The sequence below is a fragment of the Anabrus simplex genome, chromosome 3 (assembly GCF_040414725.1).
Source record: "Anabrus simplex isolate iqAnaSimp1 chromosome 3, ASM4041472v1, whole genome shotgun sequence".
Taxonomy (NCBI): Eukaryota; Metazoa; Arthropoda; class Insecta; order Orthoptera; family Tettigoniidae; genus Anabrus; species Anabrus simplex.
The window spans coordinates 299,937,181-300,009,269 of record NC_090267.1 but is presented as its reverse complement, the minus strand read 5'-3'; positions in this window follow the sequence as shown (position 1 = coordinate 300,009,269).

Here is a 72,089-nt window from a genome sequence, read left to right as displayed (position 1 = left end):
GTTAGAGAAGAGATTTGAGATTTAAATGGAGACAGAGTACATGGTGTCAAAGTGTAATTGATAGTGAATATTTGTATATATTTATGTATGTTCAAGGGTTTTAGAATAAAAGTATGATTCAATCTTTGCCAATCTGACTATACGCTCCCGAAGCCCTAGCCTGGCAAATCCTCAGGATATGACAAATTGATAAAGTTTTAATCATATTGTAAACTAGCATATGTACCCATTCATCGCACTGGAATAGGTAATAGACTACACGATTCATTCACGAATTTTTAAGAAGTGACATGCCTGTATTCAAACGTTTAATACGGCATGTTAAACTGATAATTTTCTACGAAGGCACGGTGAAATTGAACAACGTTTAGATAGAATGAGGACGATCACAGGGTTCATTGAACGGTACAGTTCTTGGTACGAAGTTCTGCAAAATTCACCCATTTCTCGGGTGCATATTGTTGATAATCCGAAACTGGAGTGGCGCTGTGGTTGAAGATTTATAAAACGAAAAGTTGGCGATAACCTCTCATTATCTTTTTTATCGAAACGAGTAAAATGGCTCTTTAGTTATTCCCCTTAACCCACCAAGAAGTGACATGAATTAGCCTGTAAAGCCGTCTGTTAATGATATTACTAATCATTCTATCGTAACGGTGCATATGAGGCAAAAGTTTTATAAATTGATTTCCATTAATACTGGTAGATTTTCATTAAGGTTGGTCATGTATATTGTGTGGAACGGGAAAATAACTGTTCCTATCTTCATATAAACCTCCAGTCCATTCACTGATTCAGAAATAATATTGGCCATAAAATCAATGCAAGGGCAGGTGGATTCTATATATCAAGTTTGGTGCAAATTAGGGATAGGTCGATACCAGTTTTTATCAATGCTCGATACTCGATACCGATACACGATATTTTCCACGATGCCCGACACTTCGATGCTCGATACCGTCATTTCTACTTCTATTTTAAGTACAAAATAAAATGTTGGAAGAACTGTGTAATGCCAATAAAATTAATTAGGTGCACATATTTAAAGAGACAAAATTTTAAAACATCAGTGTATGTATTTTTAAACTCTACGTTAGACATTTAAAAGCAAAATGCGTTTTTGAAACAGTCTACTTTTATAAATTTTTTTTCAAAAATACTATCTTTCTCACTCTTACGGTGTTAAGTCTACTTAATTTCTTTTCTCATATGAGTCCTACTTTGCTAAATAGTATTTCAGACAAAAGTGTTGCAGGTAGAATACACAAATATTTAGCGGCAAATTTCTTAGGAAATGTTGAATTTATTTTCCAGCAGTCCAGTGCACTAGGAAGTGGAAGTGACAAATCGTCATTGAGATATGCAGTGATTTCTTCTTGGGAACTGTTAAATGGCAGTGAATCTGACACGAATATTTTCTTTCATAATGTTACTGTACAGGTACCACATTCGTGGCAATTTCTCGAGATCCGAAAATCTGAAGAAAAAATATAAAGTTTACCTGATTATTTTTGGATGCAGGATATCCCTCTTGGTTAGCAAGGTCAACCAGTCGTCTTTAGCACAACTGAGAGCACTGGGGCTGCGAAAAACTCGTCCTTTTAAGCTGGGATACAACAGCATTGCAATGGAACACGTTTCGTTTTCTTCAATGGATTTATACCTCACGATCATTTCATCCAGCAATGACTCTTGAATAGTCGCAATTCCTGATCTACTGTTTGACGGCTTTTCCAATTCAGAAATAACACTGTTCACAATGGGTATCACTTCGGACACTGACACTGAAGAATAACTTACGGTGAGTGTTGCTTGATCGAAAATATTTAATGTGTCAAGATCCCACTGTGATACTGCAAGATTCACTGGCAAGGAGAGATCAGAGGATGCAAAAACTATGACCCTCTTTTGCTGCCGAAGTCGTCTTAGCATATGTAGAGTTAAATTCCATCGCGTAGTTTCATCCTGAATCGAGCGGTGTTATGGTAAAGAAAGATGTTTCTGTGCCGCTTTGAGTATCTTAGTGGATTTTGAGGAGTGTTTGAAACTCCCCATCTAGTTCCCTGCATGACGAAATGAGACATTCAATATTTTTTGAAGTGAAAAGTCCATGCTTTAAAACAAGTTGGAATGTATGAGCTAAATATGACAGGTAGGTAACTTTTCCTAATTTCATAGCATTTACAACATTGCGACGCGAACGTTAATTTGTCAATTAAACCCCAAGAGAAAGATCTTTCAACATCACATGATATAACTGGGGTAAATTTTAGGAGAGGGATTTTCGCTGGAGAAATGTCCTCGGAAGGATTAACGTCATCTCCATTTGGAATTCGGCACACACTGTGAAATGTTGAATAACCAGGATTACTCTTCAACACTTTTTGCAATTTACTCAATACACTTGCACCAGTTTCCCCATGCACAGCACTTAGTTTGTCAATAGCATCCTGTATGATGGCAATAGAATCTTGCAGTGGCAGTCCTGATGTTTCTAGGCGTCTGATGCTTTCTGGAAGCCAGTAGAAGTTGCCCCTGATGTAGGTGATTGAGGATACCACTTTGGAGTCACTAAAGGTCGTTTGTGATTCACTAATAGATACAGCATTTTCAGGATCAAAAGAATCTGACACAGTCTTTATAGCATCTAGATGCTCACTAAAGAAGTTAACTGCTTCTGTCCATATCCCCCACCTAGTTTACACTGGTTCCGGCGGCAGTGGTATCTCTGGCAATTGCTGTTTGTAAGATAGCACTCGTGGAGCTTTTAGAAAAAAAAATCTTTTCCTTGCTGAAATTAATCTATTCACTTAACTCTGATATCTTCGGAGAGAATGTCATATTGTTGCACATAATAACATCAATATACTTTAATGGCTTCAGACTGAGCAAATATCCACTCATTGCTTTGAAGTTTCCGCGTATTGAGTGCGATAACAAACAGGAATCGTTGATACTTCTCATGCAGTGTAGTGAGGTTGCTATTTTAAAGCAATCTAATCGCATTAGACTGAACTAAGTCCTGCTGCCTGCTTTCATGTTTTCGCATTTCGGATAAACGTATTAGCAAATAACAATCATTGAATGTAATTGCATTCTGTGCAATTTAAGTGTTTAGGTAGTAGACATTGTCTCCATTTACTCGTAATATAATGGCATTATTAATAACTGAATTATAATCTGGTTATTATTTACCGGGAGATTATGTTAGTTAATGTTTCGTGATATTGTTTCCAGAGAAACGTATTTTAGGCCACAAAATGCATTTTTGTTTCATTGAAACTTGGAGCTTTGGACTTATTTCAGCCGGCTATACGTCCGCACATGCAGATAATAATTAGAGAGAATGTTAAAACATTAATGATGTCACTCATTGTATACGTATTTTTAATGATGGCTTCAATATTAATAATAACGATAGTGTAAAAACTAATACTTTGTTTATCACCGAGTAAATCATTTGCCAAACATAATCAATTGTCGAGTTTACGCCATAGCTCTTGCTGCATCCGCCATTTCATAAGAAATCCTTCGGGAGAACGTGACCTCCATGAAGTTATGAGGTCTCACTTGAAAGCATTTTCGATCTTCAAAGGCTGTATGAATTTCTTGTGTTAAATCAAGAAATATTTAAATGAGCCGAACATCGAATGTACTAAAACTCCACGAGGAGACAAAAAGGGTAACCAAAGGCAGAAGTGGTGAAGAAAATATGCGCATTTACAGACAAACAACTGAAACTAAACCGGTACGTTTTGAGAAAGATGAATTGAGAATTTAAGTCACAGGAAAGAGTAATTCTCAGACCCCTACGCCTAACATGTCAGAAGATGCGGAGTAAATGAGGCAGCTTAAGTTTATTATATGTGACGAGGCAACCATGACTCCCCTTTATGATATTTCAGTAGCAGATCAGCCGTCGAACACTGAAAATAGTAAAATTTGATTAAAAGTCATGCTTTACATAAATCGATTTTTCCTCATTCATCTGCATTTAATATTTTTATTTCCAGCTCATATGTTTATGATGTGCATTATTATTAACTAGCAAATGTGCCCGTGCTTCGCTACGGTATTCTACATTGTATTCGAATATCGAAGTAAATACTGTACATGCAGTAAATAAGATTGTTATCCGAGAAACAACATGGGGAGGTCCTCATATGCTGTTTCCAATGTAAAGTGTTTGTTACGAATTTGTGATATAACGGCAGGCTCACTTGCCTACTGCCATTCACAATCGAGTTGGGAAGTTTACATTATCACGGCAGGCCCCATTGCCTACTGCGTGGTCACAATCGATTTGGGGAGTTTTCGTTACAATGGCAGCCCCATTTCCTACTTCCAGACAGATAACAGTTGAGGAGATTTTATTATAATGACAGGAAACTACCCTACTATCAGTCGAAATTGAGTTGTGCAGTTATCATCATAATGTCAGGCCCTTTTTCCTACTGCCAGCCAGCTTACTGCCAGTCACACCAAGTCACATCAAAATAGCAGGCCACTATGCCTAATGCCAGTCACATTTTAGATGAGGACATTTGTTTATAATTGCGAACACCACTGTCTACTGCCAAACACAATCGGGTAGGGGAGTTTTAAACAAAACTGCATGCTCCGTTGCCTTCTGCAAGTCAAATAGAGAAGTGAACTATTCATTACAATGGTAGGCCTTCCTTATTAAGGCCAGTTACACAGGAGTTGTAGAAGGACCCCATTCCTACTGCCAGTCAAAGTCGGTGTGGGGAGTACTGATTACAATAGCAGACACACCCTTTCTCGGTCGCTACAAATCGACATCAGTGAATATATATAGATCAACATACGAAAGTATATGCGTCTTTACAATATTGCAGACCTTCATTTACAGATAACTGCTGCTAAACGTACGTCATATCGACAAAGGATTGTATCATAAGACGCCGGATTTAATGGCCTAAATGGCTGGTCCTATGATATCTCATCTATTCTTGGGTCAGATTGAGTTAGAAACGTTGAACAGGTTAAAGTTCTTGTAAGATTATCTCACATTGCATTATTTTTCGGATAAATATGTGACAGCTACATACGTAGCATTTGGCTCATATATGGCTACTGGGTGGGCCAATTTTCGTGAAGAGTTTGATGATTCTATATTTGCTGTAAGTGATTTAAAGTATGAATTATGCATGTGAATAGTCCAAATTTACTTAACATCGATTAACAGAGAAAATCAAACTTAAAAAGGATACAGATACGACAAAATGGTCATAGGACCAAGGTTGTAAATCATTCCAAACTGAACGGAGATTGTGCAATCCGTCATGTGATAGGACTTCCCGAAGGTCTGCACCATCATTAAAATTGCCTCCATATTTCGATACTCTTCGGGGAAAAAAGTGAAAAATTTAAAGATCTTGTAAGTTTTCCGTCCGTTACGGACTAAAACGTACAATTTTGTCAAATTTCCATTTTCTTCATCGTCTGAAATGCTGAAAGTAATGGGAGAAGAAGGCCTCCATGCTTTACATTCAATATGTAATAAAGTGTGGAAAACTTGAGAATGGCCTAAAGACTGGACTACATCTGTTCTCATCCCCCTTCACAAAAAAGGGTCAGTTAGGGACTGTTCTAATTACCGCACCATAGCATTAATATCACATGCTAGCAAAGTTCTGCTCTACATAATAAATCAACGACTAAAAACTTTCTTGCTATCTCAGATTTCTGGTGAACAAGCAGGTTTTGTGGCAGAGAGTCAATAACAAACATGAGGCAGATAATTGAGAAATGTCGCGAGTTCTGTGTCCCTGCGTATATTTGTTTCCTTGATTATAAAAAGGCCTTCGACTGTGTCAAATGGGACGAGTTGTGGGAAGTGCTCAATGAATGTGGAGTCCCAAAACATTTAACGTCATTATTGAAAGGTCTTGATAATAGTCATAATGCAACCATAAGGGTGGATGGTGAATGCTCAGAATTTTTCAATGTGACATATAGAGTCAGACAAGGTTGCATAGTGTCACCCCAACTCTACAATATCTACGCAGAGTATGTAATGAGAAGAGCACTGGATGGCTGGGATAGTGGAATTTCAATCGGTGGTAGGAAAATCAACAATTTACGCTTTGCTGATGATACTACACTCATTGCAGGAAGTGGACAAGAACTTGATGAACTGCTCTCTAGAGTGACAATCATTAGTTCGGATTTTGGTCTAGAAATTAACATGAAAAAGACCAAACTAATGGTTATCAACCGACAAAGTCAAATCCCAATCCAAATAACAGGATGTCCGAAAGATCTGGAGTTGGTGAATGATTGTGTATATCTGGGCTCCATAATCAGTAACACGGGAAATTGTGATAAAGAAATAAAACGACGGATTGTCCTAGGTCGTGCCGCAATGGTTAAACTCACAAAGATCTGGCAGAACCGGGCATTATCCAAAATAGTGAAAATAAGATTGGTGGAATCACTGGTGTTCTCTGTTTTCCTATACGGCTGTGAGACCTGGACTGTGAAGGCTGGTGACAAGAACCGAATAGATGCCTTTGAGATGTGGTGTTGGTGGAGAATGCTCCGTATACCATGGACAGAAAGAAGAACAAATGCCTCCATTATAGAAGAACTGAGCATCACAAAACGTTTATCTTCCCGCGTTAGTGAAAGTTACCTCCAGTTCCTGGGGCACATTTTGAAGAGAGGAGGAGACAATTTAGAAAAGACCATTCTGCAAGGCAAAATTGAAGGCACCAGACAAAGAGGCAGAACAACAAGTAGATGGTTAGACCAAGCAAAAAAGATCACCGGTCTACCTCTTCACAATTTCTTAGGAAGAGCTGAAGACCGCTCAGCATGGAAAAATCTCGTTAAGGATGCAGTGCTAACGAAGTGAAGAAATGAGGTCACGACGCTCAGCAATGAGTAAACCGACTGATGATGATGATAAACCACCAGTCCATTCCGGGAACATGAAATGTAATAGACCTTTAAAATCTACCTTTGGACAGGTGGATGCTAAATGTAAAGTTTGGTTCCAATATCTTTAGTAGTTTTCAAGTTGTAAGAAATACGCTTTACACGCACCCGCTCTTGAGTTAAGTCCGATGGGACTTGTACCGAAAAATGGACCGTTAATGATATCTCCCTTATTAATCCTCGTATCGAAACGATGCACATGAGAAAAAAGGTTTAGAAATTAATTTCCATTAAGGCAGGTAGATTTCCATTAAGGCAGGTAGATTTCCATTAAGTTTGGTTGTGTATATTTTGTGGGAGTGCAAAATCACAGTTTCGGTTTCTTAAAAACCCCAGTTAGTTCAGGGATTTAGAAACAATATTTGCCCTAAGACCTACCCAAGGACAGGTGGATTCTAAATATGAAGTTTGGTGGAAATATATCCAGTAGATACTAGCACTCGCGTACATACGGAGTAATTAAGGAAAAAAATAATACAGTTAAGAAAATTGAAATTAATAGAACATGGATTATAAGGGGGGTTAGTTAAAAAAATAATCGAGAATAGTGTCGAATTCATAGTTTTTGGGGTCGCTGAGTTGAAAAGTAATACTCCAGAATTTTTTAAAGTCCAAGTTTAGCCCCCTTTTAGGTGGGGAGCGAATGGGGTGAGAGATATAGAAATAATTGAAAACAGTTTCGAATCCATAGATTTCAGGGTCTCTGAGATGAATAGTAATACTCCGGATTTTTTACAGGTCCAAGTGGGGGGTGAACGGGGTGAGATATAAAAATAATCGAAAACTATACATAAACTCTTATCTTCTTCTTCTTACTATATATAAAGTGGGTGTGTGTGCGTGTGTAAATGACACATCTCCTCCTAAACCACTGGAGCAATTTCACCAAATTTGGTACACTTATCAGTTGGTATCAGGAGACAATCCGCGTGGGGGGTAAGACACTCCTAGCACCCTTATGGGCAGGGGGCGAGGAGGCTGGTATAAAAATAATCTAGAATAGTATAGAATCCATAGTTATCGTTGTCGCTGAAATGAATAGTGACAATCCAAATTTTTTAACGTTCATATTCAGCCCCCTTTGGGGTGTGGGTGAGGGGAGAGTGCGATATAAAAATAATCGAAAACAGTGTCGAATCTACAGTTTTCGAGGTCACTGAGATGAATGGTGACAATCCAGATTTTTTTCTCTTAGGGGTGGGGGGCGAGAGGGGGACAATCTCATTGACAGTTGAAATCCTGTACATCGTATCTATAGTGCGACGGCTAAATACATATAGTTATCACTTATTCATTTTTGACAGGATCAAATGCTTACCATTCGATTCGAGCTTCCATAAGGACGAAGTTTTACTCGAAAATTAAATAATCTAAAACTTGAAAACAAACACATCTAAATAATTCTAAAACTACATTGTAGAACGCAACATATCAGTCTGCAAGTCAAAAAGGAATTCTATAAAAATTCACATCACACATACGGTAACTAACTGGTAATGCAAATCTTAAAGGTAAATATTCAGAAACTATCCGGGCAACGCCGGGTACTACAGCTAGTGGATATAATAAAGCGGTAACAGAGGAGAAATTTAGGCGCAGTGATTCTTAGGTAAACAGATAAGAAGATGACTAATGGTGTTATTACTTAATCTATTCAAGGGCGGTTATAACTGCCAATATCCCGCAGATGGGCCGATTGACGCCTCTCTTGCCTTCTATCCAAGGAACAACCACGAATTTAAAAGCATGATGAGGAAAATGGCAATACGTTACTTCTCTGCTGGCAAGCAGTCAGAGACGTTACCATGGTAACCTGTAGGTTCGTTGTCGGTCTGTCAGTCACTCAATGCAGAGCATGATACCCGCATAAAATAGTAAATTTCTCCGTCATGTGAAGAGTAAGTTAATTATGAATATAACGGAAGTTGTTTATAATGAAGAGACGTTTCACGTACGGTCTAGGGAGTTTACCGAAAATCAATAGTATAAGAGAAAATGGAGGAAAACCGTTCTGGTTTTCCTATAAACCCCCCGTCTATTCAAATATTTTAAAATGATATGCATACAGAAACCTTTCCCGGGATGCGTATACTCTAAATATGAAGTTTGGTTGAGATCTATCCAGCCGTGTCGACGTGATGGTGGAACAGACAAACAGACACGAAAAGTAAAAACCGCCAATTCTATCTTAATTTGACCCAAAACGGATAAATATCTGAAAAATTGGTAAAACAAACGAAATTACAGACAGCGGACCCCCTACAACTTGATTTATATAGATAGATGACGGATATGCATGAGCACGTTGAAAAGTGCAGACGTCCACTTCGAGATTCATAACTCCTAAATGGTGCATGATATTAACAAATGGTTTGCGTCCTCAGGCGCCTCATTTACCGCTCTATATGTTTGTTTCTAAATTATTTCCTCGTATATCCCCTATTTAGAGGGTAAATTGAGTTCAAAATGTGAATAGGGTGGAATTTGGGTACATTTGTAACGTTTTACATTACTTTTTGCCTACTTGTGTATAAGCTAGAATCATGACATTCGGTCCACACATGGCCCCTGATCGTACCAATGTGCGAACCCAACTTGATGAACCTACCGTTCATATAAGTGTGTCAAACAATGAAATATACTTGTAAAAATCACCAAATTTACGAACACTCCAGAAATACGGCCAAATCTAACGTATAAGGGAGAGAGATACGACAAAATGTCATAGGATCAAAGTTGTAGATCACTCCAAATTGAAGAGAGATTGTGCCATCCGTTTTGTGATACGACTTATCGTTTAGCCAACAAATAGCTCAAAAGGAATGTCTGCACAGTCATTAAAATTGCCTCCATATTTCGATATCTTTGGGGCTAAAAAGAAAAAAAATTGAACATCTTGGTATTTTTCCGTCGGTTATGGAACCAAACGCTATAATTTCACCAAATTTCAATTTTCTACCTCGTCTGGCAGGTTGTGCCGCCATCTTGATTTGGGGGGACCTGGGATAATTAGGATATTCTCGAAAATTTTTAAGCTCACGAAACCTATAGTTTGTCGTTTTGGATAAATTTATACGACTGCGTTCTTATGCTGAGCCCAAAATTTCAGGCCCCCAGCGTGCCCCCTTGAGGGAATTTTGAGAATTTTCGATTTTTCTAGGGATCCTGGGGTCATCAGCTTCTCCCGTACCAAGTTTCAAATTTCTGAGATTTCTGGAAGTGCCTCGTTAATTCACGTATTTTTTCATTTTTAAATATTTATATATACATCGCTCCAGACCGACTTGCTTTTATATATATAGATTATCTTAACAAACGTTCTTCGTCAAGGACCGTACAAATGGTATAATTTGACGCTATACTTCCCGCTCGCTATTCGCGTGCGACACCCAACAATTGACATTCTTATTTCTCGACCTTCATCCGAAATATTAAAGGGTTCAATATAGTAATATTTTTGCGCTGATATCAGAAGCAGTGGCGCCATGCTGAGTTTTATTTTGTTTATTCGGCGGTGTTTGCAGGTGGTTGTGTATTGTACAAAGGAATTTTCGTACAATACCATGCATCGTATTGTTAGGTGCCAGCCCCTTGGTAGCCCCTTTTGTACTTCCTGGAATGGACTAGTGAGTCACATGATCGGAGAGCTCCCAGCCGGTCTGGAGGACGTGGCCGGCCTTTCAGTATATTGGCCTCTTTGTGTGGTTTCCCCAAGCGTTTCTGCGAGGTGCAGCGAGAATGTTCCCTCTCTATACTGAGAGTCAACTCAAGACCTTAGCGGTCCCTTTGATGTTAGTCAGACTTCTGGTCGGTGGAAAGGCTTCCGCAGCGCCAAATAGTTCCCTAGGTTTGTTACTTGTTCCTGAAATCAGGAGCTTTCTTCAGTTTGGTTAGATATTCTGGTGAACTGACTTGATGAATTAACATTTTTGCCCTGTATAAATATGGGAAACATATCACAGGTTGTATGTTATTCGGGTTCGTTACCAACTCTTATATTTCATACGTAGATAGCTAGGAGTAGTTATTGTTTTCAGTGATGTATGAAGCAAAATAATAATTATTTAATATGATATTGATATCTTATTGCACTGTGTACTTAGTAAGTTTGTTCGAGTTCATTCCACTGCTGATAAGTTCGCATAATATGTGCGACGTTGAAGATGGATCCAAGAAAACTGTTGGCAATACTGGCTGCAACAGCGTGTTCAGTATTCATAATGGCTGCCAGCTGTGAGCAAGACGTGTGTGATGCTGTGACGCTTGAGTCCCCTGTAAAATACTTTACAGCTAACAAAAGTGGAGAAAAATAAAGTAGAAAATCTAAACCAAATTGTTTTAAACGTTTACAGTAGCCTACGAGATTAGAATCCACTGTGGACTGTGGAAGACGTGAAAAAGTCCGCGCAGCTGATCGGCGTTTCTGTGTACAGTGTTTACGCCGCTCGCTTGGAATTTAAACTCCACGGAAAATCCAAGTCTCCAGCGAAAGATCGATGTGTCAGCTCAGCACTCGCCGTAAATAAAAAAAGGAAGGGCCTTAAGACTGTATGGGAACAGGATCCTTGGCGTATTCGATGATGATGATGATAATAATAATAATAATAATAATAATAATAATAATAATAATAATAATAATAATAATAATAATAATAATAATAATAATAATAATGTGTACTTACTTTATATTCGTAACCGCCCTCTACCTGCAGAAATGTTGTCATGAGAGGATCATGAGTTCGCTTTTACCTTCCGAATGGCGAGACTACAATATTTATAACATTCCTGGAAGCATTGTATTTTGCAATCCCACTCACGGGTGGGTTTTTCAGCTTTTTTAACTGTGAGAAACTGCCACTGACAGTCGTTGCACGAGAGCGGAATCGTATACTTATGTTGTAAATCTCCATGTGCCTCACACAAATTGCATTATGAAATAAAAATAAACCTTGCTTCTCTTGCCTCGGTATTGCCTCGTCAGTAATCTGCAGGTTTTGCATGGTCAATAAAGGAATAAAAAGGTATGGTACGTAATCAAAGTAGAGCTATGTGAAAGGAAGTGAATTTCGTTTGATGCTTCACTATTTCAGAATGAAGTACTGTACTTGTCAGACGGACGCACGGCGTTAATGATATGCTGGTTGTGGCGGAGATGGAGAACCATGACGAGACGGGAAGGGGGAACAGGGGACGTGCTCACATGCGGAAGGATACTTTTCCTAAGCTCTTGACTTGAATTTCAGGATAGTCATATCGTGAATATTCCGGTACACACCGCACGAGCTACTAAAAGGAGGCTAGCTGCGAACAGTCAGTCTGTGTTGGACTCAGTCTGAACGAGGAGTTGTTGCTCTTGCGTCGGTGTTTCAAGTGTGTAGCTGGACTGAGTCGGCTGTTGGCTGCCGTTAGTTTCCCACCGGAGTCAGGGTATCGTCGTGTACGGAATGGAATACTGTGTGTTCGGCCTTAGAGCACTATGTGTGTGTGTGTGTGTGTGTGTGTGTATTTCTGTGTACTGAGGGCCGTCTTAGAGTCAGCGATTGGAGCATCTATCGTGATAATAATTGGAACAGTGTTAATGCTCGTTGTTGTGAATAGTATTGTCCTGCTGGTTAACACTGTTGAGCTGTTGCTGTATAGTTGTCAATGTTTAGTTGTTAAAGCGTTGGACTGTGTCCCTTCGTGGATTGCCACTGGAGTCGAACCAAGGAGCAGTCATCTTGCTTTGTGCGGCCAGTAACCCTGTATTCAATCCTAGCTGTCTGCACGCAAATGCTGTGTGGGGTGGCCGGACTTGTGGGGGCAAGTGAAAGCCCTGTCAATCAGGATTACCGTCTCCCAGGTAATACCAATCATCTGTATCGCTCACTGTGTGAAAAGAACGGAGACTTGTAAACAGGCAGCAATTAGCAAGTGTGGTCATTCATGGTTGAATAAAATTGTGGGTGTGTATATATGTGTGTTTGCATTTATTCGGTCATCCTGAAACAGATTAGAGCGTTAAAAGAGACGTTGTTTTATTTGTAACAGTATTATCGCTGCTGCTGCTGCAAATGAAAGGAGTGGAGATTATGCACCAAACAGAAACTGACCTGAATGAAATTGTTGGAGATACGGCAAAGTCTTCAGGAGCGAATTCAGCGAGTTGGCCGTGTGGTTAGGGGCGCATAGCTGTGAGCTTGCATTCACAGATAGTGGGTTCGAACCCCACTGTCTGTATCCCTGAAGATGGTCTTCTGAGGTTTCTCATTTGCACACCGAAAAATACTCATTTAAGTCCACGCCCGCTTCCTTCTCACTCCTAGCCCTTTCCTATCCCATCGTCACCATAAGATCTATCTGTGTCGATGAGACGTAAAGCAACTTCTAAGAAAAAAGGAATGAATTCAGGAAGTTTCTGTAAATGAATCATAATTGGGAAGGTGTAAAACAAATAGATGATGCCTTCTGTGGTACTTCTTCAACCATGATATTAAAGCTGTCACTTGTAGAAATGGACTCCTTTATGTATTGACCGATCACATCCTGTGGTATAGAAAGGGCATTCTCCCAATTTAGAAATATCCTGACTGCAACGATACATAAATCTACACAAGGAAACCGTGAATACACTGTCAAATGTAATATAGCGGGAGAGTAAGTTGTTTCAGTAAATTCAGTAGTGTTTAGTTGCATCTTCATCAAATTGAGAGAAATAAGAAACTGGCTCTTTGGATTACAGTAACATCCCTATCGATCACTGCCCAGGAGATAATTTAAAATTTATTTATACTTAGTACGATTATACTGTATGTCGTTATCATAAACGTCCAATAGTATATAGGTATCTCTATATAGACATAAAATTCTACCTCTATTTATTGGCTATTTGGGAGGTAAGTAAAAATAAATTTACGAAAGGTACTTATGATTTTCCACAGTTATTAAAATATTTTTTTTTTTAATTTAGTGAAAGCTTTATCCAAGGGAGGAACTTTAAATTGAGTCCAATTTGTGAGGTAGGCAGCTGTTTCCTTTGCCCTTCGACTTATGCCACCCGCCATACCATGCTTTAGGCAGTATGCATGCGTAATGTATGAGAAGCAATTCTAAGTACATCATTGCAACTGCATCTGCATACATCACTTCACTGCGGCTTCAGGACGTAGTGAGCACTCGTAATGTATGAGAAGCAATTATAAGTTCGTCACTGCAGCGCATCTGTGCTTATCACTTCACTGTGGTTTCAGGACGTGTTGTGCATTCGTAATGTGTAAGAAGCTATTCTAAGTAAGTTTATATCACTGCAATGCATCTGTGCTCATCACTTCACTGCGGATTCAGGTCGTATGCATAGGTAATATAAAAGAAACAATTCTAACTAGGGGCGATGACGTACAGGCTTATATCAGGCTCCTTTAAACAACAACAACAACAATCATCATCGTCGTCATCATCATCATCATCATCATCATCATCAGTTCTAAGTAGCTCACTGCGCTTCAGCGTCAGGTATTACGCATGCGTACGTAGTATAAAAACACTTTACGTAGGCTACAAAAAGCTTACGTTTTCACACTGTAAAATTTTGTGATATAATATGTAAGGGAAGCCCTAAGTTATTCATCATTAAGTACTACTTGGACAGCAAACATAAAATTTTCAATGTTTTTACTTTTGACATAACACATTAGTGCCCGACCAATAATCAGTAGGAAAAAAGTACTTAATTGCCAAACACCTTGTACACATAGACTATATATTTTCCTTCTATTTGTAAGTCTATATTTTAAGTTTTAATTTAATTTGGCGTTATCATCACGCTAATTCTACTAGAGCGATTGGCACGTAAGTTGATACATGAGCAGAATGAAAAGAAGGCAACAAATTAGTGTAATATTCTTAAGCAGAGGTTAGTTAAGAGGGGCTTCTGGGAACATTCACATACATTTCCATGAGTAGTATTTCTAAAATATGTCGGGAACATACCTTAATCATTTTGTTCATTTTCTAGCAGGACGATACCTTGCTAATATATCGCTAGAAAACGAATTTTGGTATTCTTTATACTGAATTGTACAGATAATAATAATAATAATAATAATAATAATAATAATAATAATAATAATAATAATAATAATAATAGACAAGGTCGCTAGCAAGACAAACGAGAAGAGAAAGTTCATGATGAATGACAAACATGGACCACAATTCCTTGAAACAGAGATTGGACGAATTTAGAGGTTTAAAATGTTCAAATAACTCGGTGAAATCATACAAAAGAACGGACTAGAGAAAGCTGATCTATACAATCGTACCTTAAAAATGGAGAGAGCTTATAGACTAACCAAAAAAATACAACAAGAAATGCATCTCCTGGAATGCAAAAATAGGGCATTACAACACTCTAGATAAACACAGTGGCGATATACCAACGATGCCTCTGGATGAATTACAAGTTGGAGAAGCTGAAGATCCTAGAAAGAAGAATACTGCAGAAAATTTGGGCCTAATCCAGAATGAAAACTCCGCCACTGGGAGATACCACGGAAATCCCAGCGCCAGTCCCAAGCCTGGATAAAGGAAGGGGGTCAATGGCTGGTAGATGAGTCCCAGTGTGGGTACACATGCCGAGTGGGTGCCCATGGGAAATACTGAGAAATGCTCAAGTTGGTGGTTTTGCTGCCTACGGTACCAGGAAATCCTACTCCATCGGGAGATGGATGAGGGCGAGTATCCGGCGCCTTAAAACGGGATACTCTCGGTTATAGTATGGTAACCCAGACAATGGGTCCCTGGTCCTCCAGGTTGGGGGTTGAGCATGGGGCTAACAACTCCATCTCGTGAAAACTTTACTTGTTTCTGAACTCGAAAGGAATAGCCGGACTGATCAACGACGACGAAATAGGCATGGAAAAGGTGCTCGCAAACGGAAACATGACATTTCAGTTGCAATCTGGAATGTAAGAACATTAAGGAAACCAGGTGCCTTACAATCCCCGAAGGAAGAAATAGATAGGTACAAAATAAACATTGCGGCCATACAAGAAGTGAGATGGAAAGGGAGTGGTACCTTTCAGAGTGGAAGATACACACTGATGTATAGTGGAAGTAATATTGGTACAGGTGGGGGCACAGGCTTTTTGATTGATAACAGATTTAGACCTATGGTGATGGATTTGAAACCAACAGATGAGAGAATATGCAGCTTGAGGATGAAAGGCAGGTTCTTCAATACAACACTTGTATGTGTATATGCTCCGACTGAGGAAGCGGACGAAGAAAGTAAGGAGGAATTCTATAGCCAACTGGAGCAGGTAATAGATGGGATACCAAAACATGACATTAAGATTGTTTTAGGAGATCTTAATGCTAAAGTAGGAAGTGAAGAAGCCTTTAGAGGGACAATTGGGAAAGAGAGCCTTCATGAGCATTCCAATGATAATGGATTGAGGCTGATAGATTTTGCCGTAAGTAATGAAATGGTGGTTAGGAGTACCTGGCTACAACTGAAAGATGTGAGGAAGGCTACTTGGCGTTCACCAGATGGTATTACACAGAATCAGATAGATTATGTGCTGATTGACAGAAGACATGCATCGGATATAATGCAGGTGGAAAGCTGCCGAGGAGCAGAATGTGAATCAGACCATTATATGGTATGGATAAAGTGTAGGCAGAGAATAGCTAATTATAGAAGAACACAGGTAGACAGAATCCGGAAGAAGTACGACAGTAGAAAACCTACAACGGATGAAATAGTGAAAGAGAGATATAAGTCAAAGATAAATGAACAATTTCAAGGTAAGGACACAGAGTGGCAAAAAGAAAATATTGAAGGGAAATGGAAGATTATAAAAGAGGTATTGCATAATACATCAGAACAAATACTAGGTGAAGAGAAGAAGACACGGAGACCAGGTTGGTTTGACGAGGTGTGTAGAAATAAAGTAACGGAGAGAAACGAAGCGCGAAGGAGAATGCTCAACTGGAACACCAGAGCTAATACAGAGGAATACAGACAGAAGAGAGTAGAAGCAACTAAGATTTGTAGGCGAAAGAAGAGAGAATATGAAAGAAGATTGATAATGAAACTTGAGGAGCAAGAGAAAAACAGGGATATAAGGAATTTCTATACACAAGTGAAGGCGGAACGGAAAGGCTTTCAGCCCAGGGCAGTGTTTTGTAAGGATAAACAAGGAAATCTGATTGCAGGAACAAAAGAAATATTGGATAGATGGGCTGAATACTTTATGGAATTACTTAATCCCAATGAAGAACATGAAAACCAAGATTGGTGGTGGGGAGAAGATGAAAGGGAGGAACCTTCAGAGTCGAGGAAAGAAACAATCGTAGCATCACCAACTAGGGAGGAAGTGTATAAGGTTATAAAAGCCTTAAAGGACAATAAAGCCCCCGGGATTGATAATATTACCGCCGAAATGCTTAAGAATGGAGGAGACCAAATCAGAAATCACTTACATCAGCTAATCTGTGAGATTTTGGAACAAGAGGAGATGCCTAAACAGTGGAATCTTGCAATAATCTGCCCTATACACAGAAAGAATGACAAAATATGGTGTAACAACTATAGAGGGATAGCACTATTGAGTATGGTCTATAAAGTGTTCATCAAGATACTGGCTGGGAGAGTAGCACCACTTACAGAAGAAATAATAGGGGATTATCAATACTGTTTTAGACCAAACAGATCCACTACGGACCAAATATTTGTGGTACGCCAGTTAATGGAGAAATGTTATGAATACAACGTAGATATTCACCAATTACTTATGGATTTTAAAGAGGCATGTGATTGTATAATAAGGGAAAAGCTGTATGAAGTGATGAAAGACTTTGGAATCCCAGTGAAGATTATCAGACTTATCAAAATGACTTTGAAGGATACAAGAGGTGTGGTTAAAGTTGGAGGAAATATAACAAAAGAGTTTGCAGTAGTACAGGGTCTAAGGCAAGGGGACGTAATGTCAACACTATTGTTCAACATAGCCCTGGAAAATGTCATGAGGAAAGCAGTAATTAGTGACCCAGGAGGAACCCTGCTCAACCGTTTGAGCCAGAATCTAGCCTATGCAGATGACATAAATCTGATGGCACGAAGATTTCAAGAATTAGAGGAAGACCTGGGGAGGTTGGAAAGAGCAGCTATAGAAATAGGTCTTCAGGTGAATCAGGAGAAAACAAAGTATATGTTCGTATCTCGGTCTACAGAAATGACAAGAGAACCCACAATACAACTGAATGGGAAAAACTATGGAAAATGTAGGAGTTTCAGGTATCTCGGATCACTGTTACTTCAAAGAATGATATAAGAGAGGAGATAAAAGCAAGAATAGCAGCAGAAAACCGAAGCTATTTTTCATTATTCAAGGCTTTTAGAACAAGAACACTTGGTAGGAATTTGAAGATTAAAGTGTATAGAACCGTAGTTAAACCAGTGGTGACTTATGGATCAGAGACATGGTCTCTTACTGGCACAGATGAAGAACTCCGGAGATGGGAACGAAAGATATTAAGGAAAATATATTGACCCGTATATGATAATGGGGTGTGGAGGCTAAGGAGGAATGAGGAAATAAAGATATTATATGCGGAACCAGATATTGTGACGGATATCAAGGGTAGTAGACTGAGATGGCTAGGACATGTGGAACGGATGCCTGAAGAGAGAGCAGCTAAGAAAGTATATCAGGGTAAAGCAGGCGGGAGACGACTGAAAGGAAGACCAAAAAAGGGATGGCTGGGTGATGTGGAGGAAGACCTCAGGAAGATGGGTGTAAGAAGACGGAGAAGCAAGGCGACCGACCGAGAGGAGTGGGCTACGATAGTTCGAGAGACCAAGGCCCTCCATGGGCTGTAGCGTCCAGGAGTAAGTAAGTAAGTAGTAATTCAGAATGAAACCGGATTGAAACTTCGGAACAATAATGTAGTCTACAAAAATGTGGAGAAATCTTTCAGAGACCATGAAAACGAGGAGGTTTTCATTTCCCGGACATTTGTACAGAATGGACAAAACCAGACTAACAAAAAGTTATTCGACTACCTGTGGAACAAGAAGACAACGATGGCATGGATTAAGGAAGTTCATAAATATCTAGAGAATTCCAACATCCAGGAAGTTCACATGTTAGACAGGAGAGCATTTCGGACCATGATTTAAAATTTGGAAGGGTTTCAATTCGGAAGAACTGCAAAGACAGGAAGAGCCCGGACGGATGAAGGGAAGAAACAGCATAGCGTCCATATGAAGGGGTACTGGAGGAAGAGAAAACTTCAGAAAAAGAAAAAAATTGAAACCGTAGCGTGGTCCTAATTGGTCAATTCGCAAATAAAATATTAATGATAATACGTATAATAATAATAATATTATTATTATTATTATTAATAATAATAATAATAATAATAATAATAATAATTTCTATATGCAGCCGAAACCCTGTCTTTAAATGCCAACAAAGGACTCTTTGAAGAACTGGAGAAAAGAGAACGCAAAATTGTGAGAGGAATCTTGGGATCAAAGTACAGAAATGGAATCCATCAAAAGAGATCCAACAAGGAAGTCTACAGCAAAGTAGAGAAAATTACCGACACAATCAGAAAAAGACGGGCACGATTTTACGGTCATCTGAAAAGAATGGACGGAAGAAAGTTAACTAAAGAAATCTTCCATTTTTTGATTCAAACCCCAAAACCACAATTCCCTGGTTTAGAAGGACCAAAGAAGACCTGCAAATGCTACATATCTCAGCTGAAGACGCCCTTAACAGAGATCTCTTCCGCAAGAAAATATTGACGAACGGGCTAAACCGAGACGAGCAACCGAAGAGAAGACACGGTGCCCCTTGGACAGAGGAGCGTAAGCAGGCCCACTCACAAAGAATGAGGGAAATTTGGGCTCTAAAGAAGGCCAAATTCAGTGTCAAATGCAACAAGACTTAACGTGGTCCTTGATGGCCCCAGCGATTTATATATATATATATATTTAATAATAATAATAATAATAATTTACTTCAAAACATAGCTATACTGAGTGCGTTTGTATGTACATTGGTCCTTACTCTTTGTAGTGAGAGATATAAAACTGTCATAGCAGGCGTTGACTATATTTTATTTCGATTTCAAACTTTCATTGTCCTTGTAACGCTCGCCGTCAAAATAATTTTCCACACAGTGACTATTTTCAATGTAGGTGTACTCTCTTTTGATACCATCCGTTACTCTACCCGGCACTACTGTGGCTGATGGCAATCCGCCAATATGGTTTATCTGCCCTTCCGTATACAGTAACAGTCACTCAATGAGAGGTTAATGACCGAGCGAGTTGGCCGTGCGGTTAAGGGCTCGCAGCTGTGAGCTTGCATCCGAAAGATGGTGGGTTCGAAGCCCACTGTCGGCAGCCCTGAATATGGTGTTCTGTGGCTTCCCATTTTCACACCAGGCACACATTAATTAAAGTCACAGACGGTTCCTTCCTACTCCTAGGTCTTTCCTATTCCATCCTTACCATAAAACCTATCTGTGTCGGTGTCATGTAAAGAAAATTGTAAAAAAATAGTAATTGAGGGTTAAAGTCTATTCGACGAACATTACGTGGTCACATCGCAAGAACGGGTGAGTGCTGTTCGAATACTACCGACGTTGCAATAAGAACTACAGTTCCTTTCTCTTATTTATATGAAATATAATATGCTTCAGCCAAGAGACAGTTATGATTGCCTGGCTACCGGAGTGTTGTTGTTCACTCATTACCACCCAGGAGACACGTACAGGGTAGTCAGAAGGTAATTCTTGCGGGCGTGAGCAGCTATGACTGACTTCAAACTCGTTTGTTTATGGAAGCAAAGGTGGCAAGTAAAATGTCCTCCGCGCTGTCAAATTCTACCCTTTATCACGAGGAAACATCCTGCATTTGAACAGCCCCACAGAATTTGGTCTGCTTTAAATAGAATACGGACCGAACATGGCAGATGCGCGGATGCTCTCCATCAATGGGATAAATTACAATCTCCAAAATGTGACTGTGGAGTTGACAGGCACACTATCCGCCACTTTATACAGGAATGGGGACTTCACCGACTTCCCGATGCCAACTGATATCATAAAATATGTCACCAATTTAGAGATCATAGTGTAGTATTTATAATGTAAAGAAAATATGGTTTAATAATGTTACATGCTTTACGTCCCACTAACTACATTCACGGTTTTCGGAGACGACGAGGTGCCAGAATTTAGTCCCGCAGTTCTTTTACGTACCAGTTATATCTACCGACACAAGGCTGACGTATTTGAGCACATTCAAATACCACCGGAAGGAGCCAGGATCGAACCTGCCAAGTTGGGGTCAGAAGGCCAGCGCCTCAACCGTTTGAAAATATTTGTTTATTTTTTACCCCTAATTGTGATGTGTAGCCATACGATAAATTACCGGGCGAGTTGGCCGTGTGCGTAGAGGCGCGCGGCTGTGAGTTTGCATCCGGGAGATAGTAGGTTCGAATCCCACTATCGGCAGCCCTGAAGATGGTTTTCCGTGGTTTCCCATTTTCACACCAGGCAAATGCTGGGGCTGTACCTTAATTAAGGCCACGGTCGCTTCCTTCCAACTACTAGGCCTTTCCTATCTCATCGTCGCCATAAGACTTCTCTGTGTCGGTGCGACGTAAAGCCCCTAGCAAAAAAGAAACCGATAAATTAATAATACGTAATGATATTTGCACTCTCCATCAGAAAGTCCTAGTTATATATGAGATGAATTAACACTTGGATAATCTCTTGCAGTGGTTGTGTTTGTGGTTTGTTCGCAGCGGCTGATCATACACGCCAGCTTTATTTGTATTGACAGCTATGAGCAAACTTTCTAGATTATATCTATACTGTTTGCCAGTGATCCCCACATGCGTGTATTTGTGGCTTTTGAAATAAATATTTTTTCGTTCGACAGCTGTATCTGTATTATTCTTGCAATATTAAATTATATTCATTATTTTTTATAAAGCGTCTTTTTAATTATGTTATTCAATTCCAAGGGATGGTTTTCGAATGGAGTAGAATATTCCCATCCCCTGGTTCCGGATCGCCTGAAACTGGGAAGAGAGTATGAATTTATTGCTTTGATATATGTATTTTCTTTTACTTACTATACTTCATTAGTTGAGTTGGTGCTTTCTTTTTCTGTTATTTTCTGTCGCCACACATGTTTTTAATATACCAAATAAAGTCGCTACCCTGCCCGGGGGGATCCACTCTTTAATAGTTTTAAAAAAGGTAAATTATCCGCCTCTGTGGTGTAGTGGTTAGTGTGATTAGCTGCCACTCCCGGAGGTCCGGGTTCGATTCCGGCCCTGCCACGAAATTTGAAAATTAGTACGAGGGCTGGAACGGGGTCCACTCAGCCTCGGGAGGTCAACTGAATAGAGATGGATTCGATTTCCTCCTTAGCCATCCTGTCAGTGGATTTACGTGGTTTCCCACTTCTCCTCCAGGCAAAAGCCGGGATGGTACCTAACTTAAGACCACGGCCGCTTCCTTCCCTCTTCCTTGTCTATCCCTTTCAATCTTCCCATCCCTCACAAGGCCCCTGTTCAGCATAGCATGTGAGGCCGCCTGAGCGAGGTACTGGTCATCCTTCCCAGTTGTATCACAGGCCCAGAGTCCGAAGCTCTAGGGCACTACCCTTGAGGCGGTAGAGGTGGGATCCCTCGCTGAGTCCGAGGGAAAAATCGACTCTGCAGGGTAAACAGATGATGATGATGATGATGATGATGAAAAATAAGAAGAAGTAGGTACATTTGTAGAGGTTGACGTCATGAAATATTAATAAGGTAATTAGGAAAACATTGCCCTAACTACAGTGTGTCTCTTCGAAAACCATTCTTATAAGTTCAAGACCGTGACTCAATCTCAAAGAGATTATTTAAGGAGAATTTGAAAGACGAAGCTGTACCCTAACTTGTGTGTTACCTATCTTGAATGTGCCAAGCGAAATCCAAGTTGAAATGAATTTACTCTGCCAGCCGCAGGCTGCAATAATCCCTTGGAGGTAACAGGTGCAGAATTCCACACCAGAACGCTCCGAGCTAAGTAAACCTGCAGGTAATACAACGGGAATTCCCCCTCGGTTTACTTCATACGAAAGCAGTCTCTTTAATCTCACGTGTACAGATTGTGCATTTCTCTCAAAATATCTAGGATTTATAGTAGCTAAGCTCGGACACATCCACATACATGTTTTCTATGTTTTCATATATAAGGAGTGTAGTACATCACGCACCGATATACTTATGTACACAATGAGCTGAAATCTATTTGACCACAAACAGTACGGGATGTGTACGGAACATGAGCTTTCATTAATACTAGGCGTAGTGACAATACAAAGACGGTCTTTGGAGTAGACAGTAATTTATGGCCGTGAATTACTTCAGGGACCACTATTCCCTTAAAAATATGAATAATAATAATAATATTAATTAGGGCCCGGATGTTTATGCAGTAATAGGTTCGAATGCAAACTTACTGAAGCGAGTAACAAGTAGAGTGTACCCGCACGACGAAAATGCTATAAGGTTTGCATAAACATTATGGGTTCGGCCAATTATTAAAACCCTCTAGAATTTATGTTACTCTCGCTACATTACGTTAGAGCGGGCTAGTCGACATTTTCTACTAACAAAATTACTTTTCTTCGGAGGACTAGCCTGCTCTAACGTAATATAGTGGGAGTTACATAAATTCTAGGCGTTCTAATAGACCGAACCCCTAATGTTTATGCAAACCTCATAGCATTACCGTGGTGTGGGTAAACTGTACTTATTACTCGTTTCAGTAAGTTTGCATTCTAACCTATTACTGCATAAACATCGGGCCCTAATAATAATAATAATAATAATAATAATAATAATAATAATAATAATAATAATAATAATAATAATATAGACGGATCGGTAAATTCAAGGGCAGATTTCTAAAATCAAGAATAGTCATTACTAATATCTAACACCTTGGCTGAATTGTCAGTAGAGTGACGTTCGGTACAGAGAGCCCTGTGTTCGAATCCCGGTTGGGTCGAGAATTACCATTAAATGGTTAATTCCCTTGACTCGAAGACTGGTTTTTTGTGCTGTTACCAGCATCCTGGTAAGTCGTACACCACACACAACACTATCTACCACCACAATAATAATTTAAGCAGATTCCCATGGAAGACAGATGACACCGTCTTTCGTCGGAGAGTCTGCCATATAAGGGCTGCAACAGCCACATGAAGTTATATTTATCATTATAAAAAGTACTAATGAATGCCTGTGGAAAGAGGTTTATTAACATCGTGTTCTTGTATTTCCCATGGTTTTTGCCTCGCTTAACGGCGGTAGCGGCGATTAGGAATTAGAAATGTGTGCGGGAGGGGGGTGTACAAACAATATAAAGTGTCCTGTTACATGTATTATAGCGGGTGGTAGCGAGGGGGATGTGATATATATCAAAACTGAAAAACGCTACAAAATGGTAACTTTTGTGCGCTCTGAGCGAATTTCAACGAACAGGTAAAGGCTGACTATTAAATAGAAATACGGCGTGATTATACAGTTAAAAATCAGACACTAAAGAGTCTGCTAGAATGACGAATGCACGCGGCAAGAGGGTGAATTATACTTCAAGTGTCCATGACCTTGGCAAATATAATATACCCCTGCTGCCCTTCTTCACAGCACATGCAAAGTGTTCAATACTTGCTGTGGCGCTATACACGACGAACGACATTTTGTTCGTATTTCCGTTAATCGTTTTGTTAATAATATAAAAAATAAAGAAATTACCTGATAAAATAACAAGGCTTGGGGTTGATACCCAAGCGCCATGAGTTCCTCCTTATCCCAGTCAACGCGGAAATAAGATACAATGTTTCTAATAATTACAATAATAATTAATGCTACTTGCTTTACGTCCCAATAACTACATTTTCGGTTTTCGGAGACGCCGAGGTGCCGGAATTTTGTCCCGCAGGAGATCTTTTACGTGCCAGTAAATATACCGACACGAGGCTGACATATTTGAGCACCTTCAAATATCACTGGACTGAGCCAGGATCGAACCTGCCAAGTTGGGGTCAGAAGGCCAGCGCCTCAACCGTCTGAGCCACTCAGCCCGGCTAATAAATACAGTGAGGAGCCTTTGGGTAGGTGGGTGTACAAGCTAGCATTACACTCTTTAGGATTCTGTGATGAGCTCATAATCTTCATCATCATCTGCATAAAACTTAAGGGCATTTCGAGTGTTCATATTTCTGATGTCGCCAATATATTTGGTTTTTATACATTTACTAGCAAATATACCTTCCTGTGCTTCGCTGCGGTATTCTACTTTGTGTGCGGATATCGAAGTAAATAAATGTACAAGCAGTGAATAACAGTTTTTAAATGGCATGTCTCTTAGCGTTATCGAAGAAAGAGCATTGGGAGGTCCCCATATGTTGTTTCCAACAAAAAGTGTGATTTGCGGAGTTGAGATGGTAACGGCAGGCTCACTTGCTTACTGCCATTACAACCGAGTTGGGAAGTTTTCATTAAAACAGAAGGCCCCTTTGTCTACTGTGTGGTCACAATCGATTTGGGGAGTTTTCGTTACAATAGCAGGCCCCTTTCCTACTTCCAGACACAATCGGGTAGGGGAAATTTCGAAGAAAATTGTTGCCTTCTGCCAGTCAAATCGTGAAGGGAATTATTCATTACAATGGTAGGCCCTCCTTACTAATGCGAGTTACACAGGAGTTGGAGATGGAGCCGATTCCTACTGCCAGTTAAAATCGATGTGGGTAGTATTGATTAAAAGATCAGATGCCCTCCTGATGACAGTCACTATCGATTTGTAAAGTGTTAATTATAATGGTAGACATACCCCTTCTAGGATGCTATAAATCGACTGCAGTGAATATATATATATATACATTTATTCAGAAAGAATAAACACTTCCACCATAAGGAGTTTGCCCTTGAGGACAAAGTATACTACATACATTTACGGCTATATAAATGATTTCTGCGTGTGGATAGTGAGCCTTTCAAGGCTTTGAGAACCGCGGTTTTTGTTAACGACTCTGATAAATTAAACTTTGTTCGGAATTCTTCGAAGAACTTAGGAATTGTCCCTCTCGCACCGATTTTGAGGCCTATAACCTCGATGTTATCCAGTCCGTATTCACGTCGCTAGAAGGGGATAGTTGGTTCGTAGATGCTTTTATTTTCCTCGTGTACTTCATTGGGCTGATTAGCGTGCGATTCAAACCAAACCGTAGGGTCAATAATATATCCATTGGTGTTGTTTTTGAAGGCTATCACATCAATCCTACAGGCACTGCCGTTCTCCGATAATCCGTGAACCTCTTCGTGAACTGTATAACCAGCATCTCGCAAAGACTGAGCGACGGAGCTTCGTATAGCATGGTGTCTAGTAAGTCGAAGGGTTTCGCCATATGGACAGTATCCAAGGACATGAGAAATGGTTTCTATCTCGTTGCGGCAATGCCGACAATGGTTATTGTCCTGGGATATGCCTGGCACGGCTCGCACGGCTGCGACCTTAGCGGCCATCTTTAGAGCATCACGCCAGTCAGTGCAAGAAAGGCCGTCATGGTGTATTATCCAACTGTCCGCTGAAAGGTTTTCTTTAAATAAGGTAACACCTTTTCCCATTTGAGGAAATTCCTTACTTCTCAGTATTTGTCTTAATTTCTTGGAATCCAAAAGACCGTTTTTGGAATTTAATAAGCTGACGCAAGGTGAAATGTTACTCTCCTCAGAGATATAGCCTACCTACTTCCCAAAATATAAGGTTTGTCATTTATTTGTAGGCTAACAAGGGCGATAATATGTTGCAGGATAGCTTCCCACTTTGATCGGGAAAGTCCTAGACTTTTGAACTTCCTGTGTGTGTGTGTGTGTGTGTGTGTGTGTGTGTGTGTGTGTGTGTGTGTGTGTACCATACCATCAGGTATATCGGCAGGAAGCTGGAGGATTTTTTCAGCGTGCTTTTGATAATTCTGTCGCTGTATTTCTGTCTGAAATGGATAAATCAATGTTGGGCATATGGAGGAATTTATGATGGTGAACTTCTGATCTGCCTGAAGGAGAGTAGAAGACGACTGTAACTCCAATTTGAGACGTAGATCCTGTATCGTTCTGTGTGTGTCAAAGGTAATTCCGTTCCGGAAGTTCACTCCAGGATATCTGATGGACTCATCTTGCGATATCTCTTTTATATCTCCACCGAAGACAGATATTAGGCCTTCAGTAAGCTGATCTTCAGATATGTTGATAGACACTGATTTAGACATATTGATGTTCAAGCCTATCTCTCTGAATCTTCTCATTGCTGTTTCAGGCAGATCTAGTGCAAAAGCTTTGTCTTTACCAACAATAACAGTGTCATCGGCGAATCGGAGTACTGTGAGAGGCTTCAGACCTTCTACAAATGGAAACTCATATACTCTAGCTATTGATTCCTCTGAGAGTTCATTCAAAATATGGTCCATTGCAATATTATACAGCGTAGGTGACAATGGTGAACCTTTCAAAACGCCTCTTCTCAGTTTTATGCTCTTAGTTCTCGAGTAGTTGGATTCAATTTGGGTTGTATTGCCCTCTTGGAGGGAGAGGATTAGCTCGACAAGTTTAAATGGAGCGGCAGAATTTTCTAGAGCTCTTCGGAGATAGTCATGGCCAATCTTATCAAATGCCTTTTGGATGTCGAGGAAGACTATGGTTGCATCAGTTTTGTCGTTTTTTACCTTCGCCAGAAACGACTGTAGCAATGAAGTATTAGTTATCGTGCCGGATGAGGCAGGGAATTCCCTCTGATTATCATTAAATGTCACGAGTTCTGTCAACCGGCGATCTAAAACTCTCTCGATAACCTCGCGTAAAACTGAACAGATGGAAATGGGCCTCCAATTTGACGCAACTTTCTCATCGCCTGACTTGTAAATCAAGACAGTTCTTGCCTTTTGAAGACATGGAGGGACGTGGGATGTTATTAACATTCTCGTTGCTATTATAGCAATAATATCACACACGGAATTATCTTGCACAACCCTCATCAACACATGATCTGGTCCTTGGAGATGTATCAACAGCTATATCTTTCACTGCGAAAATGACCTCTTCCTTAGAGATGTTGAGTTAATAGGTGTCGTGCAAAGCGATTCGTTCTGATGGGTACAATGAACTAGGCTAACCGTTTCGTATACAATCGTTACTAGTTGAACAGAGAGAAGGGAAATGGTTTTCAACGTCACGAATACGAATTTTGTATTGTTTTCCATTATTTCCTTGTACTCTGAGAACTGCTTTTCCTCTGATTGTAGTACTGACATTGTGTTAGATTGAAGATTTTTCATAATTTCTCTGGATGTGTAATTTGTTCTTATTTTTCCTCAAGGCATAACATTTTATGGCAGGGTGTTTAGGTCGAGGGAAGACACAAATTGCCTTCGCAAGAAAGTCGGGGAAGTCATTTACCAAATACGGAAAAGTGGAGTAATTAATATTAACCCGGATAGCCTTTTCCAGTTTTGAATACCAGTCTTAAATGTGCCCAAGACCGTGTCATTTGACATACAGGGAACAGGTGGTACAACGTTCGATACGTCGTCTGAGGAACATGTGTTACCGAGGGAATTTTTTTTTGTCGATCGGCAATAACTTGTCTCTGGACATCCCGATGCGCTTTACTGATGTGTACGCCCAATCCCCTAGCACCTTGAAAATAGCGTTCACAGTGCTTGCATTTTATCTTGATAACTGGGTCGTTTTGTGTAAGATTCTCTACTCCCGCAGGTGTGAGGTTAATATCTGAATTCTCATCCATAATTATGCCTTTATCAGGAATTGGATCACTTGGTTCACTCTTGTGTAATGAACTAAAAGGTCGAGGATGAACGGTCATTATAGGGATGTATTTCCGCGAATAGGTTAGAAGTTGAGATACAAATAATAATAATGATAATAATAATAATAATAATAATAATAATAATAATAATAATAATAATAATAATAATAATAACGTATATTAAAATTGAAAGAAGCTATACTGCATGTATATATATAAATGGCCACTAATTACGGAATTGATTATTTAAAACCCAGAGGGAACAGATAAAAGTATCCTACCAAGGGAGACAATTTCTATCCTTATAGCCTCGATACATAACCTCAGCATCATGGCGACAGTTGGTTATAATATAAACACACATGCTTGTTCGCAAATATATCAAAATTGACATATAACGCTCAAGAACTCGACCAAATCACATCTAATGTAAAATATCCACTTAAAAAGCACTTAAAACGCACACATCAAATCAAACAGAATCATAGAACATATATCAACATACGAACGTATATGTATGTTTACATACTGCAGACCTTCATTTACAGATTAACTGGTGCTAAAAGGTACGTTATATTAACAAACGTTCTAGGTATACTCAACTACAACACAATTTTTCCATGTATGAATTTACAGTCAAATATTCCGCCTGCCTCATAACCTAAATAAGAATAATCAACAACATCATCACACCAACAAGAAGAACTCGATTATCATATTTAATTAGAACTACCACGTGTGTTTAATATTTTTATATTCACTTTAACAGAACTAAACATTTGTGATCCAGCATTTTTCTCCAAACAAAACTTTTTAACATGCATATTAATTGTCGTATTCGGTAATCCGTATCATATTTTAATGCGTATTTGTCTGTGTCTATTTTGCTTATTCTTACAATTATTTCTGCTGATGATGTCCACCAAGATGGACGAAACATGTACCGATGTTTGTTAATTGTTAATTAAACAAACAATTTTTAGTATTGTAATGGTGGAACATTTGACTGTACCTTTTGAAAAAGAATATGAATGAAAATACGGGCTTTGCAATGAATGCAATGAAAGGTTTTAAGCCCGCGAAACCTATAGGTTATTGCTTTGGATAAATAAATACGACTGCGTTCTTATGCTGAGCCCAAAACTTGATGCTCCATAGCGTGCCCCACTCGGGCAATTTTGAAAACATTCTATTTTTCTAGGGATCCTGAAGTAACCAGTAGGCTATCTCTTATACTAAGTTGCAAGTGCCTCATTAATTCACGTCTATATTCATTTTTTCCTTGATATATGTATATATGGAAGTAACGGAGTCCCACTCACAATTGACAGGCTACTTGGAAAAAAACTTGGCGGAAGAAATGGAATTGGATGGGGAAATATCAATATTAATGGGGCTTATTTGAGAATGTAGAACTGACTGAGTTAGCAAACAGGTGAATCTGGAGGTACTAGGAGTGAATGATACTCGGGTAAGGGGAGATAACAAAAAAGAGAGAGGAGATTATAAAGTGTACTTGACGGGTGTTAAAAAGGGAAGGGCAGAATCTGGGGGAGGCAGTTCATTAGCAAATACTATTGTACGCAACATAGTTCCTGTTAGGCACGTAAATGAGCGAATGATGTGGGTAGATTTGGGATTTAGAGGAATTAGGATGAGAATTGTTATAGTGTATTCACCATGTGAGGGTGAGGATGAGAATGAAGTTGACAAGTTTTATGAAGCATTGAGTGACATCCTAGTCAGGGTCAACAGCAAGGATAGGACAGTGCTTATGGGCGATTTCAATGTGAGAGTTGGAAATAGAACTGAACGATACGAAACGGTGATTGGTAAATTTAGGAAAGATATGGAAGCTAATGGGGATGGGAAGCGTCTGCTGGACTTCTGTGCTAGTATAAGTTTAGCAAATACGAATACATTATTCAAGAATAAGGCTATTCACCGCTACACATGCGAGGGTATGTATGTATGTATGTATGTATGTATGTATGTATGTATGTATGTATGTATGTATGTATGTATGTATGTATGTATGTTCAGTCCGTCAGCGATTCCGCTGGTGGGATCCTCAACAGCTCTGCCATCAGCTGTCATAGCTGGCCTAGGCATCACTGAAGAAGCGTACTAGGGAAATGAGGAGTGAGGTAGTTTCCCGTTGCTTTCCTCACCGAGCCAGAAGTTGCTGTTACATATCAGTCTGCCAAGCGCACTGAAATGCATGCACCAACCGACCCTATGAGCAATATTTTCACACCATTCATAGCAGGGACTGGCTGCAGAAGGAATGGCATTACTAGTATCACTCATACCTCAGTCACTTTCATTTTGTCAAAGCCAAGGATAAAGCTGAGACAGATCAATGAAAGTAAAAAAATTGCTCTAGCCCATACCAGAAGACATAGTGCACTGTAAACACTAGGTCCCGCCAGAAAAGGCACTGAGGGTAGGGGTACCAGATCCATAAAAGACTATATCTTAACCGACTTCAAATTTAGGAAATCTGTCAGGAGTGTACGGGTTTTTCGGGGATTTTTCGATGAAATATACCACTATCTGATCTGTAGTGAACAGCGTATCTCTAGGCCTATGTTAGAGAAAGTGAAATTTGTCTGCAAACGAATAAGGGTAGAAAATCTCCAGGACGAGATTAGCGAGAAGTTCCAAGCAGTGGACAGTAAGCAGGTTCAGGATATAGAAAGAGAATGGATGACAGACAGGATGTTGTGGTAGCAACAGCAAGGGAATGACTAGGAACAAATGTGTGCTAAGATGGGTAAAAGCGAACATCTTTGTGGAATCATGAAGTGAGAGCAGCTTGTAAACGTAAAAGGAAGGCTTATCAGAAATGGTTCCAAACAAGGGCTGGTGCAGGCAGGGATTCGTACATAGATGAAAGAAACAGTGCGAAACAAATAGTTGTTGAATCCAAAAAGAAGTCGTGGGGATATTTTGGTAATAACTTGGAAACGCTAGGTCAAATAGCAGGGAAATCTTTCTGGACAGTGATGAAGAATCATAGGAAGGGAGGTAAAAAGGAAATGAACAGTGTTTTGGGTAATTCAGGTGCAGTCATAATGTATCCCATGGAATCACTGGACAGGTTGAGGGAGTATTTTTGAAAATCTTCTCAACGTAAAAGGAAATCTTCATGGCGGTGTTGCGATCAGCCAAGCTTACTGAGAGGAGAAAAATGATGTTGGTGAAATCACTTTTGAAGAGGTGGAAAGGATGGTAAATAAATTCCATTGTCATAAAGCAGCAGTAATAAATGAAATAAGACCTGAAATTGTGAAATATATAGTAGGGAGGAAAGGATGAATTAGCTTCGTAGAATAATATTAGCATGGAGTGTTGGCAAGGTACCTTCAGATTGGACAAAATCAGTAATTACACCTATCTATAAGTAAGGAAACATGAAGTATTGAAATAACTATCTAGGTATCTCATTGGTTAGTATACCAGACACCGAGCTCGATAGCTGCAGTCGCTTAAGTGCGGCCAGTATCCAGTAATCGGGAGATCGTGGGTTCGAGCCCCCCTGTCGGCAGCCCTGAAGATGGTTTTCCGTGGTTTCCCATTTTCACACCAGGCAAATGCTGGGGCTGTACCTTAATTAAGGCCACGGCCGCTTCCTTCCACTTCCTAGGCCTTTCCTATCCCATCGTCGCCATAAGACATATCTGTGTCGGTGCGACGTAAAGCAAGTAGCAAAAAAAAAAAGTATACCAGACAAAGTATTCACTTTCATCTTGGAAGGGAGGGTTCGATCAGTAGTTCATAGGAAGTTGGATGAAAACCGGTGTGGTTTCAGACCACAATGGTGCTGTCAGGATCAAATTTTTTGAATTCTCCAGGTAATTGAAAAATGCTACGAGACAGTTGTGTTTATGTTTCGTAGATCTAGAGAAAACATATGACAGGGTACCGAAGGAAAAGTTGTTCACCATCCTGGGGGACTATGGGATCAAGGGTAGATTATTAAAATCAATCAAAGGCATTTATGTTGCCAATTGGGCTGCAGCGAGAATAGTTGGTAGAATGGGGTCTTGGTTCAGGGTAGTTACAGGAGTTAGACAAGGCCGTAATCTTTCACCTTTGTTGTTCGTAGTTTACATGGATCATCTGCTGAAAGGTATAAAGTGGCAGAGAGGGATTCAATTGGATGAAAATGTAGTAAGCAGTCTGGCTATGATGACGACTTGGTCTTAATGGCAGATTGTGCTGAAAGCCAACAGTCTAATTTCTTGCAACTTGAAAAAGATGCAATGAGTATGGTATGAAAATTAGCCTTTAGAAGACTAAATTGATGTCAGTAGGTAATGAATTCAACAGAATTGAATGTCAGATTGGTGATACAAAGCTGGAACAGGGAGATCATTTCAATTGTTTAGGATGTGTGTTCTAGCAGGATGGCAATATGGTGAGATAGAATCAAGGTGTCATAAAGCTAATGCAGTGAGCTCGCAGTTGCTGTCAACAGTATTCTGTAAGAAGGAAGTCAGCTTCCGGACGAAACTGTCTTTACATCGGTCTGTTTTCAGACCAACTTAGGTTTACGGGAGCGAAAGCTGAGTGACTCAGATATCTTATTCATAAGTTAGAAGTAAGAGATATGAAAGTAGAGGGAATGATTGCTGGTACAAAACAGGTATGAACAATGACAGGAGGGTATTGGGAGTGAGGAAATAAATGGTAAGTTAGATATGAACTCGATGGATGAAGCTGTACGCATAAACCGACTTTGGTGGTGGGGACATGCGAGGCGAATGGAGGAGGATATGTTACCTAGGAGAATAATAGACTGGGTTATGGAGAGTAAGAGAAGTAGAGGGAGACAGAGACGACGGTGGTTAGTTAATTTTAATGTTATTTGCTTTACGTCCCACTGACTACTTTTTAAGGTCTTCGGAGACGCCGAGGTGCCGGAATTTAGTCCCGCAGGAGTTCTTTTACGTGCCAGTAAATCTACCGACACGGGGCTGCCGTATTTGAGCACCTTCAAATACCACCGGACTGAGCCAGGATCGAACCTGCCAAGTTGGGGTGGTTAGTTAGACTTAGTTTGTAACGATTTAAAGACAAGAGGTATAGAACTAAATGACGCCACAGCAGTAGTTGCAAATAGAGGACTGTGGCCTCATATAGTAAATTCACAGAAAATTGCAGACTGAACGCTGAAAGGCATAACGATCTATAATAATGATGTATTTGTGTATGTATGTATGTATGTATGTATGTATGTATGTATGTATGTATGTATGTATGTATGTATGTATGTATGTATGTATGTATGTATTGCACCCGCCCCCTCTCTATATGGCACCGGCGTGGAATCTACAGGGTCGCTGACGGGTCAAGAAGTATGAAATAAATAGGCGCTGAACTAAACTCAACTTAGAGGCGTACAAGGGAGGAGAAGCGGTGCATATAGCTAAAAATGAGAACACATTCGGATTAAAAATATAAAACTCACAAACCGGTTTATTGAACCTTAATGATGATGGGAAATGACGCATGAAATAACCCTAATGAATTACATTAAAATTTACAAATATTCGTTGTAGTTTGTTCGGCGGACGTCTGTCCGTTATACGTGATAGAAACGAGTACTTTTATCGCAAAGCGATGTATCGTGACATAAAGCGAATGGTAATTTTATCATAACGCTGAGGCTATATTATCGCTAACACATAATCTAACATGCGTCCGACAACACATCTGAGCAATCCCTATTCTAATAAAGACCTAGATTTCCCTATGAAATGACGTAAAATAAAATACACACATATGATACAACATCTGGGTTCAAACCCGACCCTCGCTATCCTGGACGTCGCCAAGCTGATGGACAGAACCACCACTGACCTTATGTACAACCACACATGACATAAAAAAACACATAAATGGTACATGATATGCAAGAAAAATACATAAAAGGCACTTGATCTTTCTTCTGACGTTGTAGGCCTCCAATGCCTACGTTGAGCATCGAACTGACAACCTCTTGCGATGAAGGCAGGGTCCTGTGATCCCTATCTAATTATACTCGCACAATTAACAACGACTAATTGGCAAACATTACCATTATCGGCGGGTCGCTTGTTAATTAATACACTGCTCTGCTGTGTTAGGTAAATCACATTATTTTTGCCGTTGAAAGAAGCCAACTTCATTTCCACAGGCAAGTCCCTCCTTCCTCGCTTACGGGACATTCAAACAAAAAAAAGAAACACACTGGGCCAAGGCCAGACGGCGGTTGACCACCCTCATGGGGTCAACACCCACACAACCTTCCCTTTCCAAAGGGAACCGTAACATTTCACTCGGAAGTACATCTCCAATATCCTGCGGCCTTACCAGACTCGCGCAAATCACTTTGAATTAAACACATATCTACCCAGCAGTATCATATCATTTTTTACAACACGACTCCCGTATCATAATGGTAATCTTTGCCTGATTGTTATTATTATTATTGTTATTATTATTATTATTATTACTATTATTATTATTATTGCCGTTCTACATAGCTTACCCGCTACCTTGCTTATACATAGTCATCGCGCGGAATCTATACAGCAATTACAACACAATTAAGCACTCGCGCGGCAATTAACATCTGATTACTGACTGCTAATTAATCGATGGTCGGCACATGGCTACTTTATCGTCACACGGCAATACATGCATTAATTAACTAATTTTCACACGAATCGATGTTTAACACACTTATTATGATCACTTCCTGGTATATTTAATCACAGAATCAATTTAAACTTATCACTCCCTATCTAAGTATTTCAAAGGGTGGAGTTTTTGTTGTGGGTGTCAGTCCTGCCGTTGAATCTCGCAGCTGCGTGCCTTACGTACTATAGCACTTACCGTTTCACATACCATACACTTACCAAATTAATGAATACTCTAATAACTACTCTCACTGCACTCCCATAAACTAATTATTCCTGTTCTTCTGACGCAAATAAACAAACAGAATCTCCCAAAAAAGAAATAATCGAATGAATCTCTATCCCATGCAAAGCTAGAGTATATATTCCCTAAATTATTTACACTCAATTACTCAGACCTGTTGTCGGTTTCCTAAACTAAGGATTAATAATTACGCGCCCATTCCGGCGCTCTATTTCAATAGAACTACATCTTTAGTCTCTTATAGCGTCAGTTTACAACAAATATTCCCATCCCTTCTATGCATGCCAGATATTAGAATTTTGTACTCATCTCTATCACATGATGATGACACCTGCGCCAACTCAGGAGGTCCATCCTGAGCTTACTCCTCCTCCATGGGCACCACGGTGGTTACTTTAGTTTCCATTCCATCTTGGAGTTGAAGATCCATTGTTCGATGCTGGTGGAGTCCTTGGCCGCTAATCCTGTGCACACACAACGTCACTGTTTAATTCACACTTCGGTTAACAGCGTTCACTGTGAACGTCCGGTTACGATCTCGTAAGCTATTGCGTAGCCCGCGGTTCAGTACCGAATCTCGTCTATCTCTCGGTTTTCCTATTCAGTCTGCTGCTACGTCAGATTATTATACTATCGTAATGATAATAATATTACTTTACACATCACGGTTTTCTAAAAAGTTAACACAGCCGTCACAGAGATCGAACTATACACTGTTTATGCGAGCTGTATTATTTCACTAATATAGGAGTTAACTTCACTTGAACAAAGAACTAACGAGGGCTTAACCGAGCGTAGCTTCGCCGCCGATAAGCCTCTAACCCCGACTGACCCTTGTCCCTTCCTGCAGTAGTTTTTACAAGGGAGCAATACCCCTTCCACTAATTTGCGTAGCGCCTATTCCCGGCGTACTCGAGGTAAGATAGTACGGGTAGTCGGTGACCAGTATCTAGTTGGTGCGATTGAGACATAACCACTCAATTATCCTTCGGTGAATCTTTTTAAATTAATTAAAATCTGTTCTGCTTCCCCTACCACACGGGGTGAAGTCCCTCCGTCGAGGACGTGTCATGAGAATAACCAGATGGCCTCAGTACTTTTCCACGCAGAAACAACACAGTATTCTTTCTTCTGCTGAAAGTTATCACGGAAGAGGACATTAAACACTCTAAATAAATGTCCCAGTAACATTTATCCCTTTTAAATCGGGAGATGAGCCCCTAATTCGAGTTTCATTAATTTTCTAGATCGTAGGTAATAAAGTTGGCCAGTCCGAGTCCAAGATGGCTCCTATATTTCGTTTCGAAAAAGTTAGTTTCCCCTCATTTTGTGAGTCTTGAGGAGGGATGTCTTCTCTCGAGTGATGTCACAGGGAATCCCCATTCATAACCCCTCCCGGGTCTAAGTTGGCTTGGCTTCATCTGCGGGGCCCCCGCTACACAAAGGATAATACTGCGCAATAAGTCGCAGACAAAGAAATCTCGTAGAATAATTTTAAAAGACACAATTTATCTATCTCAATGGTATGAATATTAATTAGTTTCAGTATTACCTCTATTAATGATATGAATATTAATCATTTTCAGCATTCTTTCCCTTTAATAGCATTGCGTGCGTAATTACGGAGATCGATATAAACCCAAGGTCCTTGGATCATGCCCCTGTCGGGTTCAGTATGTATGATTGTTCGAGACCGACTTGCTTTTATATGTATAGATGACAGATAAGCATGGGCACGTTTATAAGCGCAGACCTTCATTTCGTGATATACATATTCATTTCGAGATTTACTGCTGCTAAACGGTACATAATATCGACACACGGTTTGGCCCATCAGACGCCCCTTTTATCGTTCTATATAGCATGTCCTACAGCATTTTCTCATTTCTCCCATGTCTATGACTTAGAATGACTTAGAAACTTTGAATAGGGGGAAATTTGGGTACATTTTTAACACTTTACACTTTTTTTTGCTATTTATGGGGGAGCTAGAACCATGCAATTTGGACCGCATATGGCCTTTGATCGTGTTAATGTGCGTGCCAAATGTGATGAGTCTATCGTTTGTACAAGTGTGTCAAACAGTCATATATAATGTATAAGAAAGAGAGAGAGACACGACGAAAATTCATAGGACGAAAGTTGTAGATCACTACAAATTGAACGGAGATTGTTCCATCTGTTTTGTGATACGATACGCCGTTTAGCCGCCAATTACCCCGCAATGGAGGTCTAAACGGTCATTGAAATTGCCTCCAAATTTCGATGTGTTCCGTGGCGAAAATGTTATACATTTGAAGAGCTTGGATTTTTTCCTCAAAAGAAAAAGTGTCCAGCTTTTTGGATTAGCACTTGCGTACATACGGTGTAATTAAGGAAGAAAGTATTACAGCTATGAAATTTAAAATTAGTAGAAAATAGGATTATAACTGAGGACAGCTGGATAGGACAAATTTGTAAATACGACGTGGATGTATTTTTAAAAGAAATGCCCCTCACTAAATTGTAATTATGTGAGTTACAGATGTAAAGAGGCATTAACAGATGATAAATTTTGGCGCAGGGATTCTTAGGTAAACAGATAAAAATATGTCTTATGGTGTTATTACCTAAGCCTCACATAACTCCACCACCGAAGCCGGTTTATACCTACAGTTCCATTAATCGAATTCTGTCCTAACTTAGCTTTTATCTCATTTCGAGTACTCTCCTGCCATTGTTCCCGCCTACAGTATTTGTACCATCGATCAATCTTGCTACTTCCATGTCCATTATTCTTAAATTATGAATAACATATCGTGAGTCCACCAAACTTTCACTCCCGTAAAGCAAAATTTGTCTGAAAACAGACCGGTATGAATATTGTTTTTTCCCGGAGCTGACTTCTTTGTTACATTTGCTGATCCCAACGGCGAGCTCGAATTATTAGCTTCGCCGCACCTTGATTCAATCTCACTTACTATACGTACTACCACCCAGGGATAGTACACATCTTAAATACTTGAAATTATCTACGTGTTCCAGCTTTGTACTCCCAACCTGATATTGAATTACCTTAGGTTTCTTACCTACTACCATTTCTTTGGCCTTGGAAAGGGTATATTTCATTTCATACTCATTGCACCTACAGTATTTTCAAGTTCCAATACATTAGACTTCGGGCTTCCAGAATAGTCTGCCTTTACGGATAAGTCATCGACATAGTCCAATCTACTTACTAAATTTCCACCTAACTGAGTCTCTCCCTGCCACTTTATAGTTTCAGTAGGTGAACCATATAAACTATGAACAACAAAAATGAAATATTTCAGTCTTTTATATACAGTACCTAGTAAGTACCTTGAAGGAAGATTTCATTCTGCTATTAATTCTCACTGTAGCCCCATTGTCAGATAGATGCCTTTGATCGCTTCTATAATATACCCTTAATCCCATAGTCTCCCAGTTCCGCTAACACAATTTCCCCCGTTACTTTGTCATACGCCTTTAGATCTATGAATCATGAACATAACTGTCAATTACTTTCGTAACATTTTTCACTTGCCTTGTCCATACTGAGAATCTGATTCTGACAGACCCTCTGTCGTCTTAAACCATACTGGTTTTCATCCGACTTACTCTCAACTATTGATCACACCTTCCCTTCCAAATAATGTCAGTGAACACCATTCCCGGTGTACTGATCAATTAAATACCTCGATTGTTGTTGCAATATTTCCTCTTCCCTTTCATAAAAATAGGTGCAATTACTGCTTTCGTCCAATGAGGAGGTACCTTGCTCATTTCTCTGTTAATCTTATTAAACTATGACGCAATTTCATCCCAGCCTTACCACTATATTTCAACATTTCATGTCTAATTTCATTTTCTCTACTGCCTTATAACAATAGTGTTTATTTACAATCCAATGCACTTCTTCAAGCTTAATTTCGCCAGCCACATTGTCCTCCTCTCCATGAGCTCGGTTGTTCACTACGTCACCAGAATTATTTCCTTTTACGCTGAGAATATATTCAAAATATTCCTTTCACCTGTCAAATGATTCCTTGAGAACAATTGTGAGTTTACCCGTTTGTACCAGCAATCATTCTCGCTACCTTCATGTCTGTTACTTCTAACTTATAAGATATTGTGATTCTACCCAGATTTCATTTCCATACAGTAAAGTCGATCTGAAAACAAGCGATTCAGAGACAGTTTAGTTTCATTCGATAGTCCGGTAGTCGATATTAGCTATAGGATTTATGAAGAGGTAAGCCATAATCTGGAGCAGCTTTATGCAACGTTTCTTGTGACACTTTAAGTCGGGGATGTATCAAATCCTACAGGTATGTGTTTGGTATCATTATTTTCCCAGTTTACAAAGTTTAATATAATACGAACGGATATTGCAAATTTCCTGTTGCGTTTCAAAATTATTAACTGAGAATTTGACAGAAGTCGTAAAGTTTAATTTAATTTCTACCAGATTTTTGGCAGCTTTGAGCCTTTAGCGTTTTCAAAGGTACCCTGCTAGGAACCTGAGGAACGATATCTTACTAAGGAGTATTTAGCTCATGGCTCCAGTGACCAATCCTATATAAGAATATCAGGGACTTCAACCAATCAACAGTTGTCTATCCCCGCAGTATTATTCTGTTCATGTTACCATTCTGGTATCTTTGTTTTTACGTGAGCCCATCAGAATAGTGAAATAAAATGTCTTCATAATACATTTGATGTCACACTTCACAATCAGGAGGACGTAACTGAATTATTCTGGTAAGATTGACGGCCGAGCTACATGGAGACTAGGACCGTATGTAATGAAGTGAAAAAGTAGAACAGTATATTCCCACATTGAAAGTTTTATCCTCTCTATAGGCTATGATTACCCATGTATTTAAATTGTGTACATTTGTGCAATTTTATTATCATTACTTACTTAATTTTAGACCTATATTTATCCGTTAGATACGGTAGTCAAATTACATAAAAGTTGAACTCCGGATTCTCTCTAGAAAAATTCTGAGGAACACTTGTTACATTATTTAGAGAGTTTGGTGTAGGAAACCTGTACAAAGGCCGATGTACTTCCACCACGCTCGGTAAACTGCAGATTATCAATATGTCGGCTGACTTTTTCATATCAAGAACCTTGCGTTACTGCTATATTGAATACTGCTGTTTAGCTTGGTGATAGATATCCAGCTGAACCAGTCAATGCGCATCGTAACATGATGCATTCGCCCTACAAATGTCAATTGGCTACATGTGCTGAGTAACATACATCCACCATCATTTAAGAGACTCTAATCACGTCTGGAAGAAGATTGAAAACAATCTTTACCTTCCTGTTCATATAGATACAAATACTGAGATCAAGACAACCTTCTTGGTGGATGACACTTAACCTACAGGATGGCTCTTTCAACAAATAAGATACGCGGAAACAACAGCGACAAAAGCAATACCTAACCTCCCACCATCATATCATATAAAACCCCTGTGAGTGACCGGCTGGATACCGGGACAACTGTAGTTTAGGTGAAGGAGTTGACTGTCCACGCAAGTATGTTTGGCCACCACCGCCATCACAGGCCCCGTGGGAGACCACCCGGCATGTGTTAAGAGTACATGGTTAACCTTGTAACGTTCCAGACGTCACAGTGTAATTATGTTTAATTAATTCAGGAAAGGTATATGATATTTATCTTCGTACGTACTTTTATTATAATTCATGTTTGACCATTTGCTGACTATCACCTCATTACTTTGTAATACGACTTTTAAAGGAGGCCTGAATATCCATATATTAACTTAGATTCTTGCGACATTCGTTTAAATTTAACTTGCAGTAGTTTTTCTTCTATCTTGCCACATCATCGAGGAAGAAGAAGCGACAAATTTAGACCTCAATTCCTGGGAAAAGCCGGCACGGGTCTAAGCGTTGTAACCGCAGCTACTGTGTTCCGAGCTGAGTAATTGAAATTGGTCACTGCCGACATTTTCAAAGGAGCGTCCCGTTGCCATGGATACTGAGTGAAATGGCAAATGGAAGAACAGTTGATAGCGTCCTTGGGACCCATCATCTTCGATATCAGGATTAGGGAGAAATGTGCCACCTGATTCGACCACGTGTTTCAACCTGTAATTAGAGCCAGTAAAGGGCGTGTTGGAGCTCTTGGCCGGTTGATATCTCGTATTTCGCTTTAGGTCTGATGACTTGTCTTATGGTTGATGTACCATAGTGGACTAGTTTTACAGTTTATCACTTCTTGATTCTTCACTTCGTTACCACGACGTGGTACTTAGGAATTTATGAATGATGGGTGTATAGCCACTCTCACCAGAAAGTACGAACAGCTCTCCTACTAGGCCGGTTTGTACTAATCTAAAACTATAGGTAGCATGAAACTAGCTAGAAATGAAACTACGGAACATATTTTCAGTCAAGTTGGAAGGATTGTTAATTCAGTATCCTCTCCGCATAACCCAAGAAGGTTTTTCTAACAGTGATTCAGGGCTCATCTCCATTATATGGGATAGAGCATAACAGGGAGTGGTAGTATCGAAGCCGCCATCCAATTATTGGTTGGTGCACTTGGCAAGGCAGGAATGGTACTTGGCGGCAGATGGAGATATTTCAGAGACGACTGGTAGTGTTCCAGCTACAAGGACGAAGGCGTTGCAAGGACCAGCAGGACAAGACACATAGTGAGCAAGCGAGTTAAAAATACTGCAAGTTTCCGCAAGGTAGAGTCATTCAATTTTTTGTTAAATTCATTTCCTACTTTAAATTCAGTTGTCGTAAAACCATCATCACTTTATTCAGTATAATAAACGTTATTTTCTTGGTTCACTTTAATCAGTCTGCCTTAATTAACCTTTGGATTTATAATTCTCTTGATTAATGATCAGTGCACTTTCACACCCATCCTTGGGATGAGAGTCCGTCCGAGATTTCTAATATTTTTGTTTTAGTTTTTAGGTCATAAACTTAACGACTGGCGCCCTTAGCTTGGATAGTTGCATTTCCCGTTCAATTGTTCTCCAAAAGGGGCAAGTCACAACCTCACATGACTTTACACTCGCTACGTGTTCAGGCTTAACCTCACAGAACTCAGATTCGACCCCAAGCTTAAGGGCGTTAACCTTACACATCCAAGTTCGATGTCGAAAAGTGCAAGCTTACCCTAACAGCCAACGTGAATATGGCTAAGAAGGCAAACTTAACCTAACAGGCATGACGTGTCTAGACTTAACCTCGCAGATCCCGGGTTCGACTCCAGGCCTAAGGGCGTAAACCGTACTGACCCTAGTTCGAAGCATAAGAGTAGAAGGTTTAACTTAAGAGACTCAAAGTTCAACACACGGGCAAACCGCATAAGAGTGGCAGCTTAACAAAACAGACTTCAATTTCGATACCCGAGCTGACTGCATAAAAGTGCAGGCCTAACGTTACACTGACTACCCGTTAACCTAACCTCCCCGGTCTTGGACCTGAACTTGGAACAAGATGGTGGCTATAAGGCTTAATACGTATGCTTTATTCATAGAGGCGTAACATTGGAAAACGTCTTAAGGGAGCTTGGAGCTGAACTTGGAACAAGATGGTGGTTATACGGATCAATACGTATGCTTTACTCATATGGTCGTAATATCGGAAGGTGACTTCGGTGCTCAGAGCTGAACTAGGAAAGAGATGGTGGCTGCAACTGGGACTAGGGAGATGGTGCAAGGTGTAATACATGTACTTTTTTCATAGGGGTGTAAACATTTGGGTAGCGTCTTCGGTACTCGAAGCTGAACCTAACCTCCCAGGCTAACCGCAAAAGAGTGTAAGCTCAACTTACCAGAATTTAAGTTCGATACCCAGACTAACCGCATAACAGTGCAGACTACCTTAAACTGACAAGCCGTAAACCTAATCGGTTGCCCTTCTCTATACCCTGGCTTAAAGTGCAGGCTTAATCTTCCACTGAACATGTGTTAACAGATAACTTGGTCAGTTAAATATTTTTTCTTAAGTGTAATTATAAGAAATAAACTCAACCAGACCTGAAACCGATGGCGTTAATGTCCATTTCAGCGAAAAAAAGAAAACTGATTGCACGTTAAGTCATTTGAATTAAACAATAGAACTTCAGGTTCCGAATCCCAATTGGAGCGGTGAATTTTTCAATTTCTTGTAGCACTAAAGCCAGCTGTTTCAATTAAATGCACAAGCTTTTTGCGTCTATTGACACCTTGATAGCTGCAGTGGTTTAGAAGTTAACATTTTGACACTTTGAAGGCTAATAGCCTTGCCGTTATGGTTGATATGGACACTTTTTGATATATTTGTGATGAAATTGAGCTTCCTGTGTTGATTGATACCTTGATATGGGGTGTAGCTGCAATGATTTAGAAGTTAATATTTTGACACTTTGAAGGATGATAGCCTTGCCGTTATGGTTTATATAGGCAATACTTTGATATATTTCTGCTGAAATCGCGCCTCCGGTGTCGATTGACAACATGATATGGAGTGTAGCTGAAATTGTTCAGAAGTTAACATATTGGCATTTTGAGGGGTGATACCCTTGAAGTTTATTAAAAAAATAGTCAATCTGTTTCGATAAAAATATCGAAGTAAGGGTTGATCTTTCAAATGGTACCTTTATATTGATGATCTGACGATGGAAAAAGGGCAGAAAAATAGTGTTGACGATAAATTTTCATAGCTGATAGCCTTGCCTTTATGGTTCATATGGGCAACTTGTTGATATACGGTTTCTGATGAAATCGAGCCTTCTGCGTCGATTGACACCTCGATAAGGGGTGTAGCTGCAATTTCTCTGAGTTAGTCCTGAAACAGCCCTTTTACAGTGGCTATAATGCACATTAGCCCCTGCGCCAGCCTTCTCTTATTCTTACTATGAATATAGCATACGTATTAAGCCTTATAGCCGCCATCTTGTTCAAAGTATAACTCCGATCTCCCTTAAGTCGCTTTCCAATGTTACACTCCTATGAATAAACCATACGTGTTAAGCCTTATAACCACCATCTTGTTCCAAGTTCAGATCCAAGTCCGCAGAGGTTAAGTTAGTTTAACACGTGGTCAGCGTAACGTTAGGCCTGCAGTTTTATGCAGTTAGCTCTGGTATCGAACTTAAAGTCTGTTAGGTTAAGCTTCCACTCTTATGCCGTTAAGACATGTGATGAACTCTGAGTCTCTTAGGTTAAAGCTTGTACTTTTATGTTTCGAACTAAGGTCTGTACGGTTAACGTCCTTAGACCTGGAGTCAAACCCAAATCTGAGAGGTTAAGTCTGGAAACGTCATGCCTGTTAGGTTAAGCTTTCCCTCTTAGCCATAATCACGTTCGCTGTTAGGGTAAGCTTGCACTTTTCGGCATCGAACTTGGGTGTGTAAGGTTAACGCCCTTCAGCTTGGGGCCGAACCTGGATTCTGTGAGGTTAAGCCTGAACACGTGGCCAGCGTAATGCCATGTGATGGTAAGTATGTACTTTTAATCAGCACATTCGGGGTGGTGGAGGTCTCTCCCGGGGCGCTTTTGGTGGTGAAAAGTACCTACTCGCGCGTTCGCCTTAGTGCAAGAGAATGGAAAAGCTCGGAAAACCATTCTTAGTACAGCCGACGGTGTGGTCGATCCCTTCTCCGTTTTTTGAATGCCTAGTTATAAAACCACCCACTACCGGTAAGCCGACTGCTACAATGGTCTTCACTCCGTACCCTGAAGGGACACAGCGAGCCTCATAGCAGGTCAAGGAAATGGGCGAGGATGTGACGAGGTTTACGGCCGTGGCTTATACTAGGAACTGCATTCGCCTTAGAGAAGAAGAATAGAAAACTATTCTCAGGACAGTCGACGATGGAGACCAGCCCCTCTCCGACTCCCGAATGCAGACTTCTAGAGTGCACATCCTGTATAGAGAGCTACGCTAGGTCCGTGACCACCGGTCCTCAACTCGGTTGGAGTGCTGAGCTGTCAGCTGGACCGTACTACTGTGACCGCATTTAAGTGCCACCCCTAAATATTATACTGACCCCATTTAGCGGTGTCACTACACACTGAATCTGAGACAGATATCAGGAGTAAATGCAACATCCGTCAGCGAAATATTATCTTTTGGTAATCCTGAAAAGTCCAACCTGCATGGCATGTCTTACCCATATCCAATCCAGTAATGTCAAAGACAAGGTGGTGGTGGCAGTGATTATTATTTTAAGGGAAATACAACTAGCTAATAGCAATTATACTATCGTGAAGGGACAAAGGAAAAAGCCCGACCCTTCCAAGAACGAGTATCAGAAAGAAAAAACAAAGGAATGTTGGGGCCAAGTATGTCTCGAAATTGGAAATCTGCTGTGGCCTCCCAAACTTAATGATGTCGGCGTTGAAAAAGCAGGTCTGATAGAAAACATGGAAGCGAGGAGGCAGTAAATGGAAGAAACGTCTGGCTCAGCTAGAGTCCATGTGGTTGCTAAACCAGACATCCAATTTGAAAGCCTCAGAATCACCCCTTTAGTAGTGGTGGTGATGGTGATTATTGGAAATACGTTTGGGTAACTATCTTCTCCTAACACTAATCAGAAAAAAATGTAAAAGTCTAACAATTCAAAGGATGAGGGTGCCCACAAAAGAAAGGGAAAGACGATAAAGGGCGTGAAATGGAGACTCTCTGGGCCTCGCAATCCTAGTACCAAAATAGAACGATTTCACCAAGGGTAGTCAGAGAAGAAAGGTGAAAGTGAGGAGCCTGGATGAAGATTGAATAATGCCGGGCCCTTAGTCACCAAACCCACGGTGCATTTTGTGGGCAGCCAAGAGATACAGTGGAATGCATCTGTCTCCCTGTCACCTTCACTCACAGGTGGTAAAAGACGTTGGTGCGGAACCTGCGGAAACAATGCGTACGAATACTGCGATAATTTCGAACATAGTTACCATGGATTCTTTCTTCCAAATACTAGTGCAAATAGTCTACACCTATCAATATAAAAACCACTTACCGACGCACGTCAATCACGGTACTGTTGACGACGATATACTGTACAACTGTTGGTAGTAGTTATTGATTTAAGAGGAGATACAACTGGGCAACCACCCTCCCTTAAAACTCAAATAAAAGGAAAGAGGAAGAAGTCTTACCCTTCGAAAAATGAAGTTATGGACAGAAGGAAAGGAAGACCCACGAAAGGCGTGAAAATGGATGACTCCCTAGGCCTCACAAACCTAATACGATCAGTGTCGGAAGAGATCAAGGGTTGATCAGGGGAGATCAGGTATAAAAGAGGGAAAAGAAAACCGGGTGCAAATAAATTGAAGTAATGTGAGACTCAGCTAAGAGCCCCGTGGTCTCTAACTCACGCCCCTAAGTTGAGAGCCCTGAGGTCCCTTTTAAGTTGCCTCGCACGATAGATAGTGGATACTGTGGACGTATTCTACCATCCCCCCACACACAGGGAATCACGATAGAAGAATCGCGCAGAAAAATGTGCACATTACTTAAATTTTTAAGAGAAAGGCCAGTGAAAATGGATTCCTGGACGCATATCCATACGTAACAGAATATACGCATTCAGTTACATAGACTTGCAGATTTGTATAAACTTAATACTCTCCGAGACTGCTAGGTTTAGACAGTGAGTCAAATTAAGTTTTGGAGCGTGTAATCAAATAATTTAGACTGTCACATCCCGGTTCCCCTTACCAATTTCTACAACAGCATCCCTCAGGAGCTCAAGCGCAATTATTACTTCCCACCTCTCCTTGATCTGGTCGTATTAGTGAAGACCCATGTCCTTCCAGAATTCCATTAGTGTCATAGGAAAAGGGACTCGGAGGGAAAATAATAGATATTCTCTTCATTATTTTTTCACATGACCACTTACACACTTTACTAGCAGAAGTACCCGTTCTTCGTACGGGTTATCAGAAACTGGCTTTAGTTACTCATACTATCGGTGTGACTGACTTCATTAGATATTTATATCACTGGTGTGTTTACTTAAGTACGTAGAAATTCTTTATCATGTTTGGAATTATAGTGGAAGTATTTCCTTCTTCTTTTCTTCATGGGGGACTCTAAATATTAGTTCCTAATTAGCGTCGACATCTAAGATCTTTTGCTACCATCTTCTTCCTTCATTCCCACCTAGATATACCTGCTCCCCTCACAATGCTGCAGGTTTAGTGTAAGTATACTTCCGCTAGATAGTACCACAAATATAAATATTATTGAATGTATTTGTTTGATCCGACATTTCGCAACTATTACAAATGATCAAGGAAATATGCGATGCATAAAAACTACTATAATTTTAGAGAATTATAATTCTCAGGGCTTGTCACTTATTTCGCACATCCTATAATGAATTTGAGTATAAATGTTGTTTTCATGGTTACAATGATCGTAAAAGTGGACCAAGATATCGGCACTAATAACATCAGTGATACTACTACTGCATGATTTGATAGAAAATAGTCTAAACTATAGGTAACAGAATCCGAAAAATTCTGAAATCTAAGCCAGTACGTAAAAACGGAGGCCCGTCGGCAACCGCTGGTCGCTGTACTACGGAGATCTACGGGGCTATTATTTTTATACTTAACGCCCTCTCCATGACCGCTCAAAGGAGTGCTATGAGCGTCTTACACAACAGTTTGTTTTTTCCAGATAGTAAGTCATATGTGTATCAATTTCGGTTGGCAGCTATGCCCAAACGAGCATGTATAATCTAGCTGCTGTAGAATCCTGGAGCTGACGTTGCCATGGTTACGGCCATTCGTTTGTTTATCCGATTCCTAGAGCAGGGGTAGTGGGGTTCCAATATCTCCATAACGGTTGGTTTTAGGGCCTTAAAACATGGTATTCGGACCCGTAGGGTTTGCCGAGTTTTTTTTTTATCAAAGGACTTACAGTGTCTCGTCCTTGTACGACAAATTCGATTTCGCCTACATTAGCCTATTATTTTAATATTTCTATATCTGCCACCTCGAGTTGTTTTGAAAATGAAACACAACCCATGGTACTCACTGGCAATGTAGCTTTCTATAGGTGAAGTAATTTTTAAAATCGGTTTAATAGTTTTTGAGTCTATCCGTTACAAACAAATATACACATCTTTTCTCTTTATAATATTAGTATAGACTAGCAAATGTACCCGTGCATCGCTACGGTATTCTACATTGTATTCGAATATCGAAGTAAATACTGTACATACAGTAAGTAAGATTGTTTTAATATGGCATGTCTCTTAGCGTTATCCGAGAAACAGCATAGGGAGGTTCCCAATACGGTGTTTCCAATGTAAAGTGCTTGTTACGGATTTGTGATGATAACGGCAGGCTCACTTGCCTACTGCCATTCACAATTGAGTGTGGAAGTTTTCATTATAATTGCAGGCCCCATCGCCTACTGCGCTGTCACAATCGATTTAGGAGTTTTCGTTACAATGGCAGACCCCCTTTCCTACTTCCAGACAGATTACAGTTTTCATTAGAATGTTTGGCAACTTCCCTACTACCAGTCGAAATTGAGTTGTGCAGTTATAATTATAATGACAGGCCCCTTTTCCTACAGCCAGACAGCTTACTAGCAGTCACACCAAGTTGGTGAGTTTCCATCAAAATAGCAGGCCACTATGCCTAATACCAGTCACATTTTAGATAGACACATTTGTTTATAAGGGCGAGTACCCTTGCCTACAGCCAAACACAATCGGGGGGTAGGGGAGTTTTAAACAACAATCCATGCTCCCTTGCCTTCTGCAAGTCAAATCGCGAAGTGAATTATTCACTACAATGGTAGGCCTTCCTTACTAATGCCAGTTACACAGGTGTTGGAGAAGGACCCCATTCCTACTGCCAGTCAAAGTCGGTGTGGGGAGTACTGATTACAATAGCAGACACACCCTTTCTCGATCGCTACAACACGACATCAGTGAAAATATATATATATATATATATATACGAAAGTATATGCATGCTTAAAATATTGCAGACCTTCATTTACAGACTGACTCCTGCAAAACGGTACGTCATATCGACAAAGGATTGTACCATAAGACGTCAGATTTAGCGGCCTAAATGGCTGGTCGTATGATATCTGATCTATTCATGGGTCAGATTGAGTTAGAAACGTTGAATAGGGTGAAAGGTTTGTAAGATTATCTCACATTGCATTACTTTTCAGATAATTATGTGACAGCTACATACATAGCATTTGGTTCACATATGGTGGGCCAATTATCGTGTAGGTTTGATGATTCTATCTTTCCTATAAGTGATTGAAAGTATGAATTATGCATGTGAAAAGTCCAAATTTACTTAACATCGAGAAATATACAAAAATCAAACGTAAAAGGGATACAGATACAACAAAAAGTCATAAGACCAAGGTTGTAGATCACTCCAAATTGAACGGAGATTGTGCCTTCCCTTATGTGATAGGACTTCGCAAAGAGCTGCACCATCATTAAAATTGCCTCCATATTTCGATATTCTTCGAGGAAAAAAGTGAAGCATTTAAAGTTCTTGGAAATGTTCTGTCCATTACAGGCTAAAACGTATAATTTTGCCAAATTTCTGTTTTCTTGTTCGTCTGGCAGATTATGCCGCAATGTGGATTTTGGGCGAGGAGGGTTAAAATTGGGACTTTCAGGAAACTAAACCAAAAAATTATGCAGATGGTTGATATTATTACCCCTTAAACGCGTAGCTGTGCGAACATTTCGCCAAAATACTCAATGTACAGGCACACAGTCGTTAGGATTTTACTTATATAGATAATTAAGGAATCTGCTCCACGTACAACACCTTTCGGTCTATGTCTGCTGGACTTACCCTGCAAAACCGACCATTCATGATATCTCCCTTATTAATCTTTCTGTCGAGAAAATACACAGGAAAAAAAGTTTTAGAAATGCATTTCCAACAAATTTGGTCGATTTCCAGTCAGGTTGGTCATGTACTGTATATATTGTGGAAGAGTAAATTCACCATTTCGGTTCCCTATAAACCGCCAGTCCCTTCCAGGAAGAGGAAATGTTATTGACCTTTAAAATCTACCTTTGGAACGGTGAATGCTAAATATAAAGTTTGGTTCAAATATCTTCAATAGTTTTCAAGTTGTAAGAAATACGCTCAACACGCGCCCGTTCTTAAGTCCGGTTAATGATATCTCCCTTATAAGTCCTCTTACCGAAATGATGCACATGAGGAAAAGGTTTAAAAATTAATTTCCATTAAGGCAGGTAGATTTCTATTAAGTTTGGTTGTGTATATTTTATGGGAGTGCAAAATCACGGTTTCGGTTTCGTATAAACCCCCCAGTCATTTCATGGATTTAGAAACAGTATTTGCCATGAAACCTACCCCAGGACTGGTGGATTCTAAATATGAATTTTGGTGGAAATATATCCAGTAGTTTCCAAGTTATAGACAAACAGACAAGCAGAAAAACAGACACCAAAGCTAAAAGTATGCAGATGGTCATTATTACACCTGAAACGGATAACTGTACAGAAATGTCACCAAAATAGTCAATGTACAGGCACACTCTAGAAGTGCAGACCTTTATTTCGAGAGTTACTGCTTTGAAACTCTGCGACATATCTGCAAACGGACCTCACCATCAGACGCCTCTTTCAGTGTTCTACATGGTTCGTCCCATGACATCTTCTCGTATCTCCTATATTTATGAGTTAGATTGAGTTAGAATCATTGGGTGTGAAATTTTGTACAGTTTTCGCATACTACTTTATATTTGTGATACTCATGTGACAGATAGAATCATAAAATTAGGCTATCACATTGCTACTGGTCATGCCAATGTGCCTGCCGACTGTCATGATTCTATCCTTCCTATAAGTGTGCCAAATTAATGTTAACATATACGTGTGAAAGTACAAAATTAACTTGAAATCAAGAAATACAGCTCTATTTAACGTATAAGGAATAGAAATGCGATAAAAAGTCATAGGACCAAAGTTGTAGATCTCTCCAAAATGAAACGCGATTGTGCTTTCTGATTTGTGATAAGACTTACAGATTAGCCACCAATTATCCCGAAACGAAGGTGTGCACCGTCGTTAAAATTGCATCCATATTTCGATATTTTCCGGGCCGAAAGTTATACATTTGCATAGCTTAGAATATTTCCTGAAAGGAAAGAGTGTCAAGCTTTCGGGATTAGCACTCGCATACATACGTGGTAATTAAGGAAGAAAATAATGCAGTTTAGTAAGTTGAAATTAATAGAAAATGGATTAAAACTGAGGACAGCCGGATGACGACAAATATGTAAATACCAAGTGAATGTATTGAAAAATCAAAAGCTCCTCAATAAAATATGCTGGTATGAGTTATGGATATAAGAAAGAGGTAACAGAGGAGAAATTTAGGCGCAGGCATTCCTAGGTCAACAGATAAGATGACTAATGTTGTTATTACTGAAGCTATTCGAGGACGGTTATAAACTTCAACGATATTCCACCAATATCCCGCAGAATGGCCGATTGACGCCGTCTCTTGCCTTCTACCCAAGGAACAACCATGAATTTAAAGGTATGATGAGGAAAATGGCAATGCGTTACTTCCCTACTGGCAAGCAGTCAGAGACGTTGCCATGGCAACCTGTACGTTCGTTGTCGGTCTGTCGGTCACACACGCAGACCATGATACCCGCAGAAAATAGTAAATTTCTCCGTCATTTGAATATTAAGGTAAATTATGAACATAACGAAAGTTGTTTATAATGAAGAGACGTTTCACATACGGTCCAGGGAGTTTACAGAAAATCAATAGTATAAGAGAAAATAGAGGAAAACCGTTCTGGTTTTCCTATAAATCCCCGTCTAAACAAAGATTTTAAAATGAAATGCATATAGAAACCTTCCTCGGGGTGAGTATACTCCAAATATGAAATTTGGTTGAAATCTATCCAGCCGTTTTGCCGTGATGATGGAATAAACAAACAAACAGACAAACAGACACGAAAAGTAAAAACCACCGATTCGGTCTTGAGTTGACCTAAAACGGATAAATATCTGAAAAATTGGCAAAACAAACAAAATTACAGACAGCGGGCCCCCTGCAACTTTATTTATAAGATGACCCACCAGAGAGAATAATTTAATGCTTTTCAAAAATATTCCTCGATTTATATTTGGTATTGTAAGCTATGCTTTCCTCGGATCCTTGGCCGAATGATCTAGGACTTAGGTTCACAGGCTCTTGGGTTCGATTCCGGACGGTGTTGGGGATTTTAACGGCGTATAATTCCTCTGTCCCAGCGATTGAGTGTTTGTGTTCGTTTCAGTACTCTCCTCTCCATGCACTCACAACAGACAGCAGTACCAACCACCGCAGCACACACACAATCCCTTCTCATAGGATTCGTGTCAGGAAGGGCATTTGGCTGTAAAATACGGCAATGTTCACACGTGCGACACATTTCGCATCCATGAGCCCACTGAGTTATGCGGAAAGAGGTAGAAGAAAAAGAAGATGATTCTAAGTCGCATTCACTGTTTATCCACACATCTAAATCCCCTCAAAGTATGTTATACTTTTCAGAATATTATCCATGAAAACTATGAACAATGGGGGTGACATATTACATCCCTGCAACTACGAGTACTTTAAGCCACTAAATAATCCTATCATCTTTTCTCACTGTGGTCCGATTGTCAACCAGGTTTAATTCCTTTACTAAACCTGATCTCAAAATCTAGCACGTATCAACCCACCGTCGCACTGAATCTTTGACGCGCTGATGTAATCCGGAAGTTCATGTATCAATCCTAACGGAGATAATTTTGAATGTTTGATTTAAAAAATAGTTTTATGAGGTATGCTGGCACGTTCTTTTTCTGCGCCTATCCCATTATTAATTTATTAAGTAGAGTCGTAGAAAATAAGTTCTAACATGGAAGTGAAGCGTTTCCGGATCTATGTTCATATAAAAAATCCTCCTACGTGCGAAGAATGTGTCCCAAAAGTTTGGCCGTACCTTACTCTTACTCTGCAAGGCACCAGGTATTCTCTCTCAGCTTTCATTTAAGAGTAGAATTTACTGGAAGCACTGTCATAGGGTCTGCCAGCTAAGATATTTATTGTGTACTAATGGCTATCCCTACACGATCAAATTGTCAAAATTGCATATCAGCACTGCCCTTCTGTAAGCAGAGACGCAATACCAAAGAAAAGGTGGTTTAAAGCTGGAATAGGTCAGTGACACAAAGTGCGGATTGCAAGAAATTGGGCAAAGGCTAGAAAGGACCGACTGAATCGTTAGCTTCAGCGGAAGCTACTGTGGTCTACTGGTTTTTAAATACATAGCTCTCACTGTTACCCATCTACACTTCATTGTAGGAAGTGATACAAAAGGTCAAATTTATTTTGATTTGTTCACCTTTCATTTTTAGAAATCTATTTAATTTATTTCATTCTTAATATGCTTACCCTCCAGGGTGGGGTTTCCCTCAGATTCAGCGAGTGATCCCACCTCTACCACCTTAAGTGCATTGTCCTGGAGCGGGAGACGTTGGGTCGGGAGATCCAACTGGGGAGAGTGACCAGTACCGCACCCTGTCGGCCTCACCTGCTATGCTGAACAGGGACCTTGCGGGGGATGTGAAGACTGGAAGGGATAGACAAGGAGGAGAAATGGGAAACCACGGAAAACCACTTCCAGGATACCTGGGGTGGGAATCGAACCCACCTCTACTCAGTTGGCCTTCCGAGGCTGAGAGGACCCCATTCCGGCCCTCGTACTACTTTTCAAATGTCGTGGCAGAACCAGGAATCGAACCCGGGGGCTGAGCCTCCGGAGGTCAACTGAGTAGAGGTGGGTTCGATTCCCACCTCAGCCATCCTCGAAGTGGTTTTCCATTGTTTCCCACTTCTCCTCCAGGCAAATGCCTGGATGGTACCTAACTTAAGGCCAAGGGAGCTTCCTTCCCTCTTCGTTGTCTATCCCTTCCAATCTTCCCACGCCCCGCAAGGCCCCTGTTCAGCATAGCAGATGAGGTCGCCTGGGCGAGGTACTGGTCATCCTCCCCAGTTGTATCCCCGGACCAAGATTCTGAAGCTCCAGGACACTGCCCTTGAGGCAGTAGAGGTGGGATCCCTCGCTCAGTCCGAGGGAAAAACCTACCCTGGAGGGTAAACAGATAAAGAAGAAGATGAAGAAATATTGTATGTTCGCCTGTCTGCGATTTTCGCATAGAAACTACTTTACTGTTGGAGTTTAAATTTGGCACGCTTATAGCTGATACCTTTGGTTAACACTATCACGCTCTCTTTCAAGTGGGCCATTTGAAATAAGTCAGTGGAAAACGTACGCTTGGGGAACTTAAAACATACACGCTGCTTAAACGTTTAGTCCTATTGAACAATCGATCACTCAAGTGTACTTGAAATTTTATTTCCGAGAAGAAAATTCATAACTCTAGTCATTCCGGAGAAAAGAAGAAAATAATGCTTTTCTTTGTTTTAGCATACAGTATACTTCTGGCGGTTGCAGTTTGATGTCGTTACTCTGAACGCATAAAAGAAGCCACAAAATGGCGGTAGATGCACCATTTAATTTGGGGAGCAGTTATACATATTCGTCTGTAATTAACGGCACTCCTTCACACTCTTGCGTTTTCTTTACTTTTCACGGTAACCATTGTACAAACCATATTCATCTGCCTCCGCTTCAATTTCAGGACGATACACTAGCGCCTATTGTGCGTCCACCTTATTTTAAATGCCTTTGATTGGCAAGGAACATGCATAGATTAAACAAATGACAAAATAAGAACAGATACCCACTCGGTCAGCTATCATGGCATGGAGGTTTACTGCAAGATACTGCAATAATATAGTTTTTTCTCTCGCTGTCCGACTCATTGGCCGAATGCTCAGCGTTGAGGCCTTCGGTTCAGAGGGTCCCGGGTTCGATTCCCAGCCGGGTCGGGGATTCTAATCACCTCGGATTAATTATTCTGGCCCGGGGACTGAGTGTTTGTGTTTTTCCCAACACTTTCCTCTTCATATTCACACAACACACTACGCTATCGACCACCACAGAAACAGGCAACAGTGATTACATCCCTCCATATAGGGTTGGCGTTAGGAAGGGCATCCGGCCGTAAAACAGGGCCAAATCCACCTGCGCAACGCAGTTTGCACCTGCGATCCCACGGGTGTAGGAAAAGCGGTAGAAAAAGAAGAAGAAGGTCGTTTTACTTCTCGTTCAGTCATTGCCTTCCTGATTCTTAACATTCTGCAAGTCGTTTTGACAAATTGTAGCGATAGGTTTTAGAAACGCACTGTTCTTCAGTGCACAGTTTTACACGACATGAATACGCAGGCCGATTATCACATATACAGGTTGTTGAGAAACAACGTGAACCGGGTACATGAGCATTAGAGGGTTGGTCATACTGATAAATAATTGGAGGAAAATAATTCGATATCTCGCGGTGTTGTCATTTTATTAGCTGCTAAATTTATCCAATCAGATCGCTTCCCTGGCGACTTCCGATGGGCTTTGTGAGGCGGTGTTGTTATACCAGCACGTGGCTCATGGCGGGCTTGAGTCCGCCAATAGAAGAAATAAACTTATCCAGGGGAGGGACTAGAACAAAGCCTCCCCTGTTGATAGGCTCGACCCGTAGCAAGCACGCTACGGTGGCATTGGCTCAAACTCACGGTGTGTTAGTGTTCGATGTTCGTTTGTTGGCATGGCTCTCAAGCCCGACCAAGCCACGTGCAGATTTAACACCACCGCCTTGTAGAGCCCGTTTGAATTCGCTCGCGAAGCGATCTGACTGGCTAACTTCAGCAGCTAATAAAACAGTGTGAGGTATCGAGGTATTTTTCCAAATTACTTATCAGTATGACCAACGCTCTAATGTTCACGTTGTTTCCTACCATCCTGTATATATTCCAATAATAAAACATTGATATTAAACATTAATAATTTTTCCATTGAATGTGTACGCATTAAACCCGCTTCATTGCGTTAATATTGTTTTCTTCTTGGTTTTCTGTTCACTGGCAGATCCTTCAGGACTTCCTGAAAGCCACAGAGTCAGTCTTTCCTTGGATATAAAAAGACAGGTAAAGAATAAGTTTCTGCCATTATAATGAAAACTGCTCAACTCGATTGTGACTGGCATTAGGCAAGCGGGCCTGCCATTAGCATGAGTACTCCCTAACGCGGTCTTCACATGGTAAACGATGTACTTAGATATCCCAGTCGTGTTTCTGGGGTAACTCTAAGAGCTATCAAAATCAATAAATTCGTATTCATAACGTGTACACTTCTTCACGGATAATTCTATATACAATGTAAAATTCCGTTTTGAAGCACGGGTACATTAACTAGTATAAGGTAAGGTAAGGGTGTATTCTGCCCGAAGGCAGGTCCGAACCTCCGCAGAGGTGTGCCTGAGCCGGAGTCAACGTACGGTAGGGTGGCCAGTTCCTTTCCGCTCCTCCATTCCCGTATCCCCATCAACAGCGCGTGGCAACCCATCCAAATCTTGGCCACGCCCAATGTTGCTTAACTTCGGAAATGTCACGGGATCCGGTGTTTCAACACGGCTACTGCCGTTGGCATACAGTATTCCTATGGCACACGGACCATTGCCTACCAAGCGACCACTGCTTAGCCCGAAGGTGTCGTGTAGTTGGCACGGCGAATCCTCTCGCCCTTTATTCTTGGCTCTCTAGACCGGGTATATATATTAAAATTTAAATATATTTTTATATTTTTTTTTGATACATGTAACATAATTTTATGTATTGCCGAGAACACTCCCGAACAATCGGTAGTGGGTCTTTGTCAGAACAGGTTGAACACTTTTGAGGTACGGTATAAATTCCTATGTTAAGGTTGAATCTGATGTAGGGCGCAGAATCATAAAGAATTTTCTCGGTCACTTCTGGCCATTATGCGTTGTTCAAGTTTGGAGTAGGCCCATTAAATTCAATAAAGGTACAGTCTCTACAGGTAACCAATATACAAGTGGAATGTTGGAATTCGAATGCTAATAAAACAGTAGAAGTTACCCCAGGCTACAAAGGAAATTACCGAAGAGCATCAGAGCATAGTGTTAGCAGTTACGACCCAAGCTTTGTAAAGTTCAGGGAAAATCAGTGTAATTATACCACTGGTGTCCCAGGCCGTCGCAAACTATGCTGCCAAGAGCTGTACGGTGCGTAATTGAGGTTGCAGTACTTGACTATGGTAACGGAGGAGGATGGTAACAAACTACTCACAACTGCACTAATTAGAATTAGAGCACGGGATATAACAATCACACGGTTGTGTTAAGAGTTAATTAGTTTACAGTTGACTTTTATAACGAATGCTATTAAAGTAGTTTCCTTAATTAATTATACTCTCTTGAACAGACAGCAATGACAGCTTTGACCAGGAATGACTACAGTTCCATGAATACTCTTCGAACTCGAACATTTATCCTCCCTAATTTTAGATGACGTATAACGTGTAAAGGTTCAACAGCCCAGAGGATTACGATTTAGGTCCTGTGATATCTAGCATTTTCGATGCATTACTAAACTGGGTAGTTTTGGAAACTACCCCATTTCCGCCTCATGGCAGATAGGAAGAAATGGCTGTTTTTCAAATGTGAAGAAACTCTGAGAGTTTCACTTACCGATATCTGCCACCAATACGCAATTTATTCTTTGTAAGGCATCCATGTTTTCCCTACTTTGTTTATTGGTGGGTTGTCTGCTGTTTAACCGTACATTCGTTCACACATTGCTCGTGTTTACGGTGAAAATTATTTGTATTACTGAGTCCATCGTAACTACGCAAAGGGCGTTCAGGAGAGAGTATGGTGTGCGCGATCCTCCGAAGGGAGACATGATAGAAAGTTGTAAAGACATGCTTGAAAGTCAGTGCAGAACAAGTTAAAAATTACGTGATTGGATGCATAAAGCTTCCGATGGAAGGGCTGGACTGATCAGATAAACTCGATATCATGAAAGTGTGGGGATAAAAGTATACAACTTGAGTTTGCTTTCGTGATATATTGGGTTCGATCCAAATTGTCGGCAGCACTGAAAATGGTTTTAGACCGCGATCGCTTCCTTTGAGGTCCAAGCTCTGTCCTATCTCATCGTCAACCAATCACCAATGATCTGTATTTTGATGAGCCCCCACATGGTATATTCCCTGTCAGTTTTTTACCTAGTCTTAGATCATTTCAAAGAATTTGGGAATTTATCGAACATCTCCCTTGTTAAATTCTTCCAATCCCTTCTCTTTTTCCTCTTGAATATCAACTTTATATTCATATTAAGATCTTTCTTATTTTAGAAACACCACTCAAATGTGTTCGTCTAGTAAACGTCTTCCTGTTCCCTCTCTCCAATTACAGCTCGAAACATACCACTTATTGAGCAGCTCGTCTCCTTTCTCCAAAGTCTTCTCAGTCCAAACATTGCAACATTTTCGTTACGCTATTATTTTATCGGAAATCACTCAGATATAATCGAGCTGCTTTCCTTTGCATCTCTTTCAGTTCTCTAATCGAGTAATCTTGGCGAGGGATCCCATATTCTGGAGCCATACTCTAATTGTGGTCTTACCAGAGACGTATATGACCTCTCCCTTACATCATTACCACATACCATAAATAGCCTGTTAACCATATGAGCAGATCTATAAAATTTATTTTACAATCCCGTCTATGTGAATGCCCCAATGAAAATTTTTCCTATATTAACACCTAGGTAGGCCTACTTACAATGACTTTCAAGAAGTTTCACCCCATTGCAGCAGCAATTAGAACTGAGAGGACGTTTCCTCTTCGTGAAACTCACAACCTGATTTTTCACCTCGTTTACCATCATACCATCGCCTGCTGCACATCTTACAACACTTTTGAAGTATTTTTCTGCAGTCCTTCACAATCTTGTAACTTATTTATTACTCTGTACAGGATAACATCATCCGCATAGATCCTCATCTCTGATTCTAGGTTTTTACTCATATGCTATATATATACACTGACTGACAGAGCAAATGCAACACCAAGAAGGAGTGGTTCGAAAGGGATGAAAGTTGGGGAAAAACAGAGACGGCACGGACGAATAATTGATGTTTATTTCAAACCGATATGCAGGTTACACAATGCGCACGGCATCGACTCAGTAGGATGTAGGACCACCGCGAGCGGCGATGCACGCAGAAACACGTCGAGGTACAGAGTCAATAAGAGTGCGGATGGTGTCCTGAGGGATGGTTCTCCGTTCTCTGTCAACCATTTGCCACAGTTGGTCGTCCGTACGAGGCTGGGGAAGAGTTTGCAAACGGCGTCCAATGAGATCCCACACGTGTTCGATTGGTGAGAGATCCGGAGAGTACGCTGGCCACGGAAGCATCTGTACACCTCGTAGAGCCTGTTAGGAGATGCGAGCAGTGTGTGGGCGGGCATTATCCTGCTGAAACAGAGCATTGGGCAGCCCCTGAAGGTACGGGAGTGCCACCGGCCGCAGCACATGCTGCACGTAGCGGTGGGCATTTAACGTGCCTTGAATACGCACTAGAGGTGACGTGGAATCATACGCAATAGCGCCCCAAACCATGATGCCGCGTTGTCTAGCGGTAGGGTGCTCCACAGTTACTGCCGGCTTTGACCTTTCTCCACGCCGACGCCACACTCGTCTGCGGTGACTATCACTGACAGAACAGAAGCGTGACTCATCGGAGAACACGACGTTCCGCCATTCCCTCATCCAAGTCGCTCTAGCCCGCCACCATGCCAGGCGTGCACGTCTATGCTGTGGAGTCAATGGTAGTCTTCTGAGCGGACGCCGGGAGTGCAGGCCTCCTTCAACCAATCGACGGGAAATTGTTTTGGTCGATATTGGAACAGCCAGGGTGTCTTGCACATGCTGAAGAATGGCGGTTGACGTGGCGTGCGGGGCTGCCACCGCTTGGCGGCGGATGCGCCGATCCTCGCGTGCTGACGTCACTCGGGCTGCGCCTGGACCCCTCGCACGTGCCACATGTCCCTGCGCCAACCATCTTCGCCACAGGCGCTGCACTGTGGACACATCCCTATGGGTATCGGCTGCGATTTGACGAAGTGACCAACCTACCCTTCTCAGCCCGATCACCATACCCCTCGTAAAGTCGTCTGTCTGCTGGAAATGCCTCCGTTGACGGCGGCCTGGCATTCTTAGCTATACACGTGTCCTGTGGCACACGACAACACGTTCTACAATGACTGTCGGCTGAGAAATCACGGTACGAAGTGGGCCATTCGCCAACGCCGTGTCCCATTTATCGTTCGCTACGTGCGCAGCACAGCGGCGCATTTCACATCATGAGCATACCTCAGTGACGTCAGTCTACCCTGCAATTGGCATAATTTTCTGACCACTCCTTTTTGGTGTTGCATTTGCTCTGTCAGTCAGTGTATATATATATATATATATATATATATATATATATAGAGAGAGAGAGAGAGAGAGAGAGTGAGAGAGAGAGAGAGAGAGTGTCCCAGGGGAAATGGTCAATATTCCTGGATTGACAGGAAGAATCTTTTACCCATAAAACTTCCTATCGAATATACCATATTCCGAATATTTTGCGAGACAGAACACATTTAATGTGCAATTGCTTTTGGGCTATTGGTGCGCACATTTTATGTCTTACCCACCCAATCCGTCCGGCCCCGCGGTGTAGGGGGCAACGCGTCCGCCTGTCATCCGGCGGCCCCGGGTCTGATTCCCAGCAGGGTCAGGTTTTTCTAATTGCAATGATTTATATCCCTGGCCTGGGATTTGAGTGTTTGTGGCGTCCTTAATCTTCCTTCCTTCACACATAACATTCCACACTACCACCATTCCAATTACACGCAGGTTCAGACAATATGGTGCCAGTAGGGGCAAAAGATCCACATGTGTCGACGCCTCGAACAAATAGCATTCTTTTTAACCCACCCAATCTCCTTGACATTTTGAAATGGGTATATGTTTTCTGGATGTAATGTTTTCGTGGGAAATTGATACGTGCACGGTTTGTTGCACTACTTGTTCAGAAGGAAATGGGAACTTTGAAGAATACCTGTTTCACGCAATGTGCTGAAAACTATGGTAAACACTCTACGATCAGGAATTTTACGTGTCGGAATGCGCCGACAGTATTCGTTGACAGCAACAGAAGCACTACCATCGCAGAAACCGTAACCATAAACTATACCTGCATATTATTCATTAGTGTAGATTTGTGGAATTTTAGCCAGCGCGTGTACAAACACAATTAACCGATGCTTCTCTCTGATACCCTCTCAATCCCTCTCAGTACTTCACTTACAACACACCTTGGAGAGTTGCACATTCAACTAGCTGGTTTATTGGCAGAAAGACATCCCGAGCAAAGAGGTTGAATGTAACGAGGTAGGCTGGGCTAGAATAAAACGTCAAAGAGGTTGGGTAGGCAAGACACATACGTGCGCGCCAGTAGCTCAAAAACAAACGTACATTAAATGTGTTATATCCCGGAAACAATTCGCAATAAGGCACATGTCCAGATGAAATATTTTGCTTCAAATTATCTTTCCTGTCATATCCCTGAATATTGGCCATTCCCCCGGGGACACCAGGTATAAAAAAAATATACAGGTCCAATAATACAACCTTTAGGAACTTCCCCCTTAATGATTACAGGATCAGACAATGCTTTACCTATTCTAATTCTCGGAGTTCTAATTTCTAAAAATATGGCCACCCATTTAGTCACTCTTTTGTCTAGTCCAGTCGCACTCATTTTTGTCAGTGGTCTCCCATGATCTTCGCTATCAAAGGACAGCTAGGTCAATCGCAATGGAGTCAATTTGACCTTCTTTGCTAAATCTTGCTGGAATCCTACAATGTGCTGTAAGACCTGTCTAAATCTTAAACGAATAGTAGAACTATATTCAGAATGTGTACCCACTAGCTTGCCTGATTCTTACCAAAGGTCACCTGATTCGATTCTTGGACTTGTCTCTTACAGGCATACTTGGCCCAATACAACCTGTCTCCTTTCCTGATGTTCTCATCGGATTTCCCGTTTATGAAAATCATGTCTGCATATTCCGCAGCCAAGTAATCCATTTCCAGGGCTGATCGACTGTACAATTCAACCTGAAAACACAGACTGCAGTCTACAGACTTTCACATCAGAAGTGACCATATCAGGTACAAATCACACCATGTTCAATGCCTCAGTTGAGTTTCTTTCCCTGTCTCTCACGATTACGCCATTTGCAATGCATTAGTGGTGACTACTGTACTCATACCTCATGACGTACGCATGATACAAACAAATCAGTTGATTACATTGAACAAACAACGAATCGTAGGTTCTCGTATTCCACCGTCACTTGATATTCCACAACAAATTGGCTTATAACATTCGACAAAGTCGTTTCCGGACGAGGGTTCCTTCTCCAAAATTGATTCATTCGCCCGTCTCAATCATCCCTGAAATGTTGTATTATCAACCCGGAAACACCCTGTATAAGTTTCAGCCATATATTCTGGTTGACGATATTTCCGTGTAGTTTTTGATCTGTGTCGATGTCAGGTTCTCAAAGTCTTTCCTAAGTGATATTATAATCCTCTCTGGATCAATACAGATTCGATCTTCAAACGTTACTCCCAAATATTTAATGGTATTTTTGGTCCCCTTTAAACTTCATGTGAGATTCATGATTCAAAACAAGTTTCTTCCGTGATAACTGACCTTGATTTATGTTAATTAAAGATGACTTTGCCAATTTGCTGAGGTTGAGAAGGCCGCCATAACTAACTTCTGCGCAGCATCCATCGAATTACCAATTATTACTACGTCTTCAAAAATCAACTACTGATATTTGTATAGATAAGGTGAAATGTCAAAACCAAATGAGTCAGTAATTTGTTTCTCTGATAAATGTTCCGAGAACGGAATCGATGGATAAGTAGAAAAAGAATTGGAGAAAGAGCAGGTCCCTGAAAAACACCTCTTCTGAGCTCAATACGTTTAGATACCTGTCTCAAGGAATCAAACCCTGGAAAGACTATCCTTCGAAGGCTTGTTGACGAAGTCTGAATGTTAATACATTGAACGTTATTATTGTGAGATCATTCTTATTCCCCTTTGTTCATCTTAAACATCCATCAATTTGTGGAACGGTAACGTATGAGCCTGATTGATTCACATATCCCTTATAACTCTCATTTAAGACTAAATCCCCTCAATTTGGAATCCATAACTCTCTAATTGAGTCTTCAAATCACTGAAATTGAACGTCGGTTTTAAGGATGACTCTTATCGCCTTTGACTTTGTAAATTTGTATGGTTTTAGTTTTTCACACCCCATCCAATGCCACATTCTATTTCATTAAATTCATTGTCCACCTTCGTAGCATAATGGTCATTAGAATCAGCTGCCATCCTTGGAAGTACTAGTTCGGTTCCCGATACCGCTAGAAATATAAGAATGGCAGGAGGGCTGGTATGCGAATAAAACTGTATATGTACTCATCCTCATTGGGGGTATACCTGAAAAAGAGTTGCACCACCTCTGGACGAGGACACGAGTTTACTTTGTCTAGCTCCTTAGCTGAATGGTCAGGGTAGAACTCTTCGGTTGAGAGGGCCCCTGGTTCGATTCCCGGCCGGATCGGAAATTTAAATGGTTAATTTATTGGGTGGGGGACTGATTAATTGTACTTCCCAACATATCTGCAACTCACATTCCACCAATAACACGCATATTTTGATACACGGTAGATGCTACCCACCCTCGTTGGAGGACCACTCCAGGCTAGAAATAGCCGCACGGAATTATTACATTACATTTATTAAATCAGTAATTGCTTTAGAACCCTGCATTGATTTCGGTGTTCATATTAAAAGTTTACCTGGTCTTGGAGAAGAGTCTGACTCCATCTTACTTACGGATTTATTAATGCCTTCAAGTGATACGTCAAATGTTTGATCAAGCTCATCCTATTCTACATTAGATAGGGTAGTTATAATTTTCTAGTAATGTACCATCATCACCATCATCATCTGCCAATCAGGTATTAGGCTAAGTGGCCTTTTACTGTCTGAATGCAACTTTTAGCAGTTCGTCCGATAGATCGTGTCCCCCTATGCTTGCATCGTACAATCTACATTATTTTGGAACTCGTTCCCGAGGCATCTTGTTGATGTGGTCTCGACAGTTATTCCTATAGGTTCCTATGTAATTTAAAACAGGTTCTAATTTTATTTCGCCGGGCTGAATGGCTCAAATGGTAGAGCCACTGGCTTTCTGACACCAACTTGACAGGTTATAACCTGGCTCAGTCCGGTGGTATTTGAAGGTGCTAAAAATACGTCAGCCCTCGAGTCGGTAAATTTACTGGTACGTAAAAGATCTCCTACAGGACAAAAATTCTGGCACCTCGGCGTCTCCGAAAACCGAAAAGTAGTTATTGGGACGTAAAGCCAATAACATTATTACGGTATTATTATTAGTCTTAGTTCTTTCATCACATCTTCATTCCTTTTATGAACCCATCGTGTGTATCCCGCTGTAGGTCTCATAACTTTCATCTCAACAGCTGTGATCCTGGTTTAATCTTGTCTCCTGATTTTCCGTGCTTCGCTTCCATATGTGATAATTGGTCTAGCTAGTGATTTATAGACTCGAAGGCTTGTGCCTCTCTGTACTATGGATGGCTTCAATATTGAGTTCACTGTACGTATGAATTGGTTGATCTTCACTATCTTATTAGAAATATCTACGTCATTGTCGAATAACAATGAGTAGCCGAGGGAAGCGAAGGTGTGAACTCTTTCTAACAGTTTGTTGTTGGGACGGATCTTACTCAAAATTGGTTCTTTATCCTTGAAAGCTAATTGTTTTTATGTAAATATTTCCATGTATTCAGTGGCTATTTTATACTGAGATAATAATGGAGCGTTGTAAGTTATCCTCTCTGCTGGCAAATAGTACTTTGTCATCAGCATATAGAAGCGTGTAATTTCAGGTGTGTGTTGATTTTGACACTACCGTAGGGGAGACGTATCCAGTCTTTTGTAAGGGCTTTCTTGTATATTATTAGGAAATCCTCATTTACTGTCAAAAACTTTCTAAGGTTTGTTTCTATTGTACATCGTTCAAGGTTCTTATCAGATTATCATATTGACCTCACACATTTTTTACGTACATTACATAATTTGTGTGCTTTTCGTTCTGACGTACCAATTTATTGCAATGAAATGGCGTATGGCTTTTAGTGGCGGGAGTGTCCGAGGACAACTTCAGCTCGCCAGATGCAGCTCTTTTGATTAGACCCCCGTAGGCGACCTGCGCGTCGTGATGAGGATGAAATGATGATGAAGAAAACACATACACCCAGCCCCCGTGCCAGCGAAATTAACCGATTAAGGTTAAATTTCTCGACCCTACCGGGAATCGAACCCGGGAGCCCTGTGACCAAAGGCCAGCACGCTAACCATTTAGCCATGGAGCCGGACAATTTATTGCAATGCAGTAGTTAAATAAAATGCAGTACACTCTATTGGAGATACAGTACTGCATAATTTCACATTGCAGTATTTTATGCAATAACGTGAATCGCCGATAAGTTTCAATGTATTGAACACAATTATTGAAAGGCGGTGTTAGAATTGTTCAGTAAAACCAGTAAAAATATGATGAAAATATTTATTTTCGCACCTTCTTGACCATAATTTCTACACTGGTACGTAACAAACGGTTTACAAGAAATCCTGAATTGGCCTCTCCTCGCCCCTACAATATTAATCCATCCGTGTGCTTCGTATAAGGCGTGATCAAAAAGTTTCCGTTTGAGGGCGTTGCTGCAGCGGACATGTAACGTAGCACGACTCTGATGCGGGTATATAAGCACGGACATGTAGGCAAAGGGATTAGTATGGCAATCGTGTCGTGCCGAAGTGCGTGCGTTAAATGCGGCCACGTGAACTATGGCGAGGTTATTGCCAAATGCGTCCAAACAGGACCAACGTGCTGTTTTTCTGTTCTTGGCTACTGAAAGACAAACACCGGTGGAGACTGTGCACAGGGCAAAATATCTGTCGGGAACCACCGTTGTGGAATGGGGCACCAAGTTCCGTGCGCGTCGTGTTTCGACACAAGACGCCAGTCTATCTGGGAGACCAGCCTCATCCATTAGGGATAACAACAAGTGAGCGCGGTATAGTCCTGATCTCTCACCATGCGATTATCACGCCTATGCCCTGAAGGGTCTGTGCTTCCTGTCAGACAGGGTGTGCAGCAGGTGGTTACGGACTTCTTCATGCAGCAGGATACGGTGTTTTACCACACGGGGATCTTCAACCTGGTGCGTCGGTGGGATGAGTGCTTCAGTGGTCACGGCGATTTTGCCTGATTGGAATCCCAATTCAGGACTGTACGGCCGCCGTACGGTAACGTTTTCTTCGCCCCTTATACATACTGCAGACTCCCTGCGACGAGATTAAAGTAAGTTGATAGCGAGGACGGAATATCAACATATTGCACCTAGCCTTTATCTGTTTACAGTTTTCTTCAAGTCTGTAGGAACATTTGCATTCAGGGATAAAATTTTTAACGTATATTCTGAATCTTGCTAAAAATTAACTGAAGAATATTCCATCAGAAAAGAACGTTTAAAAGGTGAGGAGAGTGCGATATAAAGGTTCATTTCCCTTTACACATAAGCATAGAAAAATTAACATAACGAAAATTGTTTTGATGGACTGAATAACAGGTTTTTTTTTTTTTTTGTTAGTTGTTTTACGTCGCACCGACACAGATAGGTCTTACGGCGACGATGGGACAGAAAAGGGTAGGAGTGGGAAGGAAGCAGCTGTGGCCTTAATTAAGGTACAGCCCCAGCATTTGCCTGGTGTGAAAATGGGAAACCACGGAAAATCATTTTCAGGGCTGCCGACAGTGGGGTTCGAACCTACTATCTCCCGAATACTGTATACTGGCCGCACTTAAGCGACTGCAGCTATCGAGCTCGGTAACAGGTATTTTTAAAATTCATTACCTCCATTCTCCAGCTAAAAATATATTATTCTAAATACATAATTAATGCGTTTGTACCTACAGACACTCTCTTTTGTGTTTCTAAGAGTATTGCTTTGATTTTGTTCACCATGGAAGCGCAGTAAGTAGTGCGGTCGAGTAGTGTGATGGATCTAATGCATCGTGTACACATTTTCTGTATGATTGATTCTATTAACACATAGTTTATACAAAATAAACGATTATAGATAATAGCAGCCATCAGGACAAATATAATTAAAATTCAAATGAATTTAACTGCTTTCATTATCATCAAATGAAATACAGCAACGGTAAATACTGGACTGCTAATTGGTAGTATATAGTTATTACATTATGCTCCTATCAGGCTTCTAAACATATTAACTCAAGTTTATCATTATTGCGTACAATTAACGAAATGTTACAAAAGTCACTGAGTTTGAAAACAGTTTTCCCAAATAATGGGACCGATGATATATGGAATTATCTCACATTTGCAATATTTGAACATGTTTTATTTACAGAAGGAGCGTGACAGCCAAGTGGCATTATTATTGGCTTCTCTTTAAAGCGGCCGCGTATCGATCAACGGTCTTTGTATGTAGAATTCTTCAAATGAGAATTTTCGTCCACGTGATTCGGATTCCACATCAAAGTACAATCGCCTTATAACAGTCATATAAAACTACAAGCTTAGCTTATTTACAAACGAACGGTGAGACACGCTGAAGGCGATTTCGGAGAAAATCAGTTTGCCTTTCGAAGAAATTTTGGAACACGCAAAGAAATACCGGTTCTACGTCGGATCTTGTTAGAGGACCGAAATAAGAAGGGCAAGCAAACGTAAATGGTATTTGTAGATTTATAAAAGGTACGTGATGTCCAATTCCTTGGCTGAATGGTCAGCGTTGAGGCCTTCAGTACGGAGGGTCCCGGGTTCGATTCTCGGCAAAGTCGAAGATTTAATCGCGTCTGATTAAATCTTGTGGCTCGGGGACTGGGTGTTTGTATTTGTCCCAACACTCTCCTCTTCATATTCAGACAACACATCACACTACCAACCACAACAGAAACACGTAATAGTGATTACTTCCATCCACATAGGGTTGACATCAGGAAGGACATCCGGCCGTAAAACAGGGCCAAATCCCTGTAACCGCACTGGTAACGAAACAGTGACAGAAGAAGAAAAGGCACGTGATCATGTTGATTCGCAGTGGTAGCGTCTGGCCTGGTTACAGTTTTGCGCAAACACCACGGTTTGTTTTCTTATAATTAGACCCTAATTAGAGATTTCTGGTTGTTCATTCTCAGCAGTGATTCGTTCGTTTTAAGCTCTCTGTATCAATATCCATATATCTCGGTATAAGTTCAGTTCAGCGGAGTGTTGGTGGTGCGTATTTACTTCGCATTCAATTGTAAGATTGCATTGTTCACTCATTTTCCATGCGTGTATATTTTGCTAGATTCCGCACAGCTGGTGTCTTACGTGTCTGGAAAGAATGTTTTCTCAGTTGTGGGGTAACAGTAAGAACTGCGTAGTGTTGTAGCAATTTTAATTCAACTCTGACCCAAGTAGTGCATTGATATATTGTCCAATTTGCTAATAAACTTATACACTTTAAGTACACTGAAACCACATATAAATTAAACCAGGAACCGCGACTGTATGATTAGGCTAAGATATTTGAGATTCTGATTATTGTTTAAGAGGAATTACAACTGCGCAACCATCCTATATTGAAACTAATCAAGGAAAATTCTTTGCTGGTAGCTTACCGTCGCACTAACACGTCGAGGGTATTCGGTGATGGAAGGATGGAGAAGGTCTGGAAATATGAAGGTACCGGGCGTGGCCTGGTGTGAAAATCAGAAACAACGGAAAAACATCTTATGAGCTGCCGACAGTGGGAATCAAACCCACCATCTCCCAAATGGAAACTCACAGCCACGTGACCCTAACCGCAAGGCGAAAGAGATTCGACTCTTCGAAGAATAAGGGTATCAGGAAGAGAAGCGCATGCAGGGCGTAAAAATGAAATACTCCCTGGGCCTGGCAAACCTAATACCGTTGGAGTCTCAAGAGAACAAGAGTTGACCGGATAGGAAAGTTAGGAACTGGCACAAGTATTTGGAAACATTTTCATAGCACGCTCCTAAGTTAAGAGCACCTGTCTTCCCTTTTTAGTTGTCTCCTACGGCAGGCAGGGATACCGTGGATGTAATATACCATCCAGACCCACCCGGGTCAGTACTAGGATTAACAGAACCACAAAATCTCGCCGATGTGCGTTATTCTCTCAAGTGTGTTCCTATCATAACTGTAGCGCAAGTCAGGCCTTGAAGAACTTCAGGAACATGAGAGTCTCTGTATAATCCACTGAAGTCTGGATTGTAGACTGTTCCTTCATATATACAGTCAAGTTGTTGGTTGTAAAACTTGTTTCAAGAGGAAATACAACTGGGAAACTTGAACGCTTGAGAAAACTGGAAGAGTTCTGACCATTTGAAGAATGATAGTACCGAGCTCTAATTTAATTGAGGCCACGGCCCCTACCACCCTATCGTAGCCCTGTTCCATCCGTACGTCGCTGAAAGCCTTGTAGTGTTAGTGCTACTTTAAACAAGTGGTAAATAATAATAACAACAACAACAACAACATTGTTATTATTAATAATAATAATAATAATAATAATAATAATAATAATAATAATAATAACACTTTCGGCAAAATTATGGAACGAGTCACGGACGACAAGAAGAATGAAAGACCTACTAGTTCTGAAAGATTTTTTTTTTGCTAGGGGCTTTACGTCGCACCGACACAGATGGTCTTATGGCGACGATGGGATAGGAAAGGCCTAGGAGTTGGAAGGAAGCGGCCGTGACGTTAATTGAGGTACAGCCCCAGCATTTGCCTGATGTGAAAATGGGAAACCACGGAAAACCATCTTCAGGGCTGCGGATAGTGGGATTCGAACCTACTATCTCCTCTACGCGCACGGCCAACTCGCCCGGTGCTCAGAGATTTAAGACCGTCGGTGTTGGAAGTGAGAAATATTCAACCAAGGAAGGTCAAACAGAAGAACGAAATCGAAGTGCCTGGCATACGTAAGGCAAAGAGAAATCATTACCAGGCTCAACTAAGGCACTGATGCTCACAAACCCATACTCCTATACGTACCCGAGGTTCATGTTTCCAATCGCTTCTTGCGATAGAAAGGAGATATCGTGGGTGTATTCTGGCGCCTCCACCGAAAGGCTGGGTGAGAGGCATGGAAGATAAATGAGCTGATGACAAATTGATGTCCCTAGAATCAAAAACTTAAGGTGATCTATTTCGCTTTGCGTCGTACCAATATAGGCATTTCTTACGGTGACAATGCGATAGGAAAGGTATAGGATTAAGAAAGAAGCGGTCATAGCTTGAATTAAGATACATTCGCAGAATTTTTCTGATGGGAGAATGGGAAACCACGGGATTCCGACAGTCGGGTTAGAACTCATCATCTCCTGAATCTCTAGAATAATTTCAAATATGAAAAATAACGTCCAATTTGGTAAAAACGCTGAATGAGTGTGGTTTGTATAGGGATGAATAGAATGCACTATACATGATGGTTCGTACCAGTACGCTGATATTATACTCTTGAAATATACATCTCTTTATTTTTGTTGAAGACCCTAGAGAACCATTATGAATGCTGTGTTTGATTAGCGAGTGACGTACCCACTGAAGGGTTGTAGAACACATTCTTTAAAGTGGTCCTGAATTTCATGTGAAGAGATTGTTGACCCTCTCACTACAGCACCTTTAAATCTAATTACTGACAAGTGGTGATTATTAATTTGGCGAAGTGAAGTCTTTGTATATCATTATCACCGTTCATTGGTGTGTAGTCTATTTTCATTCTTAATTAGTGCTTCCCTCTTGAGTATTTGTGAAATGATAATGATCCATAAGCTATAGGGGTACGCTAATTAGTTAGTAAAGTAATGTCCTGTTCGCTTAAAATAGTTTTTTTTTTTTTTTTTTTTTTGCTATGGGCTTTACGTCGCGCCGACACAGATAGGTCTTATGGCGACGATGGTATAGGAAAGGCCTAGGAGTTGGAAGGAAGCGGCCGTGGCCTTAATTAAGGTACAGCCCCAGCATTTGCCTGGTGTGAAAATGGGAAACCACGCTTAAAATAGTTGAGCACATGGTACTGTATCTATACCTCTCAGCAGGTCATCAGCATAGGA